Source organism: Haliotis rufescens, unplaced genomic scaffold (genome assembly GCF_023055435.1).
Source record: "Haliotis rufescens isolate VD_foot unplaced genomic scaffold, xgHalRufe1.0.p SCAF_10, whole genome shotgun sequence".
In the NCBI taxonomy this organism is placed as follows: domain Eukaryota; kingdom Metazoa; phylum Mollusca; class Gastropoda; order Lepetellida; family Haliotidae; genus Haliotis; species Haliotis rufescens.
This window is the reverse complement of record NW_025963780.1, coordinates 22,134,976-22,195,923: the sequence shown is the minus strand read 5'-3', so window position 1 is coordinate 22,195,923 and position 60,948 is coordinate 22,134,976. Positions and strand designations below refer to the sequence as shown.

General features: G+C 40.4%; 2 protein-coding genes across 2 annotated transcripts; one reads left to right on the top strand and one right to left on the bottom strand.

Moving 5' to 3' along the window:
• The first annotated feature begins 24,108 nt into the window (after window positions 1–24,108).
• LOC124120154 (putative nuclease HARBI1) lies at window positions 24,109–26,338 on the top strand. Its single transcript, XM_048385559.1, has 4 exons — window positions 24,109–24,163; window positions 24,611–24,723; window positions 25,004–25,115; window positions 25,401–26,338. The coding sequence occupies exons 1-4, from the start codon at window positions 24,109–24,111 to the stop codon at window positions 25,781–25,783; spliced, it is 663 nt and encodes a 220-aa protein (XP_048241516.1). The 3' UTR covers window positions 25,784–26,338.
• An 8-nt stretch (window positions 26,339–26,346) lies between these two features.
• Window positions 26,347–30,775, bottom strand: LOC125376226. The gene is made up of 5 exons (XM_048388197.1): window positions 30,448–30,775; window positions 28,242–28,309; window positions 27,825–27,971; window positions 27,433–27,510; window positions 26,347–26,950 (listed from the first exon to the last, which is right to left on the bottom strand). Exons 1-5 carry the CDS (start codon window positions 30,618–30,620, stop codon window positions 26,655–26,657), a joined length of 762 nt encoding a protein of 253 aa, XP_048244154.1. The 5' UTR covers window positions 30,621–30,775; the 3' UTR covers window positions 26,347–26,654.
• Between the last annotated feature and the right edge of the window lie 30,173 nt (window positions 30,776–60,948).

Genomic DNA, 60,948 nt, shown 5'->3' with positions numbered 1-60,948 from the left:
CTGTGCTCCTTATACGGTAGTGTGACCGTTGGTGTTCTCAAGTTAAGAGAAGCTATCAAGCGATACATATAAACTAGTGTCCAAAAGAAACGATACCACCTGTTTGCAACGACATAAAAGAAAAACTAAACAATGCAGAAGTTTAGGATTGGTGTTATGCTTTTGAGAAATCCTTTCACAACATCTGTACAAAAATTTCATTTCAATAAAATCTGTACAACCAATATGACCAGCCTTTAAAGATGGATGGGGTCGAAAAATGCACATTTCGTTAGAGCACTGATCACAGAAACAACGGGAAATGTCACACCACACGTCTCAAAGTCAAGTCAGTAGCGGGTATGTCCACCGTGAGCATCAATACATGCCAGAACACGCCTACGGACCGATGAGGTCAAACGTCTGATGACGTTGGGAGTGATGCGTTGCCATTCCTCGAGGAGACATCGTTCCAAGTCCTGGACGTTGACTGGAGGCACACGGCGACGTCGGATTTGCCGATCGAGGTGGTCCCATAAGTGCTCGATGGGATTCATGTCCGGTGAACATGCGGGCCATGGCAAAACCTGTACGTTTGCGTTGGCAAGGAAGTTCTGTGTCAATCTTGCTGTGTGTGGCCTTGCATTGTCATGTTGGAAAAGGAGTCCACGAGGCTGTTGCTGAATAAAGGGCACCACAACAGGTCGTAGGATGTCATCAAGATGACGCTGTGCATTCAGGTTTCCACGAATTACGACCAGCATCGTTTTGACGACACCACATATGCCACCCCAAACCATTAACCCTCCACCTCCAAACGGCCGGACCTGTTGGATACAGTTAGGCGCCAAACGTTCACCAAATCGTCGGTATACAAGCTGCCGTCCATCGTTTCTGAAGATGAGGAATCTGCTCTCATCAGAGAACATAACACGTGCCCAGTCCCGCCGTTGCCAACGTCGAACTCGCCTGGCCGTGATCAGTCTGTTGTTCCGGTGTCGAGGCGTCAGGAGCGGTCCGCGGTAGGGATGACGTGGCCGGATACCATACTGCCGTAGTCTCCTGTAGACAGTCTGTCGACTGATCCTGTGTCCCAGTGCTGTAGCCGCCGTGGACGTCGCTGTTACGGTGCGGTTCCTCAGGTGTAATACCCGGATGTAACGATCTTCACGGGGCGTGGTTACTCGTGGTCTTCCACTCCTGGGCCTGTCTGACGTCTGACCTGTCTGCCGTAACCGCTGCATCAACCTGGTGATAGTGATGCGTGCGCAGCCCAACCTTCTGGCGACGTCGACGTGTGACGCTCCTTGTTGGACCATTCCAACGGCTCTCTCTCTCTCGATGGCTGTCAAACGTGGCATATCTTGTGTTCTTTTTGTTGCTGTGATATCAACGTGTCTGATCAGCCGTTTTATACAGTTTTTCTGCACGTGCAGAACATGCTAGAGAGGGAAATGTCACTTTCACGAAATTTACGTTTTTTCCCGGAAGTGATCACGTGTTCCCGGTATTTTTTATCGACTATGCTGTGTTTGGGATGTGCAATACGAATTGGCATGTTTTCATACTTGACAATTCGCTTAGTAAAAAACAATTTTGAAAATAAATTGGTATCGTTTCTTTTGGACACTAGTTTACTTAGGTCGGAAGTCTTTAAGAAAGACGTGACCTCAATGTGTCAATTTGGAATTTCCTTTCTGCACATTTGTATGTTGATAAATGTGAGAAAAATTGCACTAGTGTAGATAAAGGCGACAAAATCCTTTTCCATATTCATAAGAAATCTCTGCTGACAGCAGAATCCATTGTTGGATTCCGACTCTATAATGAGGATGTGTTTTTCAGTCACTATTTAATTTACGTCACTGAATACTTTTTCTTCACACGACACTCGTTATATGTCCTCCAATTTGGACCTACATGTATATCTACAAAATCTGAGTGAGTGAGTTGGTGAGTGGGCATGTGAGTGAGTGAGTGAGTTTAACTAAAGATAAGAACAAGACAGCCACAAGTAAAGCAGTGACAGTAGATGGAGACAATGTGCACTGTAGTAGTCCCCAGAGAGAGTGGCGCTGTCACCTGTAACACCATCGAACGTAGGGAGATGCCAAATGTCCTTAGTGCGCACGTGTCCTTCGTGCAAAGGCAGAGAACCTGTCCAAATATTTGGACGTCCCAAGCACGCTGGCACTCACTTTACAATAATGCGTTTCTGTGTCTCTGTGTCTCCCAATATTGACGAGCTGTGAACATCTGGTGATGTTACCAGACTAATGCCCTTAGAGGATACCTAGTCAGGAATGGGTTCCCCAATGTATTAGAAGCAGTATCCGCCCACACAGCTCTGACAAACACAAGAGGAAAATCACTAAATTGTTTTAAAATAACGTGTCTTCACAGAGAAAGTTTACAATGTAAGCAAGATCCCTCTTGCTAAAGTTGTCATGTGTCTTCGCCGAATACAGTAAATCACGTGGTTCCAGTTACCGTGTCATTGTACTGTACAGACCACGATCATGTTATTGACATTCTTTTAATGCCTTGGCAGGAAAGGTTTTAGTCCATCCTACATCGAAATTGTGTTTGACGTAATCTTAATATTACTAAATTATTGCCTGTCTATTTGCTATACTTCATGGACGGGGACCTGTGTTAAAACAGGTCAGGTCGAAAGTGGTAAATGCCGAAGACCTGCCTCACTTCTTTCCTTCCTCCTACCTCATTCATTCATTCATTCACTCACTCACTCACTCACTCACTCACTCACTCACTCACTCACTCACTCACTCACTCACTCACTCACTCACTCACTCACGTACGCACGCACGCACTCAAGCGTACACGCATTCACTCACTTATGTATCTGTAGCAATCTCATTAAAATCAGATCTTAGTTCTCGCTACCGCTAAACAAAGCTTTGTTTAGCGGTAGCGAGAACTAAGATCTGATTTTAATGAGATTGGTATCTGTAGCAGTGTAGTAATATTCATGGCGACTAAACTTATGAACGAAGAAGAAACAGCCACGGGCCTCTTCAGCTTACCAACATTTTTTAACCAAAGCATTACGTGTATTGATTCCACAAATGCTAGGAACGCAAAGGACTGGAGGACTATTTTTGTGAAAAAAACCGTTCATCTTTTCAACTTGCAGCAGAAGCTACAAGGACATTTGAAGCTTGACTTACTCATTTTTGTTAAAATGCCGAAAAGAAGGTTTTCGTGGAAAGTCGTAAAATGTAAAATGTGATTACTGTTGTGTTTTAAGCAATATGTTTTTCTCAGAGTGATTTTTTAACAGTCATTACGGACGTTCTGAAGTAAAGTACTCTGTTCGAAAACGTTTTTTTCGGTGCATGTTAGCTGCCGGGGCAAAAGTAAGTGTACACTTGAAAATTGGACTTGATCAAACAATTACAAATATTATCAAAAGGTTACTAGGCTGAAAACAGTTGCCGACACACTGCCAACTTAAGGTCCAAAACATAACTATGATACCCATATAAAATATTCCCTCACCATCGAATAAACACGTCTTGTTTGTTTCATTTTAATCACCATCAAACATGGGTGTATACTTTCTATTGCCCGGCAGTTTATATGCAATGACGAATGACACATCATTAAATATATGGGAAGGGAAAGGAGAACGGGGTGCCCAAGGCCCCTTTATACAAGGCTGCGACCTGTGTGCCATTTTTGAGCGATCAAAAACTGGTCAGGACGATCAACGGTCGCCTAAACCCAGAAAATCATGTTTCTATGTACCTGCTCCAGCAGTTATTCAGCAGTAAGTGCTCGAGTTGTTTAGCGTCTGTAACCACAATGAAACACTGCAGGTACACGTCCTCTATTTATAGGCAGGCTGAGGAGGCACTACATGTAGCTCAAAGGAGGCAGTAAAGAGGCAGAAGCATTGCCATGTTGTCTCAAGGGTTGCCGTGGTCGCCAAATGGAGGCACGGCGGTCGCCAAAGTCATCGTTCAATGCACGATGTTGATCGCCGAAAGGAATCACAAGGAAGGCAGAAGCGTCGCCCATGATTAACGGGAAAATATTTCAGCAGAACGCATCTGTTACCTGGCGACCATTGGGCGACCACTGTGCCTTCATTCTGCAGCAGCGGCAATGCTTGTGCCTCGCTTCTGCCTCCTTTGAGCCACCTTTGAGCAACCAACCTCCTCGGCGACCTTTGTGCGACTGTTTTGAACATGTTAAAAAATTGACGGCGACCATGGCGTTCATGGCGTTGTCTGAACCTCCTGTGTACCACCTTGGAAGGACCTAGGCAACCTTTCTGCCTCCTTTGAGCCTCCAACGACGACCTGGCAAATTTTATGGTCGCACACGGGAGGCACAAAAGTCGCCATCCCGTGTAAAGGCCATTTTAATTCATATGAATAATGGTCCAAAAGAAAAGTGGACGAAATTTGTGTGTCATCACACACACACACACATTAAGTGAGTGAGTGAGTGAGTGAGTGAGTGAGTGAGTGAGTGAGTGAGTGAGTGAGTGAGTGAGTGAGTGAGCAACGCGGTGGCCTGTAACTAATCCAATCTGGATCATGCAAACCGGTGACTGAAAACATGAGCAACGGTCCACATCATCGGGGTACGATGACACGCAATCAGCCAAGTCACCGAGCCTGACAACGTGATTCAATCCCCTGCCTACAAATAAAATAGTACGGGGGACCTATTCTAACCCAGGACCCACGAGGTCATCCTTCATTGAAGGTCATCTTTATCACCCACATATAAAAACACATCACGCGCTCACTCATCAATCTTGTCGCCTTGCGAACGAATATTATTGCAGTAAAGCTCGGACAATTGCCGTTATTTGTGCACACGGCATGCACTTTTAGTGACAATCAGCGAGTTCTCCGCAGTGAATTGATACGTATCCCAATGACTTCTGAAATGACGTTTTGCAGTTTATGAGGTGCTCTGATGTATAATCAGTGGAGGACAACATACACTCTTAAAAAAAAGAAGAAACGCACAGCTAGATTTTTAGTAAATTTATTGTACCTAATAAAGTCGATAATTATACTTTATTTAATATCATAGATAGAAATATTAAATTTTGGTGCTCGATAGTCACATGTTGTCGTTGTACAAAGGCATTGAAACTGTTCATTGTCACTTCACGTAAGGCCACATGGCTGCGCTGAACTTAGTATCTCGTGTGACCGCCCTGGCAGCAAGCACGACTCTGCATCTCCTCGGCACTGACTGGATGAGTATACGAATTCTGTCCTGCGGAATTCTGCGCCATTCTGCTTGTAATGCGTTGGTCAATTGTGGGAGTGTCTGCGGCGTGCTTTGACGTTGACTTACACGTCGATCGATTTCATCCCAGAGGGTGTCGATTGTGTTGAGATCTGGAGATCACGACGGCCAGGGCAGGAGGTTGATGTTGGCATTGTGACGGTAGTCGGTCACAAAGGCGGCACATGGGGATGTGGTGGACGTTGAAGTGGCGTGCAACAGTAGACTGCGATACCCCTCTTTGGATACGTCCTATGGCGATATTCCGATCGGCATTTTCGAACTTGAAAAATGTTGACAATTGAATGACAAATTATTGGCTTATGCTTGCCTTTTTAAAGCCACTAACACGAGTTACGAATGTCATAACTTGCACATTATGCTTTACTGTATCCTCCATGACATTTTTTATCAAGTGTGAAAACAATTCCGTTTAAGACATTGCAAATCGAAAGTTGCTGCGTTTTGACGCACCGTTTGTCGAATATCAAGCCACCAACATTTTCCAGTGAGATATATCCAATTTATATAACGGATCTTTTGTGTAGTCAGGTTCACTGAACTACATATTACCTGTGCGTTTTTTTTTTTTGAAGACTGTATTTCAATATTAAGCTTTTGGAAGATATCAGTGATAGTGACTGCACATTCACAAGTACATTATCGAAATTACTATTTCCTTAGACCGATTCAATCAGTTGATAACTAATATCATACATATTATATAATACCTGTCTATTACATGCATGGTTAATATCTGCCAATCACGCTGTTTGAGACAGTGAAATTTGCTCCTGAACTTTTCAATTTCAATATGATTTTTAAGTAATTGGGTGCTATTGAAACAAAATATGATTTTTTGTGTATTTTGCCCATTGCGACTCACAAATGGTATACCTTGTAACAAGAAATGTTTGTATTTTTCACCAAATTGAATCTAATGTCATCTGCAATGATTAACTGACGGTCCAATAGAGGAACCAGCAGTTGGACATAAAACATGGATTGAGTTTAAATCAACAGCAATTCAAAATACCTGACCGCATTAACCTTTTCGTTATTTAATTTTCCGCTTTTTAGGAATTAGGCCATATTTAGTTGGATGCGGGCTATGCCGCTGGGATAATTTACCCGATGTTATCTTTGTGATGATCGGCAAAAGCGGATTTCAAAGTGATTGATAAATCTCACACTGGAAATCTATAACTACTTTGACATTTCAACTAATATTTTTTTACGAATTATGATTTCATTTTCTACATTGAAATCAGTGAGTGGAATAATTAGGTTTAAAACATATTTTAGTTTGATCAGGGCGAGTCAGTTTAGTGTGGGAGGAAAGCCACAAATGACAAACTTAATATTGTTGATTTGGCGTATCTCAGATTTGAACCAAAGGTCAGCTGTTCCTGTCTCGGCTAAGGGACATTACTCTGTGCAGTGAACAGGCATGGCTAGGTACTGACAGGTGGATAGGTGGGTGGTTGGTTGGGTGGAAGGGAGGTTGTTTGAGTAAGTGAGTGAGTACAAAGCCGTTACGAGGTAACTCTTTGACCACTATCTCTATGTGCCCAACATACTGTAAATAGTTAATGCGATGTGGGAGGTATGTCAATCTATAATCTAATGATGCTCTATGAGAAGGTTTCCAATAAACACCTTGTTCATCCTATTGGGTGAAACATTTCTAATCTGCTGTCTGTATTGATGGAAGTATTTCTAATCAACGAAAGATATTGACATCGTTTCACCGCAATCTACGGAACTGATAGGAAAGAAAATGGATCCTCCCTGCAACTGAGGAAAGGTTGACAGTTTCCTGAACCGTAGTTAAAGAGATTTAAGTCAGATTGGAATATAAGGCACATGGCGTGATTTTGTATGTTAAGGTGGAGACAGCAAGTTCCACTGTTTTATGCAACATCCATGACGCGTTATTACGGTAGTAGAGAATAAAGGTCCTGATGCTTTCTGCTGGATTAATAAACGATCGGATAGAGATGGTTTACCATTCATATAGTTTTCACGGCTATTTTACCCTGTCTGAGTCTGTTTCTGGTTATTATCTTGCTTTGAAGTTATATATACATTTACTGACACGCCATGCTATAACTGATATGCTGTTCAAAGCATCACTTAATAAACTCAATCACTTAGTCACTCACTTACAAACAACATCAACATTGACTCTATATAAATGTCTGGTTTCCAGGGTATAAGGGGCGGTCGGGAAGCCTCGTGGTTAAAGCATTCTCTCGTCACGCCGAAGGTCCGGGTTCAATTCCCGACATGGGTACAATGTGTGAAGCCCATTTGTTGTGTCTCCCGCCGTGATATTGCTGGAATATTGCTAAAAGCGGCGTTAAACCATACTTACTCACTACTCCAGGGTGTATAAAAGTGTACTTTGATTTTGAACCTACGATTTGAATTTATAATCTTCAAACTTCTGTACACATATTCAAAGTGTTCCAGCAAATGATGTTTCAATTTAGACCCGACCCTAAAGACCTTAATTCTAGATCTCATACTACGCTCTACCCTTCTCCGACAAGTACATGGTAAAACGTGAATGTATTATTTTCGCCCATAAACATCAAAACCAATACGTGGACCATTTGCCATTTTCGCATGTAAATTCCTGTTAAACGTGCCCAACAACCGTAGCTCTACTGCCAAGCACAGAACAATGCCAGGTCAAAGTGCAGTTACCTAATTTCCTGTAACCTGTTTGACAAACAGCAGCACACCACTCGAAGACAATCATCTCATCACTTTTGCCACCACAGACACGAGCGCTAAAGACGTCTGGAACTGAACGCGATTACCATTACCTTCAGACAGACCAAGCATGTGTACTGGCGAGAAACAACAAACATGGCAAGAATGCTTCGGTCTCTTGCAGATGATGAGGAAGTGTCTGAGAATGAAATAGACAAATTTCCCACGACTGCTGTTTCATGGCAATTAAACTTGTATAAATTGCATTAAAGACCAATGAGTCTGGATGGGTAAAACAATGAGTCTGGGCATCTGGACTTGTCTCTTTACTTCCACAGAACGTGATGTCTTTTGAGTATGGCCATCGGGTTAAAACGTTAAGTCATGCTTCTGGAGTAGACCGTATCTTGGACTACTAATCTCTTGGCTGGAACAGGCTTAGCTCACGAAAGGGTCATTGGGACCTGTGTGGTTTTGACTGTTTAAAGGCTGATGTCCTCCAGAGTAGTATAAGTTTATATGTCATGCATGTAGTCATTTGAGATGTGTCTAGTTGTTACAATGAGACATATACTTTACATTCCCTGGCCCACTGTGAAGGTTATGCATGTAGCATTGTCATTTCTGACCAGTCTCCCTACCCACATTCCTTCTTCCCACCCCCTCACTCCCATCTTGCCCGAGGCAAGAGAGTCAACTGGCTCTATAAGTCCAGTTTCCACCCTTTCCGAACTAAGCTGGTATTATGGAGTTACATTTTGGCTGGACTAATGAGTGTATGCATAGTCCAATCAAAATCGCGAAACGAAATCGAAATCCGGTTACTAAACTGTCGTGCAGGTTTTGGTCGATTGCAGGATTTGCAAAGCATGCCCCCCGCCCACACGTTGTCAACAGATATTTGCCAAATCTTTTCATCTTTTTAATCAAGGTGCTCACGTGATTTGATGCGCTTCGCGATATAAGACCCGCTTTATTACAAGATAGATTTTAATTATCGGTCATATCGTCTTGGCTGAGCGCCGTCCTTTTGTTTGAAACAAATGCAAGTGATACGAGAGGTGGAATCGGATTGGTCCATAGGAGAGGCTTAGAAGGGACATAACTCGTTATAACCACTGATGGCGCTAGGGTCGAGCCCATGAATTCCAGCCTAGTTCGACAAGGGTGGAAACTGGACCTTAAAGTCATCCAACTCTTTTGCCTCGGGAAGATGCCTAGCTCCATCCTTCACTCCTCTTGCCTTCCTGGGGTCCTTTTCTCGTAACCCACCCACTCACTATAGTTCAGTACATTGGATCAAACGGCCAACGCAAGTGTATGAGCGTGACTACATGCGTGTGCGAATGTATTATGTTGTAACACACAGTCATTATCAAATGACATCATAAGAGGTCACTTCTATGTCGGTCAACCACGGACCACCAGTGTAATTAATGTTGGAATCTCGTGACAAGCAGGGGGCACGGGTCGTCTAAGGCGCCGCGATTCGCTGTGCAGAGTTGCGTCCCTTGGGCACGCCAGAAACCTATGATTGTGGGTTCAAATCTCGGTTCAGCCCGATTATGTTTCTAGGTTTGTCAGCACCATACCCGTGCTCGTGGGTTTCACCGAAGTGATGAACGTCTGAGACCTGCATCACTTCGTGCTTTCCTCCCACATTAAGCTGACACGCCGTGATATAACTGGAATACTGTTAAAAGCGGCGCTAAACCCAACTCACTCACTCACTCACTCGTGACAAGCAGCATGCCATTTTCAACTCGCAACGTTTTCAGAACCAACCTCTGAAACTCTGACTTTCACCTCTCAGAAAGATGTATACTGTATTAGAATGCTACAATGGATCCCTTGGAAGTAACCACCAGTTAATCTATGGGGAAGTATACCCTCACATCCTGTAAAAACACATGATTTAGTCGCCAGCTACCTCGAAGTAGTTCTTTAACTAAATTATTCATTAGTGTTAGGATAAATTACAACGCTGCGGCAAGGTGGTGCCATCTTGTATGGTTTAGTCTGTTAACTAATTTCCTACTTAGAATTAAGATGTTACAACGCTGCGGCAAGGTGGTGCCATCTTGTATGGTTTAGTCTGTTAACTAATTTCCTCCTTATAATTAAGATGTTACAACGCTGCAGCAAGGTGGTGCCATCTTGTATGGTTTAGTCTGTTAACTAATTTCCTACTTAGAATTAAGAGGTTACAACGCTGCGGCAAACTGTCATCGTTCGTTGTTCCAATTGCTTCTACGTACAAAATGTACATGGAATTGGTTTGGTTGAGTTTTTGGCGCTCGACCGTAAAGTATCCTTGAAGGCGGAGACACGTTACCAGTTATTGATCACCTTTTCAAGAAGTTGTTATCCAACTTACGTTTCATGTCTTCATGTCCTTGCGACTTCGAAAATGCCTATCAAAGACTTGATCGTTGCAGAGTAGACACATAGAATCTTATTGGACTGATGTATCGCTAAGCTGCCGTGTGTACGTCTCCAAGAGTGTTTTATCTTATGATTAGAACGCGGAAGAACTGGTTGTCGGGAAATTGAATGTTTGAAATGTCGAAATACATTAACACACTTCTCCTTACTGTTGTCAGATGAATAGAATACATTCGTTATGATGAGCTACGTTTTTATGCTTAAACATTCTTTACCAACTTTATTTTTAAACGATCAGAAGAACTTATTATATTGTGAGTGTCTGCTTATTCTTGGCCGGACTAATGCTAGTTGCGTAGGCAAGACCGATGAGACACCACGCCGCAGTTTAACTTGGACACAGTATACTGACTCATACGGGTCGTTTCTTGTTTTACCTTCTTATGACTGGGCGTCAGACAGGGTAAAAAAACAGGTAGCGTCATTAAACCTCTTTTTTGGTATGACACGGCCGGGGATCGAACCTCCGAACTTCTGCTCTTCTGGCACACGCTGTATCCACTACACCATCCTGGACTGTGTGACTCTCTATACAGAGTTACGGCCCTTAGCTGTGAGAAGACGAACTGATCTTGAGTTCGAATGATGATGATCTTTGATTTGTCAGCAATTTAAGTTTTGTTGTCACTTCTTGCTTTAATAAAACATAAGCTGAAACGCAATATAATAGAAACACGTACACGATTATGTTTAACAAACTCATTAAGGCAGTGTTATGCCCTTTCGAGGTTTGGATTAAACAGGGATGTGAAAGATTCTCCATATAGAACTTTAAAGCAGTAGTGAATATTACAATTGTGACTAGGTGAGTGTTTGGTTTAACTCCGCTTTCAGTTGTAATTTGGTTATTTCCGCTGTAAGCTTGATGTGGGGAAAGCCTGAAATGATGCAGGTCTTAGAGGTTTACCACTTTGGTGAATCCAAGGACCTCAGGTGTTGCGTTGTCAAACCGAGACACAGAACCTGGGCCTTGGATTCGAGCTGTGGTCACAATGAACGTCTTAGGCGACTGGGCCAACTGTGCTCCTTATACGGTAGTGTGACCGTGGGTGTTCTCAAGTTAAGAGAAGCTATCAAGCGATACATATAAACTAGTGTCCAAAAGAAACAATACCACCTGTTTGCAACGACATAAAAGAAAAACTAAACAATGCAGAAGTTTAGGATTGGTGTTATGCTTTTGAGAAATCCTTTCACAACATCTGTACAAAAATATCATTTCAATAAAATCTGTACAACCAATATGACAAGCCTTTAAAGATGGGTGGGGTCGAAAAATGAACATTTAGTTAGAGCACTGATCACAGAAACAACGGGAAATGTCACACCACACGTCTCAAAGTCAAGTCAGTAGCGGGTATGTCAACCGTGAGCATCAATACATGCCAGAACACGCCTACGGACCGATGACGTCAAACGTCTGCTGACGTTGGGAGTAATGCGTTGCCATTCCTCGAGGAGACATCGTTCCAAGTCCTGGACGTTGACTGGAGGCACACGGCGACGTCGGATTTGCCGATCGAGGTGGTCCCATAAGTGCTCGATGGGATTCATGTCTGGTGAACATGCGGGCCATGGCAAAACCTGTACGTTGGCGTTGGCAAGGAAGTTCTGTGTTAATCTTGCTGTGTGTGGCCTTGCATTGTCATGTTGGAAAAGGAGTCCACGAGGCTGTTGCTGAATAAAGGGCACCACAACAGACCGTAGGATGTCATCAAGATGACGCTGTGCATTCAGGTTTCCACGAATTACGACAAGCATCGTTTTGACGACACCACATATGCCACCCCAAACCATTAACCCTCCACCTCCAAACGGCCGGACCTGTTGGATACAGTTAGGCGCCAAACGTTCACCAAATCGTCGGTATACAAGCTGCCGTCCATCGTTTCTGAAGATGAGGAATCTGCTCTCATCAGAGAACATAACACGTGCCCAGTCCCGCCGTTGCCAACGTCGAACTCGCCTGGCCCAGATCAGTCTGTTGTTCCGGTGTCGAGGCGTCAGGAGCAGTCCGCGGTAGGGATGACGTGGCCGGATACCATACTGCCGTAGTCTCCTGTAGACGGTCTGTCGACTGATCCTGTGTCCCAGTGCTGTAGCCGCCGTGGACGTCGCTGTTACGGTGCGGTTCCTCAGGTGTAATACCCGGATGTAACGATCTTCACGGGGCGTGGTTACTCGTAGTCTTCCACTCCTGGGCCTGTCTGACGTCTGACCTGTCTGACGTAACCGCTGCATCAACCTTGTGATAGTGATGCGTGCGCAGCCCAACCTTCTGGCGACGTCGACGTGTGACGCTCCTTGTTGGACCATTCCAACGGCTCTCTCTCTCTCGATGGCTGTCAAACGTGGCATATCTTGTGTTCTTTTTGTTGCTGTGATATCAACGTGTCTGATCAGCCGTTTTATACAGTTTTTCTGCACGTGCAGAACATGCTAGAGAGGGAAATGACACTTTCACGAAATTTACGTTTTTTCCCGGAAGTGATCACGTGTTCCCGGTATTTTTTATCGACTATGCTGTGTTTGGGATGTGCAATACGAATTGGCATGTTTTCATACTAGACAATTCACTTAGTAAAAAACAATTTTGAAAATAAATTGGTATCGTGTCTTTTGGACACTAGTTTACTTAGGTCAGGAGGCTTTAAGAAAGACGTGACCTCAATGTGTCAATTTGGAATTTCCTTTCTGCACATTTGTATGTTGATAAATGTGAGAAAAATTGCACTAGTGTAGATAAAGGCGACAAAACCCTTTTCCATATTCATAATAAATCTCTGCTGACAGCAGAATAGATTGTAGGATTCCGACTCTATAATGAGGATGTGTTTTTCAGTCACTATTTAATTTACGTCACTGAACACTTTTTCTTCACACGACACTCGTTATATGTCCTCCAATTTGGACCTACATGTATATCTACAAAATCTGAGTGAGTGAGTTGGTGAGTGGGCATGTGAGTGAGTGAGTGAGTTTAACTAAAGATAAGAACAAGACAGCCACAAGTAAAGCAGTGACAGTAGACGGAGACAATGTGCACTGTAGTAGTCCCCAGAGAGAGTGGCGCTGTCACCTGTAACACCATCGAACGTAGGGAGATGTCAAATGTCCTTAGTGCGCACGTGTCCTTCGTGCAAAGGCAGAGAACCTGTCCAAATATTTGGACGTCCCAAGCACGCTTGCACTCACTTTACAATAATGCGTTTCTGTGTCTCTGTGTCTCCCAATATTGACGAGCTGTGAACATCTGGTGATGTTACCATACTTATGCCCTTAGAGGATACCTAGTCGGGAATGGGTTCCCATATGTATTAGAAGCAGTATCCGCCCACACAGCTCTGACAAACACAAGAGGAAAATCACTAAATTGTTTTAAAACAACGTGTCTTCACAGAGAAAGTTTACAATGTAAGCAAGATCCCTCTTGCTGAAGTTGTCATGTGTTTTCGCCGAATACAGTAAATCACGTGGTTCCAGTTACCGTGTCATTGTACTGTACAGACCACGATCATGTTATTGACATTCTTTTTAAGCCCTGGCAGGAAAGGTTTTAGTCCATCCTACATCGAAATTGTGTTTGACGTAATCTTAATATTACTAAATTATTGCCTGTCTATTTGCTATACTTCATGGGCGGGGACCTGTGTTAAAACAGGTCAGGTCGAAAGTGGTAAATGCCGAAGACCTGCCTCACTTCTTTCCTTCCTCCTACCTCATTCATTCACTCACTCATCCACGCACGCACGCACGCACGCACTCAAGCGTACACGCATTCACTCACTTATGTATCTGTAGCAATCTCATCCGTAGCAGTGTAGAAATATTCATGGCGACTAAACTTATGAACGAAGAAGGAACAGCCACGGGCCTCTTCAGCTTACCAACATTTTTTAACCAAAGCATTAGGTGTATTGATTCCACAAATGCTAGGAACGCAAAGGACTGGAGGACTATTTTTTTGAAAAAAACGTTCATCTTTTCAACTTGCAGCAGAAGCTACAAGGACATTTGAAGCTTGACTTACTCATTTTTGTTAAAATGCCGAAAAGTAGGTTTTCGTGGAAAGTCGTAAAATGTAAAATGTGATTACTGTTGTGTTTTAAGCAATATGTTTTTCTCAGGGTGATTTTTTAACAGTCATTACGGACGTTCTGAAGTAAAGTTCTCTGTTCGAAAACGGTTTTTTCGGTGCATGTTAGCTGCCGGGGCAAAAGTAAGTGTACACTTGAAAATTGGACTTGATCAAACAATTACAAATATTATCAAAAGGTTACTAGGCTGAAAACAGTTGCCGACACACTGCCAACTTAAGGTCCAAAACATAACTTTGATACCCATATAAAATAATCCCTCACCATCAAATAAACACGTCTTGTTTGTTTCATTTTAATCACCATCACACATGGGTATATACTTTCTATTGCCCGGCAGTTTATATGCAATGACGAATAGGGACACATCATTAAATATATTGGAAGGGAAAGAAGAACAGGGTGTCTAAGGCCCCTTTACACAAGGCCGCGACCTGTGCGCCATTTTTGAGCAATCAAAAACTTGCCAGGACGCCCAATGGTCGCCTAAACCCAGAAAATCATGTTTCTATGTACCTGCTCCAGCAGTTGTTCAGCAGTAACTGCTCGAGTTGTTCAGCGTCTGTAACCACAATAAAACACTGCAGGAAAACGCCCTCTATTTATAGGCAGGCTGAGGAGGCACTACATGTAGCTCAAAGGAGGCAGTAAAGAGGCAGAAGCATTGCCATGGTGTCTCAAGGGTTGCCGTGGTCGCCAAATGGAGGCACGGCGGTCGCCAAAGTCATCGTTCAATGCACGATGTTGATCGCCAAAAGGAAGCACAAGGAAGGCAGAAGCGTCGCCCATGATTAACGGGAAAATATTTCACCGGAACGCATCTGTTACCTGGCGACCATTGGGCGACCACTGTGCCTTCATTCTGCAGCAGCGGCAATGCTTGTGCCTCGATTCTGCCTCCTTTGAGCCACCTTTGAGCAACCAACCTCCTCGGCGACCTTTGTGCGACTGTTTTGAACATGTTAAAAAATTGACGGCGACCATGGCGTTCATGGCGATGTCTGAACCTCCTGTGTACCACCTTGGAAGGACCTAGGCAACCTTTCTGCCTCCTATGAGCCTCCAACGACGACCTGGCAAATTTTATGGTCGCACACGGGAGGCACAAAAGTCGCCATCCCGTGTAAAGGCCATTTTAATTCATATGAATAATGGTCCAAAAGAAAAGTGGACGAAATTTGTGTGTCATCACACACACACACACACACACACACAACGTGATTCAATCCGCTGCCTACAAATAATATAGTACTGGGGACCTATTCTGACCCATGTCCCACGAGGTCATCCTTCATTGAAGGTCATCTTTATCACCCACATATAAAAACACATCACGCGCTCACTCATCAATCTTGTCGCCTTGCGAACGAATACTATTGCAGTGAAGCTCGGACATATTACCGTTATTTGTGCACACGGCATGCACTTTTAGTGACAATCAGCGAGTTCTCCGCAGTGAATTGATACGTATCCCAATGACTTCTGAAATGACGTTTTGCAGTTTATGAGGTGCCCTGATGTATAATCAGTGGAGGACAACATACACTCTTAAAACAAAAGAAGAAACGCACAGGTAGATTTTTAGTAAATTTATTGTACCTAATAAAGTCGATATACTTAATTTAATATCATAGATAGAAATATTAAATTTTGGTGCTCGATAGTCACATGTTGTCGTTGTACAAAGGCATTGAAACTGTTCATTGTCATGTCACATAAGTCCACAAGGCTGCGCTGAACTCAGTATCTCGTGTGACCGCCCTGGCAGCAAGCACGACTCTGCATCTTCTCGGCACTGACTGAATGAGTGTACGAATTCTGTCCTGCGGAATTCTGCGCCATTCTGCTTGTAACGCCTTGGTCAATTGTGGGAGTGTCTGCGGCGTGCTTTGACGTTGACTTACACGCCGTTCGATTTCATCCCAGAGGGTTTCGATTGTGTTGAGATCTGGAGATCACGACGGCCAGGGCAGGAGGTTGATGTTGGCATTGTGACGGTAGTCGGTCACAAAGGCGGCAAATGGGGATGTGGTGGACGTTGAAGTGGCGTGCAACAGAAGACTGCGATACCCCTCTTTGGATACGTCCTATGGCGATATTCCGATCGGCATTTTCGAACTTGAAAAATGTTGACAATTGAATGACAAATTATTGGCTTATGCTTGCCTTTTTATAGCCACTAACACGAGTTACGAATGTCATAACTTGCACATTATGCTTTACTGTATCCTCCATGACATGTTTTATCAAGTGTGAAAACAATTCCGTTTAAGACATTGCAAATCGAAAGTTGCTGCGTTTTGACGCACCGTTTGTCGAATATCAAGCCACCAACATTTTCCAGTGAGATATATCCAATTTATGAAACGGATCTTTTGTGTAGTCAGGTTCACTGAACTACATATTACCTGTGCGTTTCTTTTTTTGAAGAGTGTATTTCAATATTAAGCTTTTGGAAGATATCAGTGATAGTGACTGCACATTCACAAGTACATAATCGAAATTACTATTTCCTTAGATCGATTCAATCAGTTGATAACTAATATCATACATGGATAATACCTGTCTATTACATGCATGGTTAATATCTGCCAATCACGCTGTTTGAGACAGTGAAATTTGCTCCTGAACTTTCAATATGATTTTTAAGTAATTGGGTGCTATTGAAACAAAATATGATTTTTTGTGTATTGTGCCCATTGCGACTCACAAACGGTATACCTTGTAACAAGAAATGTTTGTATTTTTCACCAAATTGAATCTAATGTCATCTGCAATGATTAACTGACGGCTGGTTATTAAAGCAGAAATACTCTAAATTGAACACTGTCACAATAGAGGAACCAGCGGTTGGACATAAAACATGGATTGAGTTTAAATCAACAGTAATTTAGATTCCTGACCGCATTAACCTTTTCGTTATTTAATTTTCCGCTTTTTAGGAATTAGGCCATATTTAGTTGGATGCGGGCTATGCCGCTGGGATAATTTACCCGATGTTATCTTTGTGATGATCGGCAAAAGCGGATTTCAAAGTGATTGATAAATCTCACACTGGAAATCTATAACTACTTTGACATTTCAACTAATATTTTTTTACGAATTATGATTACATTTCCTACATTGAAATGAGTGAGTCGGAAAATTAGGTTTAAAACATATTTTAGTTTGATCAGGGCGAGTCAGTTTAGTGTGGGAGGAAAGCCACGAATGACAAACTTAATATTGTTGATTTGGCGTATCTCAGATTGGAACCAAAGTTCAGCTGTTCCTGTCACGGCTAAGGGACATTACTTGGTGCAGTGAACAGGCATGGCTAGGTACTGACAGGTGGGTAGGTGGGTGGTTGGTTGGGTGGAAGAGAGGTTGTTTGTGTGAGTGAGTGAGTACAAAGCCGTTTCGAGCTAACTCTTTGACCACTATCTCTATGTACCCTACATACTGTAAATAGTTAATGCGATTTGGGAGGTATGTCAATCTATAATCTAATGATGCTCTATGAGAAGGTTTCCAATAAACACCTTGTTCATCCTATTGGGTGAAACATTTCTAATCGGCTGTCTGTATTGATGGAAGTATTTCTAATCAACGAAAGATATTGACATCGTTTCACCGCAATCTTCGGAACTGATAGGAAAGAAAATGGATCCTCCCTGCAACTGAGGAAAGGTTGACAGTTTCTTTAACCGTAGTTAAAGAAATCACCTTGTTAATGTTTAACTCAGATTGGAATATAAGGCACATGGCGTGATTTTGTATGATAAGGTGGAGACAGCAAGTTCCCCTGTTTTATGCAACATCCATGACGCGTTATTACGGTAGTAGAGAATAAAGGTCCTGATGCTTTCTGCTGGATTAATAAACGATTGGATAGAGATGGTTTACCATTCATATAGTTTTCACGGCTATTTTACCCTGTCTGAGTCTGTTTCTGGTTATTATCTTGCTTTGAAGTTATATATACATTTACTGACACGCCATGCTATAACTGATATGCTGTTCAAAGCATCACTTAATAAACTCAATCACTAAGTCACTCACTTACAAACAACATCAACATTGACTCTATATAAATGTCTGGTTTCCAGGGTATTAGGGGCGGTCGGGAAGCCTAGTGGTTAAAGCATTCTCTCGTCACGCCGAAGGTCCGGGTTCAATTCCCGACATGGGTACAATGTGTGAAGCCCATTTGTGGTGTTTCCCGCCGTGATATTGCTGGAATATTGCTAAAAGCGGCGTTAAACCATACTTACTCACTACTCCAGGGTGTATAAAAGTGTACTTTGATTTTGAACCTACGATTTGAATTTATAATCTTCAAACTTCTGTACACATATTCAAAGTGTTCCAGCAAATGATGTTTCAATTTAGACCCGACTCTAAAGACCTTAATTCTAGATCTCATACTACGCTCTACCCTTCTCCGACAAGTACATGGTAAAACGTGAATGTATTATTTTCGCCCATAAACATCAAAACCAATACGTGGACCATTTGCCATTTTCGCATGTAAATTAAACGTGCCCAACATCCGTAGCTCTACTGCCAAGCACAGAACAATGCCAGGTCAAAGTGCAGCTACCTAATTTCCTGTAACCTGTTTGACAAACAGCAGCACACCACTCGAAGACAATCATCTCATCACTTTTGCCACCACAGACACGAGCGCTAAAGACGTCTGGAACTGAACGCGATTACCATTACCTTCAGACAGACCAAGCATGTGTACTGGCGAGAAACAACAAACATGGCAAGAATGCTTCGGTCTCTTGCAGATGATCAGGAAGTGTCTGAGAATGAAATAGACAAATTTCCCACGACTGCTGTTTCATGGCAATTAAACTTGTATAAATTGCATTAAAGACCAATGAGTCTGGATGGGTAAAACAATGAGTCTGGGCATCTGGACTTGTCTCTTTACTTCCACAGAACGTGATGTCTTTTGAGTATGGCCATCGGGTCTTGTTTAGTTAAAACGTTAAGTCATGCTTCTGGAGTAGACCGTATCTTGGACTACTAATCTCTTGGCTGGAACAGGCTTAGATCACGAAAGGGTCATTGGGACCTGTCTGGTTTTGACTGTTTAAAGGCTGATGTCCTCCAGAGTAGTATAGGTTTATATGTCATGCATGTAGTCATTTGAGATGTGTCTAGTTGTTACAATGAGATATAGTTTACATTCCCTGGCCCACTGTGAAGGTTATGCATGTAGCGTTGTCATTTCTGACCAGTCTCCCTACCCACATTCCTTCTTCCCACCCCCTCACTCCCATCTTGCCGAGGCAAGAGAGTCAACTGGCTCTATAAGTCCAGTTTCCACCCTTTCCGAACTAGGCTGGTATTATGGAGTTTCATTTTGGCTGGACTAATGAGTGTATGCATAGTCCAATCAAAATCGCGAAACGAAATCGAAATCCGGTTAGTAAACTGTCGTGCAGATTTTGGTCGATTGCAGGATCTGCAAAGCATGCGCACCGCCAACTCGTTGTGAACAGATATTTTCCAAATCTTTTCATCTTTTTAATCAAGGTGCTCACGTGATTTGATGCGCTTCGCGATATAAGACCCGCTTTATTACAAGATAGATTTTGATTATCGGTCATATCGTCTTGGCTGAGCGCCGTCCTTTTGTTTGAAACAAATGCAAGTGATACGAGAGGTGGAATCGGATTGGTCCATAGGAGAGGCTTAGAAGGGACATAACTCGTTATAACCACTGATGGCGCTAGGGTCGAGCCCATGAATTCCAGCCTAGTTCGACAAGGGTGGAAACTGGACCTTAAAGTCATCCAACTCTTTTGCCTCGGGAAGATGCCTAACTCCATCCTTCACTCCTCTTGCCTTCCTGGGGTCCTTTTCTCGTAACCCACCCACTCACTATAGTTCAGTACATTGGATCAAACGGCCAACGCAAGTGTATGTGCGTGACTACATGCGTGTGCGAATGTATTATGTTGTAACACACAGTCATTATCAAATGACATCATAAGAGGTCACTTCTATGTCGGTCAACCACGGACCACCAGTGTAATTAATGTTGGAATCTCGTGACAAGCAGGGGGCACGGGTGGCCCAGTCGTCTAAGGCGCCGCGATTCGCTGTGCAGAGTTGCGTCCCTTGGGCACGCCAGAAACCTATGATTGTGGGTTCGAATCTCGGTTCAGCCCGATTATGTTTCTAGGTTTGTCAGCACCATACCCGTGCTCGTGGGTTTCACCGAAGTGGTGAACGTCTGAGACCTGCATCACTTCGGGCTTTCCTCCCACATTAAGCTGACACGCCGTGATATAACTGGAATACTGTTAAAAGCGGCGCTAAACCCAACTCACTCACTCACTCGTGACAAGCAGCATGCCATTTTCAACTCGCAACGATTTCAGAACCAACCTATGAAACTCTGACTTTCATCTATCAGAAAGATGTATACTGTATTAGAATGGCTCAATGGATCCCTTGGAAGAAACCACCAGTTAATCTATGGGGAAGTGTACCCTCACATCCCGTAAAAACACATGATTTAGTCGCCAGCTACCTCGAAGTAGTTCTTTAACTAAATTATTCATTAGTATTAGGATAAATTACAACGCTGCGGCAAGGTGGTGCCATCTTGTATGGTTTAGTCTGTTAACTAATTTCCTACTTAGAATTAAGATGTTACAACGCTGCGGCAAGGTGGTGCCATCTTGTATGGTTTAGTCTGTTAACTAATTTCCTCCTTATAATTAAGATGTTACAACGCTGCGGCAAGGTTCTGCCATCTTGTATGGTTTAGTCTGTTAACTAATTTCCTACTTAGAATTAAGAGGTTACAACGCTGCGGCAAACTGTCATCGTTCGTTGTTCCAATTGCTTCTACGTACAAAATGTACATGGAATTGGTTTGGTTGAGTTTTTGGCGCTCGACCGTAAAGTATCCTTGAAGGCGGAGACACGTAACCAGTTATTGATCACCTTTTCAAGAAGTTGTTATCCAACTTACGTTTCATGTCTTCATGTCCTTGCGACTTCTAAATGCCTATCAAAGACTTGATCGTTGCAGAGTAGACACATAGCATCTTATTGGACTGATGTATCGCTAAGCTGCCGTGTGTACGTCTCCAAGAGTGTTTTATCTTATGATTAGAACGCGGAAGAACTGGTTGTCGGGAAATTGAATGTTTGAAATGTCGAAATACATTAACACACTTCTCCTTACTGTTGTCAGATGAATAGAATACATTCGTTATGATGAACTTCGTTTTTATGCTTAAACATTCTTTACCAACTTTATTTTTAAAGATCAGAAAAACTTATTATATTGTGAGTGTCTGCTTGTTCTTGGCCGGACTAATGCAAGTTGTGTAGTCAAGACCGATGAGACACCATGCCACAGTTTAACTTGGACACAGTATACTGACTCATAGCCGGTCGTTTCTTGTTTTACCTTCGTATGACTGGGCATCAGACAGGGTAAAACAACAGGTAGCGTCATTAAACCTCTTTTTTGGTATGACGCGGCCGGAGATCGAACCTCCGAACTTCTGCTCTTCTGGCACGCGCTGTATCCACTACACCATCCTGGACTGTGTGACTCTCTATAAAGAGTTACGGCCCTTAGCTGTGAGAAGACGAACTAATCTTGAGTTCGAATGATGTTGATCTTTGATTTGTCAGCAATTTAGGATTTGTTGTCACTTCTTGCTTTAATAAAACATAAGCTGAAACGCAATAAAACAGAAACACGTACACGATTATGTTTAACAAACTCATTAAGGCAGTGTTATGCCCTTTCGAGGTTGGGATTGAACAGGGATGTGAAAGATTCTCCATATAGAACTTTAAAGCAGTAGTGAATAGTACAATTGTGAGTAGGTGAGTGTTTGGTTTAACTCCGCTTTGAGTTGTAATTCGTTATTTCAGCGTGTCAGCTTGATGTGGGGAGAGCCCGAAATGATTCAGGTCTTAGAGGTTTACCACTTTGGTGAATCCAACGACCTCAGGTGTTGCGTTGTCAAACCGAGACACAGAACCTGGGCAAATCTTGGATTCGAGCTGTGGTCACAATGAACGTCTTAGGCGACTGGGCCAACTGTGCCCCTTATACGGTAGTGTAACCGTTGGTGTTCTCAAGTTAAGAGAAGATATCAAGCGATATATAGACTCAGGTCGCAAGGCTTTAAGAAAGGTGTGACATTGGTATGGTGTTATAACTACAAGTTAAGATAAATGTGAGAAAAAATGCACCAGTGTAGATAAAGGCGACAAAATCCTTTTCCATATTCATAAGAAATCTCTGCTGACAGCAGAATCGATTGTAGGATTCCGACTCTATAATGAGGATGTGTTTTTGAGTCACTATCTAATTTACGTCACTGAACACTCTTTCTTCACACGACACTAGTTATATGTCATCCAATTTGGACCTTCATGAATATCTACAAAATGTGAGTGAGTGAGTTGGTGAGTGGGCATGAGAGTGAGTGAGTGAGTGAGTTTAACTAAAGATAACAACAAGACAGCTACCAGTAAAGCAGTGACAGTAGACGGAGACAATGTGCACAGTAGCAGTCCTCAGAGACAGTGGCGCTGTCACCTGTAACACCATCGAACGCACGGAGATGCCAAATGCGCGTCCTTCGTGCAAAGGCAGAGAATCTGTCAATTTATTTTTTTCGTCCCAAGCATGCTGGCACTCACTTTACAAAAATGCGTTTCTGTGTCTCTGTGTCTCCCAATACTGACGAGGACGTTCTAAAAACTGTGAGCATCTGGTGATGTTACCACACTAATGCCCTTAGAAGATACCTAGTCGGGAATAGGTTTCCAAGTGTTTTAGGAGCAGTATCCGCCCACACAGCTCCGAGAAGCATAAGAAGAAGAGTCTTACTTCTTTGAAAACAACAGGTCTTCACAGAGAAAGTTTACCATAAAAGCAAGATCCTTCTTCCTGGAGTTGTCATGTGTCACAGCCAAATACAGTAAATCACGTGGTTCCAGTTATCGTCTCATTGTACTCTACAGACCACGATCATGTTATTGACATTATTTTTAAGTCCAGGCCCCGATTTCTCGAAACAAACTTAAGTTCAAAAACACACTTAAGTCTGAGTTTTTACTCAAATTTGAGAAAACTCAGCAAAATGCATTTCTCAAACCAAACTCAGTTCAATTTTCGACTCAAACTGAGTTTACAACTTGAGTTAGGTAGGAAGGTTACTTAAGTTTTTTTGTCGGTCATAAAATGGCGGTGTTGAATAGACGTAGGCGTCGTAGGCAGAAACAAATATCAACATTGTCAAGGGGATTAGTCGATAGACAAAATCCTCTTGAGTTCATGGAACCCGAGGAGTTATTCATGAGGTTCCGTTTCCGTGGGGAGAGCATTTTATTTATTGTTTCCCTTGTTTGTGAGAAACTTGAACGGTGCTCCAACAGAAGCAGCCCATTACCTGTTTTAACGCAGGTACTTGTCGCCCTGCGTTTCCTGGCCACTGGATCTTTTTATTCTTTGATCGCCGATTCATATTCGATTATTTCAACTTCTTCGGTGTTTCGGTCAGTCAGAGATGTATGCACTTGTCTGATCGAACATCTCCGGCATTTTGTATGTATGCCAACTGGACAAGATGCAGACAAGATCAAGAGAATGTTCTTCCAAATTGCAGGTGAGTGTGTTTGAAAGCGATTCCTCTTCAACTCGCCTCTTCAGTGGTGTTATTAATTACTAGGTCAAATAAGGGGGAGCTACTCTAATTCTTGTCATTTCTATATAAAAAACCTTTCCCTTTCTAAAACGAACAGCTATCATCATGACATAAATCTGGAAATTCTGACGGAAACTTTCAATAAAAATTACGTTTATCATATTTTAACATATACACTTTAAATTTCCAATACCTTTTGTAAAATGCATAAAAATAAACGCCTTCAATCGTTTAAAAAATCAAATTGTAATGAAATATTTTATAAAATATAATCAAAGATAATTACCATAACAGCCAATTCAAAATTCTTGACATAATGTTATTTAAAATTGGCAATATATTCCTGATAATAACAATAATTTATCATTAATGAATCTTAAAAATGAAACATATAATTTAATTTTTCAGGTTTCCCCAATGTTCTGGGCTGCTTAGATGGAACCTTCATCCGCATTATAGCACCCTCAAGGAATGAAGTCGATTATTTGAATCGTAAAGGATTTCACTCGCTCAATGTTCAGGTAATAATATTATGTTTATGACACTTAATAATTGTTATTGCCAGAAGCTAAAATCACTTATGTTCATGTACGTTTTATGTTTCATGAAATGTATGAAAATAGAATCTATATTTTAAAATTCACAAATCACTGCCTACACAGTGGCAGCCAAAATATGAATCATACCATTTCAATTATTCTTTTGTTATAATTTCAATCAATCTGTTTACTGACCAATGACATGCAGTGTTTTGTGCTTATAAATGTATTGAACTGACCTATTAATTCTATAACTTATCAGATGATATGTGATGCCAACTACAAGTTCCTCAATTGTGTTGTGAAGTGGCCAGGGAGTGTCCATGACAGCCGCATCATCCGGGACAGTAAAATCAGCGTTGCTTTTGAAAATGGTATGAGGTCATAATTCATCTTTAATCTGACATGATTTGAACTGTAAATTATACCAAATGACAAAACTTTTAAGGACACAGTTCATTTACAGAACCAATAATATTTATTGCTGAGGGAAAGGGGTAAACAGCCTTTTGAAATGATTATTTTTTAAAAATGTATTATTATGGTTCCAAGACAATTGGTTATTGCATCACTGTTAAATCAGTAAAAAAATCATTTTCTGCATGTCATGATCAAATGTCACCAGAATCATACAAATTCTGATCTGCTTCATTTTATAGGAACATACAAGGGCTTTCTTCTTGGAGACTCGGGATATCCATGCAAGTCATACTTAATGACACCTTTCCTCACAACCTCATGCCGGGCTGAAGAAAGATATAACAGAAGTCACTGCAGAACTAGAGTTTTAGTCGAACAGAGTTTTGGAATTTTAAAACGAAGATTTTCTTGCTTACCCAGTGGATTAAGAACAACACCTCAAAATGCTTGTAAAATTATAACTGCCTGCGTGATTCTACATAATATTGGTATTGATAGAAAAGATATAATAAATGTTGATCATGATGATATTGACACGAATAATAATGTCATTGTCCATGTTGCTGATGAATGGACAGGTAGCAATGTTCGTAAAAACCTGTGCCAGCAGTTTTTCAGCTAAATGTTTGTAATATGGAATACTTTAAGTGGGAAGGTGGCAAGGGATTGGCTTGTTCAATTTTCTCTAGATTATCAATGTAAATTGCAACTGACATTTACTGACCTATGCATAAATGCATTGATGCTATCTGTATTTGATGTAGCTCCCAACTGTTTTGATACATAGATGATTGTATTTGTGGTCAAAAGAATTTTGCTATTAACAATTTGTTTGATAATGCTGGTTAATATCTGGTATCTTCCTGCTTCTTCTAATACTTGTGTACAGGTAAACAGGAGCTATTAGACAGCCCAGATATAGTCAGGGATGAGTGACTTTGCTAGTTAGACAAAGTAGGTATGTGGATCCGTCAATGTTACTGTCCATAGGAATGCATGAAAATAATAATAATAATAATAATAATGATATAGTTTATTAATGTGTCATGTGTACATAATACACCTGGCCATTACTGGCCTAAAAGACACTCCTAAAATTATACAATCAATGAAATACATAAATAAAACATTATAACTAATAATATCTTTATATGTATACAGCAACCCCACCACCTACCCCCCCGCCCCACTCCACAGACACATATTCTCACGCAAATTCAACCTAGACACCAGTTCACACAGCTTAGCACACCCCCTCCCCCTTCCCCCATATACATGTCCCAGATCAGCGAGTCACATTCAGTATATTTCCTTGAATTCCAAATTGTTTTTTCCAAAAGGCAAATTTTCTTGTATTATGTATTTATATATCTTAGCAATTAACATAGCTATTGACATAATTATTAATTCTTATTATAATATAAATTATTATTCTCTTGAAACTTTACTACACATCTATCTTTATGTTCTTTATTTTGTACTTTCATTTCATTTTACTCTTCTTCTAATGTTACACATTTCTTTCTTAATATTAGTATTTCCAGCTCTAACTTTTCCTTCTCTAATTTGGCAATGATGTTTTTGGATCTAAAGTATTCTGCTTGTTCTTTTAATGTAATGGTTTCTTGTAAAAATTTCTCTTTTTCGGCCCGGAGGGTAAGAATTTCTTCCTCATGCAATTTAGCTTTTTGGGGGGGTGGCTCCTTGAAAGGACCATTGCAGGGACTTGGGGTTGGAACTTGGAGGATTCCCTGTTTGTCAATCACAAGATCCAGTTGCACCGGGCAATCTGAAAGAATAATAATTCATCCAAATTCATAAATTGCTTATCCATGTTTCCACTGTATTTTTATGAGTGAGTGAGTTTGGTTTTACGCCGCTTTTAGCAGTATTCCAGCAAGATCACGACGAGGGACACCAGAAATTGGCCTCACACATTGTACCAATGTCGGGATTCGAACCCGGGTCTTCTGCGTGATGAGCTAACGCTTTAACCACTAGGATAACCTAACGCCCCATATTTTTATGAGTTTGGTTTAAATCATGATGAGTATCTGTTGATGAATTAACACTTATATCAGAAATATATTTGCATTTAATCATACATAAATGCTGGACCAGGTTTTTTTCATTGACACCTGTACCTTTATTGCACAAAAATGCGCTATGTGCTGCTGTTTTCTCTAGGAAGTTATTCAATTCAATTTTTAGTACAAAGCTGACATATGTGTAAACACATGAAATCCGACATGTACATTATTTAGAACTTACTGGGCTCATTTGACAACATGTCCATGCCCAACCCCAGATCCTCTGATGCAGTTGTTGCAGATAGTGTTCCACTGAAATCTGAAACATTCATGAACAAAATCATTATAGCCATTCTCTTTGTTTATATGTTTGTTGTGTATTTATTTTTAGGACTCTATTATTGTTATGTATGCAGTGAACATGAAATAGCTATAAGACTAATTATGTATTTTCATTATCATTTTTTGAATTGTCAACATATTTTATCACATTATCACATTGACTCATAAGCATCTGTGATGAGTGTTTAGTTTATTTTTTTCAATTGTTTTCATAATTATAATTCATTATATTTTTTATCAAAGTAGTGATATACTTGATATATATATTAAGCATGTGCATATTTATTATACCTTCAGTGTCAAAGCCATCTAACAAACCCTGCAGGGTAGGTCGATCTTGTAGATTTTCAATGATCAACGTCTCGGCAAATGAGGGCGAGACTGGCTTTGGCCCACCACCAGTTTTGGGACGTCTGATGGCATCAGATTTGTCTTTGGCTGAAGACAAATCACCATATAACTTATTACATCTGCTTGTGATGACATTATTGATTTACCTTTGTAAATAACATACTGAAATTAACATACTTAAATGACGATGACAACAATGTTATTGTTTTCTTATTGAGTAAGTTCTGTTATTATTTATTCATTGTTTTAATTCCTGTCAGATATTTTGATTATGCTGGCCTTCAGCTGCATTGATGTACTTGTATCTGTTAATTAGTTTTCATATGCTGATACTTGTATAGACTGTAAATGTCGAACCTCTTTGTTTCAGATTGGCATACTGTTTTTTTGCCTCCTCAACTGTTCTTTTGACCTCTCCTGATTTTCTGTTAAAATAGAAATACAGACCATCATGATAATGTTACTCAAGTGATGAAATTAAATATTTTCCTTGACCTCACACTCAACAAACTGCCTGTGTATTTTTATGTAATATGCAACAATTTGTTGTCTTACTGACTTACCACTAATGGTGTGATCAATGCCTCCAATTTTCACCTACCCACCTATCAACAGGTAGGACAGACATACAGACATGTTTATTCATTATCATGGACCCCATGGCAAAAAAATGAAATACTCGTATTATACATAACTATCATATAACTATTTGTCCAGTGTCAAGTCACTGTAATTGTGTCAATGTTACATAAGTGTGAATTACATTTTAATGTATACAATACCAATATGCTGGAGTATGTCAAATGTATGCATCCATGTACCTGTCTTCATTCATGGTATTTCAGTTGTTTCCTAATGTTACATTTAGTGTGACATACCATTAATTAAATGAGTAAAGGTGTCCCAATGACATCAAAATTTAAATACCAAAAATAAAAACATGTTTTGCACTTAAATAATGTGTTATTGCAACATTTATTAATAATAAGGATATTAATACAAGAACATCGCATCACAAAATACAAATACATGCAGTGAATAATGATTTTTGATGTGTATGCCTTCGACCGGAATCGAACCGATGTCTAAAGATTAATCTTTAAGACTACCATTCAAAAGCTTCATTACATCTAACTTAAATATTATAAATAAACACTTTGTTATCATAAACATCCAAGTATGAACCCATCACACATGTTAAAATAATACATGTGTGAACCCATCACACATGTTAAAATAATACATGTGTGAACCCATCACACTTGTTGAAATAATAAATGTGTGAACCCATCACACTTGTTGAAATAATAAATGTGTGAACCCATCACACTTGTTGAAATAATAAATGCGTGAACCCATCACACTTGTTGAAATAATAAATGTGTGAACCCATCACACTAGTTAAATTAATAATTAAATGTGCGAATCCATTGCACATGCTAAAATAATAAATGTATGCAAATCTAACTCACTGCAAAGGACGTTGAACCCGATACTTCTCAGTCCTGCTTCAGACATCAATGGGAGCAGAGCACAAGCACGTTTTGCAAATATTTCAGTACCTACCTCATGATGATTCTTGGCCAGAGATGAATCACAATTGCAAATATGTACTTGTGTTTTCAAAAATTCATTTATCTACTGAGACATATCTCACTCCTAAAACAGTCCAGTAAAAATTACAGAAACGTATGTATTATTATTAATATCTTATTATTATCATTGTTATTAGAGCGGAAATACAGTACACCCCAATCACGACCCTCATGCAGCTAAAGCCTTTTTAGGTTTTCCTGATGACAAGGCCCAGATATACCTGAAACTTCCAAACTTACTTTCATCCACTTTAACATGCCACAAATATGATATTTCGGTATAACTGTTCTTCCCGTCTCTTAGTTCCCGACTTCTCTTTAGCCAAACCTTTGTGTTTGCAGTGAAATCGAGACAGTAAACAAGGTGTGAATGATGATGGTACGCTTTAAATATAATATCGCGGTGATTAATTTATAGTTGATCGTAACGGCGAATGCTTACTAACACAGTAACTATGTAATACGAAAAAATGTTTCTTATTCATTATTCAACTATGACACATCCATTGGTATTAATCGATGCTGATTTTCTTTATCCAATATTCGGTAAACAAAGCTTCCCGTCATTGGCGACTCAAGGGCGGGCAACTCTAAATCATCTCGCTATGGCTATTTTGGTGTGATACGTGTGGATTATGTGTTTTTCATCACTTCCTGTTTTGGATTATGCATATTCAGTATGCATACGACCTCGGCTGCATGGGTCATGCGACAATGCCTACAAAAATTGATTGGAGGTAGGGGCTTTTCCACTTCAAAAACATTCCAGAAAATATCATCAAAAGAGTTAACGTGTGTATACTTGCAAGTAGTCGTTACATACCGCAACCAGTCCTGTATTCGATCATGCGATGAACTATCGTACTTAGATTTGCATAAGTAAACAGTCGACAGGTGTGTGGATTACGAGATTTGCCGACACCGCGATAATAGAGTCATACTGTAACTACTGCAACTATGTGACTTACGCATTTAGGGCATTCACCACCTCCTCCCAGGCTTGTTCTTTGATTTTTCCTCCCTTCGTTGTGCCGCATCCTTTAAATTTTCCAAACAGTCGATGTTGAATTTGGTTCACATTGTCAATTAATAAAATTCGCTCTTCTTCAGTCCAATTCGGCCTCCGTTTGCTCTCAGCCATCGCGGATATGTTAGCAGACGACAAAACGTAACATCACGCGCATCCGTGTTTACATTGGAAACGGAAGTCAAATCTCGCGCCAAGGCCGCTTACATCGCATAAAAAAACAAACTGAGATCGAACTTAAGTGCTGAGTTAAAAACTCAGCTGAGTTTTTGCTGAGTTTGATTCGAAAAATGCAGTTGAGTAAAAAACTCAGCTGAGTTTTCTTTGCAAACTCAGTTTGAGATTTGAGTAAAAACTTAAGTTTGTTTCGAGAAATCGGGGCCCGGTAAGAGAGCTTTTTGTCAATCCTAGATCGAAATTGTATTTGACGAAGTCCTTATCTTACTAAATTCTTGCCTCTTCATTGATACGTCCCGTCTCCTTCCAAACTCACTCACTCATTCACTCACACACTCACGCATGCACGCTGTCACTCACTTATGTATCCGAAGCAGTATAAGGAATATATAGTAATATTTACGGAGACATAACTAAAGAAAGTAAACTGTACAGCTACGGGGCTCTGTAGCCCATCAAAGTTTTTTTGATCAAATCTTGTCGTGTATTGATTCAACTAACTCCAGGAACGCAAAGGTCTCGAAGTCAATTTTTATGAAGAAACACTCATATTTGTTTATCCTGAAGGCCATAGTGAACTGCTGGGAACTGTATATCCAACAAACTCGTAACAGAAGGTCAAATAACAATATTTTAAGCTTGGCTTACCTATTTTTGTTAAACTATAGAAAAGTAAGTTTTCGTGCTGCGCTGTATTAGTGACAACAGACTGACTGGTAAAAGGAAGTGTACACTTGAAATTCGATTTGGCCAATAAATTACAAACGTTATAAAAGCGTCACTAGGCTAAAAACACGCACCGAAACACTGCCAACGTAAGGTCCAGAGCACAATCACGATACCCGTATCAAATCCATGACCATTGAAAAAGCATTTCTTTTTTATTTCATTTTTAGCCACCACCAAACATACGTGTATGCTTTTTTTGCCCGACAGAATATATGTAATGGCGAAGAGGGATGCATCATTTTATATAAAGGGATGGGGTTGAGTGTTTGTCTGAGGGCCATATTAATTTATATGAATAATTGTTCCAGACTATGGAACGAAATTTGTTTGCCCCCGGGTTTTACCCCCCACATCCAAACAGAAACAAAAACAACAAAAGAAATCAAACAACAACAAAAGTTGTTCGCGTGATATGATAGATGTCCTGTTCAAAAATGAGTCGTGAGACATATTTGTTTGGCTGCTCTTTTTCAGAAAAGAATGCCTTGTTTTGAAGCAGCCTTTAACAAAAAAAACTAAAGCCCCGGCAGTTGTTCTAGGCCGCCCTCATATATCTGTTATATCTGGAATGCGTCAAAAAGCAAAAAACCGCAAAAAAGCAACACGACACCTGGGGGGATGAGATAGGATAACCTAGTGGTTCGATGCGCACGGATATTCCCAGAATAGCGCGGAAAACCGTGATACCTAATTTATTCACATATTTGTGGAGAGATCTATACCCATAAGTAAATTTTTAGCTCCACTTCTATATTTTCATATATAGTTCCATAAAAGTTTTAGAAATATCTACAGATCACCAAGTTAGCACCTCATATATCCCAAACTAACAGTTGGTACGTGAGAAGAACACTGAATGTTCCTCCAGATGGTTGCAAGTACTTCGTCAAACCATATGAAACTTTGGGAGGAACGATCCTACACTGGTTGAGTGAGTGAGTGAACAACACAGTTCTATTCATCCTCCATCATGTCGACTTATCCAATCTGGATCACGCAAACCGGTGACTGAAAACAGGAGCAACGGTCCATGTAATCGGGGTACGATGACAGTCGATCTTCCCAGCCTGACCATCCGATCCTGTCTAGTCGCTGCCTACAAGTAATACAGTGCTTGGGACCTATTCTAACCCAGGTCCCACGAGGTCATCCCTCATTGAAGGTCATCTTTATCACCCACATATAAAAACACATCACGCGCTCACTCATCAATCGTGTCGCCTTGCGAACGAATACTCTTGCAGTGAAGCTCGGACAATTACCGTTATTTGTGCACACGGCATGCACATGTTAGTGACAATCAGCGAGTTCTCCGCAGTGAATTGATACGTATCCCAATGACCTCTGAAATGACGTTTTGCAGTTTGTGAGTTGCGCCGATGTGCAGTTTGTGGAGGGCAAAATATTTTAATATTAAACTTTTGGAGATTTCAGTGACAGTGACTGCACATTTTCATGTACATCAATATTACTTTTTCTCCAGACCGATTCGCGCTTTTTATTTCAGTATCTCAGCCAGGCGTTTTATTTTAGTCATAATACCTGTCAGGTACATGCATGGTTGATATCTGTCAATCACGCTGTATAAGACTCCTTCCGTTTTCAATTTCAATATGATTTCTAAGGGATTGGATGCCAAGAACAAAAAATATGCTTTGGTTTGGACCGTCATACTGCGCCCATTACGTAAGAGACTCAAAAACGGGATAACTTGTGACAAGAAATGTTTTGTTTTTGCCAAATTGAATTTAATATAATGCCATCTGAATTGATTACTGCCGGCTGGTTATTACGTCAGAAATACTCTCACTTGAATGCTGCCTCAATATAGAAAGCTGCGGTTGGGCATAAAAATGGATTTCATATAAATCAACAGCAGCTTAAAATACCTGACCGCATTGACCTTTTGGTTGTCCATTTTGGAATTTTTGGAATTGTGTAATAGTTAGTCTGAAGTTGGCTACGTCGCTGAGATAATGTACCCTATGATGACTTTTCAATCGAATATTTTTTAAATAATTATGATTAATTTTCATTTTCTACATTGTACTGAGTGAGTGGGATAATTAACTTTAAAGCATATTTCAGTTTGTGCGGGATGTAACAGCTTAATGTGGGGGGATCCTCATTTTGGCGTATCTGAGATTGGAACCCAACGTCAGCTGTTCCTGTCACAGCTAAGGAAGAATTACTCTGTACAGAGAGTCGTAGATGTGAACAGGCATGGCTAGGTACTGACAGGTGGATAGTTGGTTGGAAGGGTGGTTGTTTGAGTGAGTGAGTACAAAGCCGTCACGAGCGAACTCTTTAACCACTATCTCCATGTGCCCAACATACTAAATGACACCAAACAATTGTCTCGTCTAAAACAAAACAGACGCAAAATTTAGAAACAGGTGTTTTATTATAAAAAAACAAGAACTGTACTGTCCAGTATTCGATCACACCCGCAGAATCGACGTCGAACTCTTTTAAAGTCCCGTGCTACAAACACGGCTCAGTATCGGATGTGACCCCCTCAAGCAACGATGCAGGACCTACGACGTCGAACTGAGTACACGAGTCTCCTGACATGCTGATCAGGGATCCTACGCCATTCTTCCTGCAGGGCAATTGCCTACGCATCCCTCGTCAATGGCGGCTGTTGACGTTTCCGAATCCCGCGTCCAAGTTGGTCCCAGAGGTGCTCTATGGACGACAAGTCCGGTGATCTGGCTGGCCACTGTTAAACGGTCACGTTCTTGGCGTTCAGAAAGACGCTTGTGACTCGAGCTCCTGAAATAGCGTCCGTGGGTGTCGTTGCAGGAAAGGTAGTACCACAGGCCGCAAAACCTCATCAATGTAACGACGTGCAGTGAGATTTCCGTCGATGATGACCAATGCTGTCTTCTGGTCCCCGCAGATGCCACCCACACCATGCCACTACCATCTCCATAAGGCTCAACTTCTTGGACGCAACAACGTGCCGTTCGTTCACCACGTCGGAGGTAGATTCGAACCCGCCGAGCAGACTTGAAGAGCTGGCATCTACTCTCGTCGCTGAAGAGCACTCTCCGCCAATTTCTCTGCTGCCAATGCTGTACAGTCCTGGCCAATCTCAGTCTGTGACGTCGGTGTAGAAACGGTAACGTCATGCCCTTGAAAGGTCGATAGGCACGGAGACCATACAGACGGAGTCGTCTAGTAACGGTCCTTCTGCTGTCTGGATGTCCAAGGCTGTTTGCGGATGATGACATCACAGTTAGGAATCTGGAATTAGGTGAAGCACCCGTAAATACCGGTCTTCCTGTTGGGTCGTGACCTTGGGTCTTCCACTTCTCGGCCTGTCTGCAGTACTGCCAGTTTGCCTGTGACGTGTGACAAGTCTGGCGATGGTGCACTTAAGCAGCCAATGATCTTGGCAACGTGCTCCTGCGTCGCTCCCCTTTGCAACATACCGATGTCTCTCTCCCTCTGCTTTGCGGTTAGTCGAGGCATGTTCGTTGTTTTAAAAGGTTTTATGTGATGAGAGAGTGCAATCCTGCTCATGTTTTATGCCAGAATTTCATACGGGTAACTTTGTGCCCATTTTTCATTTTTTAGTGATTAAATTCCCTTTTCTCGCAAATCGAACGAAGCACCTGCGCATGTTCACAGGGAATAGGTAAGTTGCATTTCAGCTATGTGTTCCCAACTATTTTCGTGCTGTTTGGCAAATTTGTTGAAAACTGACGACCATTATTTATTTGGTGGCGTTTTTCTTTTGGCCGTTAGTTTATTATTAGTTAATGCGAGTTGAGAGGTATGTCAATCTATAATCTAATGCTGCTCTATGAGAAGGTTTCCAATAAACACCTTGTTCATCCTAATGGGTAAAAACATTTCTAATCGGCTGTCTGTATTGGTGGAAGTATTTCTAATCAACGAAAGATATTGACATCGTTTCACAGCAATCTATGAAACTGATAGGAAAAAGAAATGGATCCTGCCCGCAACCACGGAATGGTTGAGTTTCTTGAACCGTAGTAAAATGAACCACGTCGTTAAAGATTAACTTCAGAGTGGAATTGAAGGCACATGATCTGATTTTATATGTTAAAGCAGAGGTGGCATGTTTCACTGTTTTATACACCATCCATGGCTCGTTATGACGGTAGTACAATAGAGGATCCTAATGCTTACTGATACATGAATAAATGATAAGATAGAAATAGTTTAGTCTGTTATTAAAGACTATGCCAGGATCGGCAGATCTGATTTTCATCATTGATCTGTCAGCACTATCATTGTGATACATGACGACGACCTGACTTTAAGTTTTCCTTCTAATGACACGCCGTGCAAAAACTGATGTGCTGTTCAAAGAATCGTTCAAAAATTTCAGTCACCTACTCACAATAAGCATAAACACAGAGTTTCCATGATGTATCAAATTTACTGGTTTCGACTTAAATCTTTTATTCCTAAGCTGAGTATTAGATACAAAGTCTCACTGTTTTCATTTCAGTAAATAATGTTTTATTTGGAGCCCGCCTCTCAAGACGCTTAACTTTAGATCTAATACAAGTACTATACTACCAGTCTCCGAAAATTGCATGGAATGACGTAAATGTATTATTTCTATCCACGAGCATCAAAACCAAAACTTGGACCACTTGCCATTCTCGCATGTAAATTCCTGATAAACATGCCCAACATCCGTAGCTCTGCTGCCAAGCACAGAACAATGCCAGGTCAAAGTGCGGCTGCCTAATTTCCTGTAACCTGTTTGCCAAACAGCAGCACACCACTCGAAGACGATCATCCCACAACTTTTGCCACCACAGACACGAGCGCTGAAGACGTCTGGAACTGAACGTGATTGCCATTACCTTCAGACAGACCAAGCATGTGAACTGGCGAGAAACAACAAACAGGGCAAGGATGCTTCGGTCTCTTGCAGATGATGAGGAAGTGTCTGAGAATGAAATAGACAAATTTCCCACGACTGCTGTTTCATGGTAATTTAACTCAGAAAATAAGCTACGTTTAAGAGTCTCGTCCAATAAAACAATGGGCCAGAGAATCTGGAGATGTCTTTTGTCTTCCGCAGTACGAGATGTCTTTTGAGTATGGCCATCGAGGCTTGTTTAGTTAAAACGTTAAGTCATGCTTCTGGAGTAGACCGTATCTTGGACCACTAATCTCTTGGCTGGGACTGGCTCAGCTCATTGGGGCTTGTCTGGTTGTAGCGAGACGTGTTCCTGTTCTTCGGCTCATGTGTGCACCATACACTACTGGGTTTATATCTGTGTCCTGTCTGGTTGTAATAGTGAGACTTTTGTTCCGTCAAAGGCTCATGTTTGCCTATGTTATGAATGTTTGTGCAATAAAGCCATTGGATCTTGTCTGGTGGGAACAGTGAGACATGTTATGTTACCGAATAGGATTCACAGGTTCATTAATTTGCAGGGTCGGTAGAGGAAACCCAGGGGTAAAAACGTTAGATCGTCAAGCCGTTCGGATCCCGTTTCGATTCGTAATGCGTGTATCCCATTTCTGGTGTTGATATTGTTTCAGTATAACTCACTCACTCACTTACTCACTCAGTATTGTGTTGTAGAAATGTGTTGTAAAACCATTAAGTTTTCTTTGTTTGCTTACAAGCTTAGAGGTTTACTTTTGTAAAAAGACACTATTCGCTTTACCGATTTACGACCCTTAGTCGTGTCAGGGTCAGATAATAATGGCTTCAAATGTCACAAGTGCATGTGACTATCACATTGCTCAAAACAATTTGCCGCAGAGTGACACTCCTATAATTGTCACTTGATATCAAATTGTCCATTGTATGGGTCCTACTATATCACAAGCATGCGTTCATGAATCAATATCAAATAGTGATGTTAATGACTAGTGTATCAATTGAACACGTGAAAAAACACACGGGTACATTCGTAGTGAAAAGAGTAATTGCTTCAGACATACTTTTTGTCAGTGCTGCGTCACATTTTGAAACGTCCTGCACATGTCCATCATAGGACAGCTGGATGTTTTACTGAGGCTTTTAATGGTGTAACCCTGCTCAAACAAATTGTGAGAAAGATCCGTATGACGCTCTTTGAAATCTTCGTTGAAACAGCATGCTTGGTTGCACCACAAAAGTAATGAAATGTAAACACCAATAGAAGAAGCTGTTGGAATATTGCTTGACACAAAGGGTCAAGGAACGAAGTTTTCCCTTAAGTTTGTCGTGTTTGATAGTGGTGTAACAAAGTTTAAAAAAAAATGATTTGACAAAATTGAACTTTTTGAGGTGGCACGAACTCAAGCAAATCCTTTGAGGTTTTGAGAATCCCAATTGTAATCACTCCACCCGTGAATGTATAGAAAAAAGCTTCCTTGAATGTATTGAGGATTAGGTTTATTCTTAGAGACAGGGATTTGAAGGTACATTTGCTGGACCCATAAATCTACCTGCCTTTGTTTGTTTGATTGTGTGTGTGTGTGTGTGTGTGTGTGTGTGTGTGTGTGTGTGTGTGTGTCCGGAAATCGTACATAATTTCATTGCTGCCATAAGTACTATGCACAACGGAATAAGCCGCGTGGACCCGAATAGTCTGAAGCTAGTTTCATGTGATCATGTCTGAGTGGGTTGTGTCTAGACCTGTGGACATATAGCAAGGCTTAACGTCTCTTGCTACACCACATGCTAATCAACTAATAATTACAAAGTGCTTTTTCTATTCTATATTCAGGAGACTCTGTTTGACTGATGTGATATATTTCGATAATTGCAAAAACGTCTTCCTGTCCGCGAAACTCATTTCTCGAAGGCTTAGAATACTCCAGTTGTACCAATGCGAACAATTGTCAATGGAAGTTGTTAAATGGTCAGCGGCACATTTGGAGGTGTTTCAATGTATCGGGTTGTCAGGCTCAGTGTGGTTGATTGTATGTCATTGTCATTGTATGGATTGTCTGGGTCAGACTTATTTAAAGTGCGCAGTCATATATGAGGAATATTTCTTCGTACTGCGTTAAATAAAAAACAAAACACACTCCTGCACAGGAGAACAGTGTTAAGTAGGGACATTTAAATAAACGATTCTCTGATTTCTGTTTCTCTAAAAACTGTAAACATATAAAAAATGAATATCATGTGCTGTTACTATGCGAACAATGCAAAGTACCTCTCGATAACACTGAATATCCATGTCTGTATGAATCCACACAGCTAATGCAAACTGATTTCAATCTTGTTCTTCAAACTAGGGATGTGTACTTTGCAAAAGCCAAGAAAGTAAGAAGCACCTAAATGCCTATTTTTAATAAAAGAAATTGTTATGTACTAAACTCCAGCATGCGTTATCTATTATGCGATATTAATGTATTATGGCCAGTGATCTGGCACTGAAAACATTGTCTGTCCGCTAGGAAATTTGATGTCGTGTGGTATTTATATGAGCGTCGCGCCGCCAAATTGATTTGAGTAATGTGATTGACTGGTGAAATTTGAACTTACTGCCAGCTGATCATGGCACTGCTGGCAATGGTCGAAACACGGCACAGAAAATAGCGGCTTTTTATCTTATAAATGCAAACCCCTCGTAGGTCATCCGTGCTTCTGATGTAAACAGAGGAATCCAGATAGGTTCACTAAGTTATAGGTTATAAATTTTGTTGCAGAAAATTTAAATCCATTTCACGTAAGAAATCAGTTGAAAGATTGCATATAAGCATAAATAGTCAATCTAGCTTTTGGAAACAGATAAGATTATTACAAAACAAACCCAGACAGAAGAATCATATAACGAAAGCAGAATGGCTTTGCCATTTTAGAGAGGTTTTTGCAAATGACAATGTTTTTCCTCCTCACTTAGATGATGAAAATGAACTCAGTTCTAATCAGTTTACAGATATTGATGCATTCATACTAAATTCTACGATAACTGAACATGAAATTACATCATCAATAAATAAGTTAAAAAAAGGAAAATCCGCCGGGCCCGATCAAGTGCTGATAGAAATGCTTAAATGTTCCCAATTGGATATTATGCCATTTCTTCATAAATGTTTCAACAAACTCTTTGATAATCAAATATTTCCAAACAGTTGGTCTTGTTCAGAAATAGTCCCTCTACATAAAAAAGGCGATCCGAGGAACCCTGACAACTACAGGGCGATCTCATTAATGAGTGTTCTAGGGAAATTTTTTACCTCTGTTTTGAATAACAGGCTTACTAACTGGGCGAATATGAGAGATAAGATACCGGAAGTTCAAGCTGGTTTCAGAAAAAAATATTCAACCATAAATCATATTTTTACATTATATGCTGCAATTCAAAAATGTCTAACACGTCGTAAACACAAGGTTTACGTTGCTTTTATTTATTTTAAAAAGGCATTTGATACAGTTGATCGTTATAAATTATGGTGTTGTTTAAGAAAAGCTGGACTACAAGGGGTGATGTTTAATATACTACAATCAATGTATTCAAATATCAAGTCATGTGTACGTAGTGATTATGGTGTTACTGATTTTATCGAGTGAGTGAGTGAGTGAGTGAGTGAGGTTTTACGCCGCTTTTAGCAATATTCCAGCAATATCTTGGGCTTCACATATTGTACCCATGTCGGGAATCGAACCCGGGTCTTCGGCGTGACGAGCGAACGCTTTAACCACTAGGCTACCCGACCGCCCCTGATTTTATCGATTGCCCATCTGGTTTTCGTCAGGGATGTATACTGAGTCCTCTGTTATTTTCGTTTTTCATTAGCGAATTATATTATGAAATCTCAAGTAACGGCAAGCATGGTATACAGATGTATCCTGACATCCTTGAACTTCTTATGCTCCTTTTTGCCGATGATGTTATTTTACTATCTGACACTGTTATTGGTCTACAGAATCAGTTGAATGTGTCAGATAAATATACTACGGAATGGAATTTATCTGTAAATTTAGATAAGACAGAAACTATAGTATTCAGAAAAGGGGGTCCTTTAAATTTTAGGGAAAGATGGTACTTAAATGGACAACAAATTAATGTAGTTAATGCTTATAAGCATCTCGGCATAATGTTTAATTCAACACTAAATATGAACAAATGTGTATCTGACTTATCACTGCGAGGGAAACGAGCTTTACTTAATGTAATGTCTGTTTCACATAAACTTGGAGTTATTACTCCAAAAGTATTTTTCAAATTATTTGATACTCAAATACAGTCAATTTTATTGTATGGATCTGAAGTGTGGGGTTACCGAAGATATGGATGTTTAGAAAGATTTCACCTACTGGCATGTAAAAAGTTTCTTCGCGTTGGAATAGCAACACCAAATAATATGATATATGGAGAATGTGGAAGATACCCACTTTACATTAATTCACAAATAGTGTTTAAAATATTGGTTTAATATCATCCGTATGCCAGAACATCGGCTTCCGAAAAAAGCTTATAACATGCTCTTTCATTTAGATAGTATCGGTAAGGTTACATGGGTATCGCATATTAGGACACTATTATTCTCACATGGATATGGGTATATATGGCTTAACCAATCAGTTGGTGATCAACATTTATTTCTAAATGATTTTCGTAAAATAGCAATAAATATGTTCTATCAAGGGTGGCAATGCAACTTGGAAAACAGTTCACGTTATGATTTGTACAGAACATTTAAGACTCTATTAGAGCCAGAAAAATATCTATCAGTTTTAACAAATAGTCACCTAAGAAATGGATATATTAAATACAGACTTGGCTTGTCAAAACTTATGATTAACTATGGGCGGAATATATCACTTTAAAGAATACAAAGAATTTGTCCATTCTGTAACTCTGCAATAGAAGAGGAAATACATTTCACCTTTGAATGTCCTTATTACATTGTATGCAGATTTACGTACTTAATATATACCAGAATGTTTCTTATCTAAGACAAATAGAATAGCGTTTGTTTCTATTTTGTCATCGAATGATGCCGATGTAATGTTTAAACTGTCTGTATTTGTAAAACATTGGATGGAACTACGAAAGAGCATGTTGAGTGGAAATTCATAATTTTAATTACCTCACCCTAGAAAGACCTCATGATTATCACCGATTGTTAAATGAATGTTATATTTATATAATTTTTGTTGTATCTCCCAATCTGTAAATTCTCACCCACTGTATTTATCTGAAGTTGTATATGGGCCGATGGCCTTTGATACAATAAACGTCTTTGACTTTTGACTTGATAGGTTCACCACAGGTTTTTACAAAACTGAAAGATTCACCTCGTGATTGGTTAGTTGATTAAATGATTGAGTAAGTGTGTGTGTTGAGGTTTACACCACTTTAAGATTCTTTGCAATCACAAATAATGGGATACACGCATCTGAACAGCGTGATGGGCTAACACGTTACCACTTGGCTACACCACCGTCCCTGCAATTTAATAAACTTTGAAAACGTTAAAAAACCAGGCATTACAACCAGGCATTACACATACCTGCCTCACTTACAAAACCTAAACATATTTGGAAGAAAATAAGCCTTTGAACATTAGAGAAACAGGTCTCACTATTACAACCATACAGGTCACAAATGCCTATGCTGCATGCATTACTTATACAGTTAAATCAGACGTGAGACACACATAAACCCAGGGACAATAAAGTACAAGTCTCGTTATTACAACCAGACACACCACAAATGACTGCACTACATGCAAGACCTATAAACCTACACCTCTTGGGACGAGATCAGCCTCTTGATATTCAAAACAGAAGTCTCGTTGTTATATCAAGACAAGCCCCAATGACCCTTTCGTGAGCTTATGCTGTTCCAGCCAAGAGATTAGTAGTCCAAGACACGGTCTACTCCAAAAGCCAGACTTAACGTTTTAACTCAACAAAACTCGATGGTCATAGTCAAAAGACATCCCGTACAGCGGAAGTCAAAAGACAAGTCCAGATGCCCAGACTCATTGTTTTACCCGACCAGACTTATTGGTCTTTAATACAGTTTATAGTTAAAGTACCTGAAACAGCAGTCGTGTGAAAAATTGTTCTTTTTCATTCTCAGACACTTCCTGATCATGTGAAAGACCCCGAAGCTTTCATACCATATGTTTGTTGTTTCTCGCCAGTACACATGCTTGGTCTGTCTGAAGGTAATGGCAATCACGTTTTGTTCCAGACGTCTTCAGCGCACAAGTGGTGGGATGATTGTCTTCGAGTGGTCTGCTGCTGTTTGGCAAACAGGTTACAGGAAATTAGGTAGCTGCACTTTGACCTGGATTGTTCTGTGCTTGGCAGCAGAGCTACGGACCTGTCCGGCGTGTTTATCAGGAATTAAAATGCGAAAATGGCAAGTGGTCCAAGTTTTGGTTTTGGTGTTTGGGGATGAAAATAATACATATACGTCTTTCGATGCAATTTTCGGAGACTGGTAGTAGAGTGTATTGAGTTAAGTGTCTTGAGAGACGGGCCCCAAATAGAATATATTACTTTGAAAAAGACCACTGAGAAGCTTGTTAATTGCATATGTATTGTGATTGAATAACACGTGGATGTCTCGGGAGATTTCTTTCTTCAGGTGAAGAATATAAGATTCAAATCCAAATTTCCGTAGTTTTATATTTATATAAATTCTGGAAACCCAGTAAGTTTTAGCGTTTTGTGAGTAAGTGTTTAAGTGACTAAGTTTATTTAACGCCACTTTGAACAGCAGATTAGTTATAACACGGCGACCAATAACAGAAAAGTTTAAAGTCAGGTCGTAGTCATGTACTTTGGTGAAACCCACAGTGCTGAAAGAAAAATGATCCTGACGATGATCTTTAGGATTCTTAAGGCGAATTGTTTTATTAAATCAGTTCTTGATGTAGCAGTAAGCATTAGGACCTCTTTATGACCTTCCCTATGACCAATCATAACAGTGATACTTACTCTCTCCACTGTAATATAGAAGATCACATCGTGTGTCTTAAATTCCAATATGCGTTAAACACTGGGTTATCTTTTAATAGTAATATACCAACCAAATCGCATTCACTTCAGAGCAAGGATAATGGTCGTTGGTCTAAGGCGTCGCTACTGCTGTGCTGTGCTGTGCTGTGCTGTGCTGTGCTGTGCTGTGCTGTGCAGAGTTGCATCCCGGCAGCTTTCTATACTGTGACAGTATTTCTGTTGTTAAAATCAGGCGGCAGTTGCTTATATAAGATGGCATTAAATTTAGTTGGGTTAGTTCCAAGTTATACCGTTTTTCAGTGTGTTTTGCAATGGACACAATATGGCGTTGCAAAACAAAAATTATTTTTTGTCAACTTCAATCGCACCCTATCACCTAAAACAAATATAAAATTGAGAGTTTATTAGAATAATAAGGTTTGAGTCGATCTCGGGAAAAAGTAATTTCTATAATGTACAAATGAAGTCACTTACATTGAGATCTTTCAAAAGTGTAATATCGAAAATATGACTGTTGTCCTCAACTTAACACATTATGGAGACCGGGATGCTTTGTTTGTTTGTTGTTTAAAACCGCACCCAGCCATATTCCAGCTATATGACGGCGACCTGTAAAATAATCCAGTGACATGACATGATGAGCATCGATCCCCGCAATTGTGCTACGATGACATGCTTCAACCAAGTCAGCGAACCTGACCACCCGATCCCGTAAGTCTCATCTAACGACAAGCATAGTCGCCTTTTACGGCAAGCATGGGTTGCTAATGTCATTATGATTAAGTACTAAAAAGGACATTCCGACTGCACACATATCGGAAATTGTGTGAACTTCATTGCAATAATAATCATCCGCCAGGTGGCGATAGTGATGAGTGCGTGAGTGACGGTGTGTTTTGCTTGATATAGATGACTTTCCGTGGCCTTTTGGACCGTGGTAAGAATAGGTCCCTAGCACTTTATTACTTCTAAGCATCGCCTGGATTGCATCTGATGGTCAGGCTCGGTGACTTGGCTGATTTCGTGTCATCGTATCCCGATTACGTGGATCGTTGCTCATGTTTTCAGACACTGGGTTGCCTGGTCCTCACTCGAATAGTGATGTGGCGTGAACGGAAGCGCTATATCAAACTCACACCCTCAGTGTCCACGTGAAAGGTCCAGGCTAGGATAAGTCTTCAGAAAACTATCCTTGTCGCATGAGGCGGTCAGGCTCGCTGACTGGGTTGATGCATGTCATCGTATCTCAACTGTAGAATGATGCTTATTGATGTTTATCATTGGATTGTCTGGTCGAGTCTCGATTATTTACAGACCGCCCTAGTATAGCAGGAATACTGATGAGTGCGGCCTTATATAATAGTAATTGTCAATGAAAGGGAACAACCAGCTTAGAAACAGACTTGGCGTACATGGCAAATAGATGTGAAAATTACATGAATGGACCACTGTTTGTTTGTTTGTTTGTTTGTTGTTTAACGCCGCACTCAGACAGTGGTGATAGATGTGACAGCGGTCAAGCTTCTGTTAGGGGTGATGATTGATCCTCACATGAAATGCGTGAGCGATGAGACATGTTGGTTGGTTGGTTGGTTGGTTTGTTGTTTAACGCCGCACTCAGCAATATTGCAGCTATATGACAGCGCTCTGTAAATAAACGAGTCTGGACCCGACAATCCAGTGATTGATATCATGAGCATCGATCCACGCAATTGGGATCGATGACATGCATCAACCAAGTCAGCGAGCCTGACCACCCGATCCCGTTAGTCGCCTTTTACGACAAGCATAGTCACCTTTTACGGCAAGCATAGGTTGTTGAAGACCTATTCTACCCCGGAGTCTTCACGGGTCGAAAGGACCACTGAAAAACAGTGATGACACCAGGTGTTCGCGAAAAGGGTAAGCACGTCCTGTCCTACCGTTACACGTAGCACCGTCATTCATACAATTTGCATAAAAAAGTAAGCATTTTTTGCCTGACGCAGCACAGCAGTACTCCTGCAATGTGATGTCAGCCCGTAAAGAAATCAGACAATCATCGATCAAGTGATCGATGAACCAGAGAATCCAGTGACACGAGAGTACGTTACTGATTCTGTTGAAACTAACAAATGATATTTTAATTTTGAATTACGTATGATGTGTACATGTGCAGAGATTTTGTGCTTGTAAGTAAAGAAAAACGTTAAGAAATATATTCATTTTGACCCACAGTGGGGCAACAAACAAACACATACATTTAACCAATGTAGGGTCGCTTCTTTCATGTACGATCTCGCCTTCAGATTGTAAGAAAGTTGGTATTTACGGGCCTTAAGCATTTGCCAACTTTACAGAAGTAATAGAACAGCCACCCGTGACAAACGAATGCTTTAACCACGAGGTTACCCTGCCCCGCCTCCAGTGATTGATATTATGAACACCGTCATGCAAATTGCTACAAGTCGGTTTATAATCAACTCAGGTTCACTGCACATGACAGAAGCAGTAATGTGTATCACATATGAAAGCTAGGTATTTTTACTAGATTAAATACTTCTCACTAATACCGCGGCGTATATTAATCACTTTTTTCCGACGACACTTTTTTCCTTCGTGACTGCCCTATCGCTTACCTCCAGTTGATTCCTGGAAATATGGAAGAAGCACAAGTATTATTAGTCTGATGTGGTTTAAACATGGACCAGATCTTTTCTCGTGTCATGTTAAACTTGTGAGACACACGCAACAGCATTTAAAGCATTAAATATGAATCATTTCAAAATTCATCGGTACGACTTACACATGTACGACTTGCTCGAAAACCTTTCTTATCGGAATTTTAATAAAACGGAGGACGTCAAGCGAGCGATTCTTTGTCATTTTTACCAAAACAAATACACGTATCGTATTAAAGCGTTCTTCTTGGAGCTTCTGCTGCGGGGCTGTTTGATATATAATTCTCATCGGCTTCCCCTCGAGTTCAGGACAAAGGAAGATGAGCGTTTTCCACAATAACTATCTTCCAGTCTTGGCGTTACTGGCACGAGTAGAATCAATACACGTCCTGATTCTGTTAAAAGTGGCTGGCCCACAGAGCCCCGGGGCTGTTCTTTTTTCGTTCTTGAGTGAGTGAGTGAGTGAGTGAATATTAATAGTCACGTCGGCAATATTTCAGCCATATCGTGACTAAATTAAGTTAGACAGTAAGAATACAGACAATTCGATTGTAAAACCTGTCGTCAAAGGACAGTAAAATTACTAGATTATCACAGATGTATATTTTAAAACTAGTATGGAACCATAAAAAGATATCACGAAAAATAACAATACATTATAAAAACGGGGCTAGGGATCGCCAGCAACTAAAGGTAGGCCACCATACTAGGAACCGTGGGGGCTTACAATACTTCTGCTACCTGCACGTTCCCCAGCAGGATTTACATCATCCCTTAGCTGCTGACGATTTTTATCAAGTTTAGCCAAAATTAAAACAATCAAGTATACTACGATTAAAACGATAGTAGGAATAAACTTACTTCGAATGATGTGGTCTTACATACCCTCTCAGGGGGGCAATACTTTTACATTACTTCAACCCCCTTTGAGGATACAGCCACTAACAATCTCAGTTTCAAGTTAAAGACTTCTGATACAGTAAAATGGTAACTATGTACACAGATTCAAAATTTATCTTACAGTTCAATTTCCTTTAAAAAGCTAATTATTAAATGAGACGGAACATTATTAAAAAGATCCATTATTGATGTTGCACTGAAATATTTATCCCTTACGATGGAAAAATCAATACAGTCAAGCAGGATAATGCTTCCGTGATTTTTGCATCACAAGGGATACAGAATGGAGGATCCTCACCTTTCAATATATATTCATTCGTATATCTTGAGTGGCCAATACGACATTGTCGCATAATGACTCCATCAAATCTGGACTGACAACCCAAGTAGGTATAACCGATATTTGGTTTATATTCATGTAATTTATACCTACCTGGGTGTCCCACTCCCTTTGCATTAGATCACGGATGTAAAATCTAACCAAGGGTTTGCAATCAGTGTATGAGATGAGAAGTTGTGTCACAGATTTGTTGAGTGCCGATTTTGCAGCAGCATCGGCCATTGTGTTATCTATGATTTCAACATGGCTGGGTAACCAACAAAAAAAGATGTCGTGTTGACCAGTAGCAAGAGCATAAATCAATTCAATAATTTCGAGTAAAAATGGATGTTGATATGACATGTTATGAATAGCCTGCAGGCACGAGAGAGAATCAGAAAATATTATAAACTGCTGATATGTTGACCGATTACTGATATATTTGAGAGCTACTAGAATGGCATTGGCTTCTGCTGTGAAAATAGAACAGTTATCAGGTAATCTGGATGAGATAGTCCTTGATCCAATGACGGTGGCACTGGCAACAGCGTCACCATCCTTGGATCCACCTGTAAAGATTGATTTGTAAGTAGCATATAATTCACTATATTGATGTTGATAAATTAGTTGATTTGTTTCGGATTTCTTTATTTAATTTGTGTCAGGTCCACAAAAAGACAAAAGCTGCGTAGGGGCTATATTTTAAAGATTTATTTTAGCAGCAGAAATATCAGATTGTATTCTTTTTCCAAGTGATGGGATAAGAGATGATTTTTTATTGTGGAAATTTTCGTAAAGTGGGTTAAAAACACAGCCATATGCTGGATTCGAGTTATTAGAATGTAATTTAGAGATATACAGTAAAGATAATTTAATGCGACGGTGTTTTGGGAATGGCTCGTCAGCCTCCACATACAGTTCTGAAGGCACCAAGGCAAAGCCTCAGACCTTGATGATGAATTGTATTCAGTAATTTTAAATTACTTTTACAGGCTACACCATAGATGATGGAGCCACAATCCGGTTTAGATCGGATAAGTGTTCTGTACAGTTGGGGGAGTTTTTTAATTCCCTCCCCACTTGGAATTTGAAACAACTTTAAGCAAGTCAAGTGCTTTCAGACATTTTTTTTCCAAATACTTGATGTGTGATAAGAAGGTCAAATAATGATCGAAAATGATGCCCCAAAACTTGGCCTTTAAAAAGGTTGCCATCTAAAACTAGTTCTGGGTCTTTATGAGGTTTGTATTTTCTGCAAAAGAATGGCTGTCTGATATAAACTTGGATATAAATTGAGGCAAACGGCCTCGTAATCCAAAATCATGTAAATCTTTCAAAATACCGTGCTTCCATGAAGTGTCATATGTTTTTTCTTTATCGAAAAAGATTGACACTGCATGCTGCATGTTAATAATGGCATTCTTAACGAATGACTCCAGTCTAACCAAATGGTCAACACTGAATATTAGTAATTAAATTATTAGATTCCAAATACCATGTTAATCTATTGTTGACCATGCGTTCCATGGTTTTGCAAACGCAGCTGGTCAATGAAATAGGTCTATAATTTGAGGGATCAGTATGCTCCCGTCCAGGTTTGGGTAAAGGAGCAACTATGGCATCATGCCATGAAGATGGGAAGTCTCCAGATGTCCAAATGTCGTCAAATATCAAAAGAGAAGGGTTTCTAAACATATTTCTGGTAAGTGCTTCAGGAGTTGATAGTGTATATTATCAGCTCAAGTAGCAGTATCATGAGCTTGCCAAAGGGCAATATGAAGCTTGTGGTTGAAAATATTTTATTATAGTCTTCCCCATTATCAGATGTTAAATTAATAGTTTTCTTTTCTTGCTGTTTTTGATACTTTTGAAATTGGGGTAGATAGTTAGATGAGGGAGAATGTTTAGCCTAAGTTTCACCAAGTTTATTTGCAATATCTGAAGTATCCGTCAATAATTCATCCCCATTTTTAAGATGGTGAATGCTAGATTTAGAACCCTTACTTTTGATTTTTGGGATCATGTTCCATACTTTCGACATAGGCGTACGTGAGTTTATCTTTGAAACATAAGCCCGGCAAGGTGCGCCTGGCTTTAGCATTTACAATTTTGAAGGTATTCAAATTATGTACCATAAAGCGCGACGGAAATAATGTTCTGCCTTTTGCCGAGCCTTCTGAGCTTGTTTGCAGTCAGCAGTAAACCATGGTTTACGTATGTGTGGAATTGTAGAGTGAAGTTCCATCGTGATGATGGAGGAACATCGGATGGAAGTACAGTTTTGAGAATAGTTGGAAAATGGTCACTTCCACACAGGTCGTCATGGACTGACCATTCAAACTCATTCAGCAGAGTCCTTTATGGACAAATGCAGCGGAGAGTATGTACCTGTACCAGGATGTAAATAAGAGTTGGAGTTATCATTAAAAAGACATAAGTTGTTGTTTGAAATAAAATCTTCCAATACTTTTACCTTTACTGCTATAATGTGCATTCAAATCACCCATGATGACGCAAGGCTTAGGTAGCTGATCATAAAGTGCCTTGAGATCAACCCGATTTAAAGAAGAAGACGGAGGAAGATAGAGAGAGCACAAGTTTATAATAATATGCAATGTTACACGGACAGCAACAGCTTGTAGTGGAGTATTGAGAGAAACAGGGCTGTGGATGACACAATTGGAGATATGGACCGGGATGGAGGTCCACTCCCATGGACTGGGAGTCAAGGACTGACCTCCATCTCCAAAGGTTCAAACTGATTGTGAACCTTTACAGGGAATAACTGAGTGTCAGGCACCTCCAAGTGCTGGAGGGCCCTGGCCTTTTTTTCATTGCTTCTTTGGTTGTTTTTTTGAAAGGTGGGTTTTGTCCTGTCCTGTTTCTTTGACAGATTCTGGTTCAGATGATGGATCGGATGTTGGGTCTAATGTTGGCTGCGATGTTACAACGTCCGTCTGAGAGGCTGATGTAGCTAAAGTGTACAAGCTGGAGAGATCTGAGTTTGTTCATCAAGGATGAGCTGTTTATCCACCCAAGATAGTGAAGTTTGGCATGAAGTCGAGACAATTGAAGGTCTGACAACAGGGGCCGCAGAGGAATTTGAAGGTTGAGTACGTAACAGTAGAATGATTTTGAGCAGGGACCAACGTTTTAGCTTCAAAGTAAGATATGTTGTTTCTGTGTTTGATTTTTTGAATTTTTGTTTCTCGTTCATATCTAGGGCAGGACTTGGGTGATGCCAAATGTTCTACGTTGCAGTTAGGACACATGATGGTATTGGTGCCCTCAGAGCCCTCGTGAGCTCCACCACAACGGGAACACGCCGTGTTGTTACGACAAAACTTGGCCCCATGACCAAACTGTTGACATTTGAAGCATCGGAGTGGATTTGGTACGTATACCTCCACTCCAATGTTAAAGTATCCAGCTTTTATATTCGTTGGAACAGATGCAAAGGCAAATGTAAACAGAAAAGTGTGTAATTTAGTAATACTGCCATCTTCTTCTTTTTGGTAAATCGCTTTACAGCAATTATCCCTTGCAATTATCCCTTGATCTTTTAGCTAAGCTGCAATTTCCTCCTCACTCATATCCGAAAGACAAGCCCAGTCTCTTACTATGCCTCGACAGGAGTTCAATGTACTGTGCACTGAGACAACAACTGGTGCATTCACAAACTGCTTTAATTTCAAGAGATTGTCAGATTGTTGTCTCCGTGCACATTCCACTAACAGTGAACCGCTACGGAGGCGTGTAACGTTCTTGACCTTTCCACAGACGCCTTTAATGCCCAAGGAGATGGCAAATGGGTTCAGTTTCAAGGGATTGTCATCAGCAGATGAGATCACAATGAACCTTGGCCACGAGTCAACAATGTCAGGAGAGCCTTCATCAGATGATAGAGACTACGTTTATTTTTCGATGAATCAAATGGAATGGGAAGAGCCATGGTTTTAAGAAAAGGTTTCGACATACGTGCTCCCCACCCGCAATGGAGTGTCAACAAGGACAATGGTGCAATGGAAGCCAGTCTGCAACATCAGGGCTACTAGGATGTTATACTCCAGAAATAAAGACATGAATAGCTGTCGTTAATAAAAGAGAAATGTCAGGCTGGTTCGGCCCATGGCATTTTCCTATAAAAACACTGAATTCAGCGGTCCGTATCACCAGATTGGCCAGAGCCACCGCCTTCTGGCATAGGACTCGGGCAAAATTAAAATTCACACAATCACGGTTTTGACATATCCTGATCAAAAATAGTTTTATATATTTCGAAATGTTCAAATATACCACGCACAGGGCATGGCGTGACCAGCCGATTGATAGAATCGGGCCAATTCTACAACCCGTCTAGGTGAAGTAAGGGTTGAAGTGTTGTGTTGGGCTAAAGGAACACTGTTCCTGGCTCCACTGCCCTCAACCACAAGAATCCCATCCTCCACCAACACAGGGGCGCAACCGACGGCAAACAGGTTGCCCAATTTTGTCGCCTCTTACGACAAGCAATGGGGTGCTGAGGACACATCCTACCCCGGGTCCACACGGGGGAAGAGCTATTAGCGTTACCCAGCACTCACCACGTGGAGGTTGCTCTTCACGAGTGCCTCTTTGAGTGAGTGAGTAAAATGTGTAAATTATGTCTCGCAGTGTGGGCTCATGTACATTGTAGGCCTTAGACGTTGACCACTTCAACCCTGACATTGTTAAATATATATAAGCTAAAACAACCTTTCCATAGTCAAAACAAATTTCGGATGAAAGCAGTGTCGATTGTACGATTCCGGTTGTATCAGAGCATCTGTTTGTGAACCATAAGAAATAGTGATGACAGCACGTGTTCGCGAAAAGGTGAGCGTATCCTGCCCCGTCGGTGGCACCTGCCACAAACATATTCAGAGGCGAGTCAATTGTTCACCTGAACTGCATCAGACATTATTTTGACACACAGATACGTCAAGTTTGATAATGTCCTCCACATGTCTACCATAAAACCTTTACCATGAGAGGGACGGTGAAGATGCGGGGTAGAATAGGTCTTCAGCAACTCATGCTTGCCGTAAAAGGCGAGTATGCTTGTCGTAAGAGGAGACTAACGGGATCGGGTGGTCAGGCTCGCTGTCTTGGTTGATGAATGTTATCGTATTGCGTAAATCGATGCTTATGATGTCAATCACTGGATTCTCTGGATTATTAACAGACCGCCGTCATATAGCTGGAATATTGCTGAGTGTGGCGTTAAACAACAAACAAACATGAAAGGCCTATAAAGTTTCACTAGTTATTTCTAGCTGAGCTGAGCAAATCAGTGGAAGAGTATTGGCTATTTGACCATTGTTGAATGATATCAGGTCATCGATATATCTGAAGCCAGAGTTATACTTCTTGGGAAAATTTCCTTGTATTGTTTTTTCTAATCCGATTCATGTGCATAAAGAAAATCATCAACAAGAAGGGGAGAACAATTGGTGCTCGAAAGGATATCTACTTATCAATAAATTTCACACAGATTTTATCAATGAGGACTTCCCACATTTTACATTCAGATTTCTCAGTAAAATTCAGGCGACAGATTGTCATGAAACTTTGTGATAGCGATGTTTCTATGTCTCTGGGCACCATGGGATCAATGAATGAAGTTTTCCCTTCAGTTTGTCAGGTTGGATAGTGGTGTACAACGTTAAAATATTAAATTTTCAAAGACATTGAACTTGGTTCTATTCTGAGATGACAAAACTTCAAGCAACTCCATTGATGTTTTGAGAATCCGCATTATATTAGTTCCACTAGTGAATATAGAGAAAAGTCCTTCCTTGATTGTATTGTATTGATTGGAATCATCAATATATCTGTCTTTGTACGGATTTTTATGGAGCTTTGGTGTCCAGTCACAAAATCAGCCTTCATGCTGTACTAACGGTGTGTTGGGGGCTTGGTCGGTATGCAGTTGACAGTGAAATCATACATCATTACATCATTGCTGCCAGATGTACTATGAAGGTAACGGAATAAGCCAAATGGACACAAATAGTCCGGAGCTAGTTTCATGGGATCATGTCTAAGTGGGTTGTGTCTAGACCTGTGGACATATAGCAAGGCTTAACGTCTCTTGCTACACCACATGCTAATCAACTAATAATTACAAAGTGCTTTTTCTATCCTATTTTCCAACACTCTGACTGATGTTATATATTTCGATAATTGCAGAAACGTCTTCCTGTCCGCGGAACTCATTTCTCGAAGGCTTAGAATACTCCAGATGGACCAATGAGAACAATTATCGATGGAAGTTGTTAAATGGTCAGCGGTAAGGCGTTTAAATGTATCGGGTTGTCAGGCTCGGTGTGGTTGATCGAACGTCATCGTACATCGATGGCGTGGATCTTTACATATAATATCAATCACTGGATTGTCTGGGTCTGACTTATTTACAGGTCGCCCTTATATATCAGGACACTCCTGCACACACTCCTGCATATGAGACCAGTATTAAGTAAGGACATTTGAATAAAGTTAACGATTCTGCGATTTCTGTTTCTCAAAAAACTGTAAACGTATCAAAGATGAATACCATGTGCTGTTACGATGCGAAGAATGCAATATGCTACTATTATTTGAAGAAAGTACCTCTCGATTACACTGAATATCCATGTCTGAAGAATTCACTCAGCTAAAGCAACCTTATTACAATCTTGTCCTTCATAATAGGTATGTGTTCTTTTTAAAAGCCATGAAAGTAAGAAGCACATTAATCCCTATTTTTAAAAGTTGAAATTGTTATGTGCTTAACTTCAGCATGCATTATCTACTGTAAGATATTAATGTATTATGGGCCAGTGATCTGGCATTGAAAGCGTTGTCTGTCTGCTAGGAAAGTGATTTATATGAGCGTTGCGACTGCCGCCAGGTTTGCGTAATGTGATTGTCACATGAACTGGTGAAATTTGAACTTATTGCCAGCTGATCATGGCACTGCTGGCAATGGTCTAAACTTGGTCAAGAAAATAGCGGCTCTTTATATTACAAATGTAGACCCCTTTTAGGTCATCCGTACTTGTGATCAGACAGAGGACTCCAGATGGTTTTACTTTACATTTTTACGAAACAGAAAGAAGATTGATAAGTTGATTGAATGATTGAGTGAGTGAGTGTGTTGAGGTTTACGCCACTTCAGGATTCTTTCCAATCACAATTAAATCCCAGAAATGGAATACACCTGTGAGGAGTCGAAACGGGATCTGAACATCGGATGGGCTAACACGTTATCACTTGGCTTCACCACCGTCCCTGCAATTTAATTAACTTTAAAAAACGGTAAAACAACAAGTCTCATCATTACAACAAAACTGAAAGATTCACCTCGTGATTGATGAGTTGATTGAATGATTGAGTAAGTGAGTGTGTTGAGGTTTACACCATTTTAAGATTCTTTGCAATCACAATTAAGTCCCCGAAATGGGATACACGCATCAGAATAACGTGATGGGCTAACACTTTACCACTTTGCTACAATTTAATGCAATTTAATAAACTTTGAAAACGGTAAAACCAAAACAAATTTCATCATTAAAACCAGACATTACACATACCTGCCTCACTTACAAAACCTAAACACATTTGGAAGAAAATAAGCCTTTAAACAGTAGAGAAAACAGGACTCACTATTACAACCATACAGGTCACAAATGCCTATGCTGCATGCATTACTTATACAGTTAAATCAGGCGCGAGACACACATAAACCCAGGGACAATAAAGTACATGTCTCGTTATTACAACCAGACACACCACAAATGACTGCACTACATGCATGACCTATAAACCTACACCCTTGGGACGAGATCAGCCTCTGAACAATCAAAACAGAAGTCTTGTTGTTATAACCAGACAAGCCCCAATGACCCTTTCGTGAGCTTAGCCTGTTCCAGCCAAGTGATTAGTAGTCCAAGACACGGTCTACTCCAAAAGCCAGACTTAACGTTTTAACTAAACAAGACCCGATGGCCATACTCAAAAGACATCTCGTACTGCGGAAGTCAAAAGACAACTCCAGATGCCCAGACTCATTGTTTTAGTCGGCCAGACTCATTGGTCTTTAATGCAGTTTATACGATGAGTTAAATTACCGTGAAACAGCATTCGTGGGAAATTTGTCTATTTCATTCTCCGACATTTCCTGATCATGTGAAAGACCACGAATCATTCTGGCCCTGTTTGTTGTTTCTCGCCAGTTCACATGCTTGGTCTGTCTAAAGGTAATGGCAATCCCGTTTTGTTCCAGACGTCTTCAGCGCTCGTGTCTGTGGTGGCACAAGTGGCGGGATGATTGTCTTTGAGTGGTGTGTTGCTGTTTGGCAAACAGGTTACAGGAAATTAGGTAGCTGCACTTTGACCTGGCATTGTTCTGTACATCGAAGCAGAGCTACGGACCTGCCGGGCGTGTTTATCAAGAATTTACATGCGAAAATGGGAAATTGTCCAAGTTTTGATGTTTCTGGATGAAAATAATACAATCGTACCATGCAATTGTTTGATATTGGTCAAAGAGTGTGTTAGATGAAAACTTAAGCGTCTTGAGGGGTGGGTCCCAAATAAAATATAATACGTTGAAAAAGACCACTGAGAAGGTTGTTTATTGCTTATGTATTATGATTGAATCACACGTGGATGTTTCGGGGGTGTCTATGTTCAAATGAAGAATATTGAATTCAAATTGAAGGTTCCAAAGCTGTATATTTATATACATTCTGGAAACCCAGACGCAAGTTGAATAATTCTAAGCGTTTTGTGAGTGAGTGTCTGAATAACTGAGTTGATTAAATGCCACTTTGAACAGCACATCAGTTATTACACAGCGTGCAATAACAGAAAAGCTTAAAGTCAGGTCGTAGTCATGTACTTTGGTGAAACCCCCAGTGCTTAAAGACAAATGATCCTAATCAGGCCTGAGGATTCTCGCATCGTCTTCAGTAACCGACGAAACCCAATAAGTTGATGTAACGGTAAGCTTAAGGACCCTTTTCTATACTCCCGTTATTGCGCGTCATGGATGTTGCATGAAATAGTGAAACTTATCCTCTCTACTTTAACATAGAAAATCACACCGTGTTCTATAATTCCGATATCAGTTAAATCCTTCAACTATGTTTGAAAAACTGTCAACCTTTCGGTGATTGCCGGAAGGATCCATTGCTGTGAAACGATCTTAATATATTTCGCTGATCAGACTTAGGATAAGAAGCCAATTCAAAATACTTCACCCGATACAACGTATAAGGTTTTCATTTGAAATCTTCTCATAGACCATCATTATGTTTTATGCAACCATAGCTCTCTAAAAAATATTAGATTGAATTGTAAAAGTTGTTATAGATTTCGAATTTTTAAAATTACTAATCAGCTTGAAGACTCGGGTTGCACTTTTGCCGAGAGCACAAAGTTAACATTGGGTAAACTATCTCAGCGACATAGCCAACATCAGATTTACTACAGCATATTTCCTAAAAAGACGGAAATTTGATAACGAAAAGGTCAATGCGGTCCGGTATTTTAAGCTGCTATTGATTTAAACGCAACTCATGTTTTATGTCGAAACGTAACTTCCTATATTGTGACAGCGTTCAATTTACAGTATTTCTGCTGTAATTGCCAGGCAGCCGTTAATCATATTAGATGGCATTAAATTTAGTTGGGTTAACAAACGGATATTTCTTGTCACAAGTTATACCGATTTTGAGTCTGTTTTGCAATGGACACAATATGGCGCTGCAAGACAAGAAATAATGTGTTTTCTTCAAATTCAATCGCACACTATCACTTGAAAAAATTGAAATCGAAAACTGCGGGAGTTTGGAACATCCTTGTTTCGTACAGCGTGATTGACAGATATTAATCATGCATGTAATAGACAGGTATTATCCAATGCATGATCATAGTCATCAACTGATGAAAACTCCTCGGTGAGATATTGAAATAAAAAGCTTTGGAGAAAAGTAATTTCGATAATGTAAATGTGCAGTCACGATCACTGAGATCTTTGAAAAGTGTAATTTCGAAATATGATTTCACAGATTGAGCAATAATGCATCTAGATAAAGTGCAAAACGTCATTTCAGAGGTCATTGGAAAATCAACACATTACGGAGACTGGGATGAATCTCATTCATGATAAAGTACTAAAAAGTGCATTCCGACTGCACAAATAACGGTAATTGTGTGAGCTTCATTGCAATAATATTCTTCCTTCAGGTGACGAGAGTGATGAGTGAGTGACGGTGTTTTTGTCATAGCTACTTTCCATAGATGACCTTCAGTATCTTATGACCTCGTTGGGCCTTGGTTAGAATAGGTCCCCAGGACTTTATTACTTTTAAACATGTACTAGATTTTTCTTGTTTTGTCTCAACACTTGAGATACATGGAATAGCATTTTCATCATGAATTACAACATTAAATATGAATTATTTGAAAATTGAAACATGTACGCCATCCTCTTAAAACTTTCTTATCGGAATTTCAAGCGATACTTTCTCAAATTTACACAAAATACACGTATCGTATAAAATGTCCTTCTAGGAGCTTCTGCTGCGAGTTTGTTTGATATATAATTCTCAGCAGCTAACACTGGCCTTCGGGATAAACAAAAATTAGTTTTTCACAATAACTGCCTTCCTGTCTTTGGCGTCCCTTGTGTTAGTAGAATCAATACACGTCATGATTTCGTTAAAAGTGGGTGACCTACAGAGCCCCGTGGCTGTTATATTGTTTTTTAAAGTTTTGTTTTACCTCCTACCTCCTCCGCGAATATTTACTATACTGCTATGGATAAGCAATACTTAATGTTTTCTAACATACCTCAGCATTAATAATATTAAAACTGGTGTGGCTTACATACACAAGCAATTTATTGTTCTTCTACAGTCAATAATAGTCCATCTTCATGATGATGGCCAGACATTTCGGGCCCTGCAAACCGATAGGAGATAGTAGTGAGTGAGTTAGGTTTTAAATTATATCCAAGCGTGTCAGCTTAGGAGAAAGGACATATATGATGCATGTCTAATTAAACCCTGGCCTTTTTGCAACACTGGTCCCCGTCCATGAAGTATAGCATATATACAGGCTATCATTTAGTAATATTAGGATTATTTCAAATCCTATTTCGATGTGGGATGGAATAACATCTTTCCTGCCAGGGCTTCAAAAGAATGTCAATGGCATGATCGTGGTTTGTTCAGTGCAATGACATTGTAATTGGAACCATTACTGTTTACAGCTATGACACTCTCGCCGGAGGAATCTTGCTCACATGGTAAACCTGCTGATTGAAGACGTGTTATTTAAAAACAATTTAGTGCTTTTCTTTTTGTGCTTCTCAGAGCTGTATGGGCGTACCCTGCGTCTAAAACACTGTGGAAGACATTCCAGACCATGTATGATCTAAGTGCATTTGTATGGTAGCATGACCAGCTGTTCCCAGCCTTTAGAACATCCACGTCAATACTTGGAGGCATAGATGTTCTGACGATTCTTAGGGGCGCAGTTTTGTAAAGTGGGTGCCAGGCAATATTTTAGACAGGTTTTCTCCCTTTGCACGAAGTACTCGTGCGCACATCATTCAGCACTGTGCTGGATATGGCTTGACGTGACAGCGACACTTCACAGAGGTCGTGGGCACATCTGGCAGCTCTTTGCTCGATACTGCTACAGGTGACAGCGCCACTTCACGGAAAACTTCGTACATTCTCTTAGGCTGCTGTCACTGCTTCCGCCGTGATATAACTGTTTCAAAGCGACGATAAGATAAACTCCCTTGGTTATATCAGTGTGTCAGCTTGGTGTGGGAGGAAAGCCCAAAGTGATGCATGACTCAGACGTTTACCACTTTGGTTAAACCCACGAGCATTGGTATGGTGCTGACAGACCAAGAAACATAATCAGGCTTTTGAATTGAATATGGTCTTGTGTCAAACAATGACAACAATATTTTACTAACATTATGGCGTGGGACATCAGAAAGACCTCGTACCCATGTGGAAATCGCACCCGGGTCGTCAATGTGACGCGTAAGCGGTAAACGCTACCCCACCACCCTTGATGAAATACATCTTGCGATCTCAGCAACATTACCAGACACCTCGACGGGTTAGCGAAAGGAACTGGACATGCAAAATCACTTTGCTTTCGAAATGCTCAAAATATTTGAATGGTTGGTTGGTTGGTTGTTTTTTTAACGCCGCACTCAGCAATATTCCAGCCCAAAACACCAGTCTCGTTTATCCGATGAAACAGATTCCTTTAGGCGTAAAAGTCCAAATGGATGTGAAAAAAAATATGAATGGATCACTGAAAATCAGTGATGATACCTGGTGTTCACGAAAGGAGTAAGCATGTACTGCCCTACCGGTAGCACCCGCCATACACAAAATGTTCAGACAAAAGAAATAAAAACAACAACAGACAATCAAGTGATCGATGGATCAATAAAAGTAGCACGATTGTGGATTTAATGATGTTTTAAAAACTAAAATCGATGTTTTATTTTTGAATACCGCCTGCTGGGTACAAGAGCAGGGAATACATGCAGCAAAATCATGGGACAGATGAATAAACTAGGACGTCGAAATCACATTCAATCTGTTGTTCATTGTCAGTAATAGCGGTGCAGTAATTAGTACCTTAGTTTATAAGCCATTGTAAATAATACTTTATTTTTAATTGAAACAATGTCTCTATATCAGTTGCTAGGGCACTCATTAACTGTTAGATTGGTATACATGGTGATTGTTGAGCAGACAAACAAAGACATTTTTGAACGACTTGAATAAAGCATGCTCGGACTGTCTGCTTGAGTGAGTGAGTATGGTTTTACGCCGCTTTAAGCTATATTCCAGCAATAACACAGCGGAGGACACCAGAAATAGGCTTCACGCATTGTACCCATGTCGTCAATCGAACCCGTGACGAGCGAACGCTTTAACCACTAGGCAACCCGACCGCATCTCTTTCAGCTTGAACCTTTACCTTCTTTTACTGATGATACAAAGGACCTGTAGATTTCCTTGTGCGCACTAAAATAAAATAAAATATGACTTAAATAATAATGAAAACGGATGTTTTTTTGTATTGATGGTACTTTATGGTTGCCATTGAGTGCTCGCTAAAAGCGCTTCTTGATCCAAACGAGGGCCATGTTTTAGCCTCACTGGAGTTTTCTATTCAAGGGTCCTAACTTTAAGTTATAATAATGGTGCCGTGTACAGAAAAAAAACCCAGTTGAGCTGCTTTTGGTCACGTGTTACTGGAGGTCTTCCAGCCTTTGAATATCGCTCGTGACTTTTTTATGCCAAGTGAACTGACCGCAGTTGAATCTGAGTTTGTTGAGAGAAGAGTGTATGACACCAAGGTGAGACGAATGGGAAATCTTCCGTCGTTGCCAATGGTAACTGCTGGACAAATAAAGGTCCCTTGTGGAGCTCTGGCACATCTGTCCTGGAAGGTGGCAGTTCTTAGCACATTCATCCTTTGCAGTGACCTCGTTGACATTTGTCATGTTCGTAACAGTCAGAACACCGCATCACCCATGTCAACAAAGACCCACCCACTGATGCATCTCACAAAATAAATGCCTCTCTGGAGTCACCTCCTTTACAAAAGCACCCCGTTAATCAATTGTACTGAATTTTATTACACACAGATCGCTAGCAGCAACACTATTAGTACCATTCATGTATT

Excerpts from the sequence above, each read along its gene's own strand:
- LOC124120154 (XM_048385559.1), top strand. The coding sequence starts at position 24,109 with ATGCCAACTGGACAAGATGCAGACAAGATCAAGAGAATGTTCTTCCAA. Across the intron at positions 24,164-24,610 it reads AATGTTCTTCCAAATTGCAG|GTTTCCCCAATGTTCTGGGC; the intron begins GTGAGTGTGTTT and ends TTAATTTTTCAG. Across the intron at positions 25,116-25,400 it reads CAGCGTTGCTTTTGAAAATG|GAACATACAAGGGCTTTCTT; the intron begins GTATGAGGTCAT and ends TTCATTTTATAG.
- LOC125376226 (XM_048388197.1), bottom strand. The coding sequence starts at position 30,620 with ATGGCTGAGAGCAAACGGAGGCCGAATTGGACTGAAGAAGAGCGAATT. Across the intron at positions 28,310-30,447 it reads GTGGTGAATGCCCTAAATGC|AAAATCAGGAGAGGTCAAAA; the intron begins GTAAGTCACATA and ends CTATTTTAACAG. Across the intron at positions 26,951-27,432 it reads CATGTTGTCAAATGAGCCCA|ATTGCCCGGTGCAACTGGAT; the intron begins GTAAGTTCTAAA and ends TTATTCTTTCAG.